At 49.3% G+C, this 69,639-nt stretch overlaps 2 protein-coding genes and 1 long non-coding RNA gene across 53 annotated transcripts; 2 read left to right on the forward strand and 1 right to left on the reverse strand.

The window, feature by feature from the left end:
• Positions 1–1,736: 1,736 nt before the first annotated feature.
• On the forward strand, positions 1,737–23,939 carry ALS2CL (ALS2 C-terminal like). Of its 50 annotated transcripts, none has more exons than XR_015151755.1 (28): positions 1,737–1,812; positions 3,739–4,026; positions 6,181–6,332; positions 7,049–7,247; positions 7,577–7,642; positions 8,098–8,263; positions 8,764–8,895; positions 9,594–9,713; positions 10,588–10,646; positions 10,789–10,855; positions 11,302–11,498; positions 12,505–12,570; positions 13,002–13,100; positions 13,189–13,350; positions 14,271–14,382; positions 15,676–15,753; positions 16,623–16,753; positions 17,677–17,768; positions 17,912–18,085; positions 18,238–18,334; positions 18,463–18,620; positions 19,172–19,240; positions 20,177–20,350; positions 21,533–21,575; positions 22,350–22,411; positions 22,517–22,666; positions 22,959–23,055; positions 23,471–23,939. XR_015151755.1 is itself a non-coding variant. In XM_086368362.1 (27 exons), the coding sequence occupies exons 2-27, from the start codon at positions 4,013–4,015 to the stop codon at positions 23,502–23,504; spliced, it is 2,913 nt and encodes a 970-aa protein (XP_086224488.1). In that variant the 5' UTR covers positions 1,737–1,812; positions 3,739–4,012; the 3' UTR covers positions 23,505–23,939. The 50 variants fall into 50 exon arrangements, 20 of the variants coding, with proteins under 20 accessions (XP_086224488.1, XP_086224487.1, XP_086224490.1 ...); XR_015151749.1 differs by lacking the exon at positions 17,677–17,768 and adding an exon at positions 19,412–19,534; XR_015151745.1 differs by lacking the exon at positions 17,677–17,768 and adding an exon at positions 19,412–19,534 and having other exon boundaries at positions 18,463–18,538; positions 21,074–21,575; positions 22,517–22,683.
• Positions 23,940–42,625: 18,686 nt separating this feature from the next.
• FAM240A (family with sequence similarity 240 member A) lies at positions 42,626–56,160 on the reverse strand. The gene is made up of 3 exons (XM_086368384.1): positions 56,052–56,160; positions 44,791–44,936; positions 42,626–43,288 (listed from the first exon to the last, which is right to left on the reverse strand). Exons 2-3 carry the CDS (start codon positions 44,931–44,933, stop codon positions 43,186–43,188), a joined length of 246 nt encoding a protein of 81 aa, XP_086224510.1. The 5' UTR covers positions 44,934–44,936; positions 56,052–56,160; the 3' UTR covers positions 42,626–43,185.
• Positions 46,507–58,443, forward strand: LOC147348607 (uncharacterized). Of its 2 annotated transcripts, XR_015151769.1 has the most exons (5): positions 46,507–46,643; positions 51,464–51,670; positions 55,910–56,095; positions 56,944–57,055; positions 57,456–58,443. It is a non-coding gene; the product is annotated as an uncharacterized LOC147348607 (long non-coding RNA). The 2 variants fall into 2 exon arrangements; XR_015151768.1 differs by lacking the exon at positions 46,507–46,643 and having other exon boundaries at positions 56,947–57,055.
• The last annotated feature ends 11,196 nt before the right edge of the window (positions 58,444–69,639 follow it).

Raw genomic sequence — 69,639 nt, forward strand, 5'->3', positions numbered from 1 at the left:
CTCCTGTGGGTTTCCTGTAGGGATCCAGTCCAGCCTCTAGGGCTTCTGGGTTGGAAGCTGTGGGCAGAGTCATTTGGCAGTAGCCAGGGGACCCTGAAGACATTCTCTTCAGGAGTCTGAAACCCCAGAGTTCAAAGTTCAGCTCTAGGGAAGCAGCAGGTAGGAAGGGAGGATCCCTCCTGTTACAGAGCCAGGCTGAGATCCAGTGCATCTTGGACTCAGCCTAGGCTGGTGTGGGGGCTGGGAGGCTGAGGCCTGTGACACAGTGGCTGGGGCCTGTTGGGAGCTGGCAGCCTCTGACCTTGTTGGCCTTGGGCCTGGCCCAAAATAGCTCTGGGGCTGAGCCGGGCCTGGGTGAGATCTGTGTGTTCATCAGCATTTACTTGTGTCCAGGGGCACTCAAGTACATGGGAGTACATAAGTATTCTGCACTGACCTCTCTGCGTGCATGGGTCTGAGTCTCAGTGTGTGTTCCGTGGACCAGTGTATGAGTCTGCACACATGTGCCTATGGACAGAGCTGCCACTCAAGTTGTGCAACACAGAAGCCCTGCCAGTGGGTTCAATAGCAGATGGGTCCATGTGACACAGGTGAATGTACTGTGGAATCACATGTGTGTAGAAGGGGGAGAAGTTCAGGTGGGTATGTGCACATCTGTGATGGGATTGGGTAAGGGCCTTGGGGGTACTGCAGGCAGCAAAGAGCAGGTGGACCCAGTAGAAGCTGTCTTTGGGGCACTATCAGGGCATTTCAAATTATCCACAACCCTGGAAGGAAGGCTGGGCAGGTCTTGCCCCGTTTATGAGACAGTAAAACTGGGCTTGGGAATGCCTGTGATGCTATCCAGTGAGTGGGGAGTGAGTGAGGGAAGACCAGCCCGCATCCTTTCTTCATTTCCACTGCCCGTCTCTGGAGGGGCGCTCTTGACCTCAGTCTTGTCAGTGACACGGTTATCCCCTAGAATCCTCATGCCGCAGGAAGTGATTGGAGGACCCAGAGGAAGACAGCGGGCTACTTTGTTACAGGCTTGAACCGTGGGTGCTCCCCCTCCCAGGAGGTCCTCCAGGACAAGGCTTCCTGCCACCTTTCCCAAGGTCGCAGGCCCTGGCGCGCAGACAACCACTCGCTGACTTCACGGTCTACCGGGCTATGTTGAGAGTCGGGAGTGGGGGCAGGAGACTTCCCCAAGGTCATTCAGACAAGAGTGGCGGCTGGCCAAGGACATCCTGGCCACCAGGAGCAGCCTCGGTTTACCCTCCTCTCCGCCACAGGTTTCAGGAACCCATCCGGTGCACCTAGGTCCGCAGGGCGTCAGAATGGCGGGGCAGCGGGGAGGGACGCAGATGCGTGGAACAGGGAAAGACTCCTCCAGGATGTTTCCTAAGGCGTAGCTGGGCTCTCCTGAGCGTGAGCGTGTGTGTGTGTGTGTGTGTGTGTGTGCGCGCGTGTGTGTGCGTGTGTGTGTGCGTGTGTGTTGGCTGGGGCGGGCAATCAAGTTCCCACCTTCTCTCCTCCTTCTCCCACCCCGACTGCGTCCCAGACCCTAGAGGACGCCAAACTGAGACCTCAGGAGAGGCCTCATGCGCGGGGCAGACTGACGCCACTTCCCGCCTCCTCCCTGCAGATCCCTGTCCTGGACCACGAGCAACATCCAGAGGCCGGGCGGAGGCAGGGGAGGCGGAGTTGCCTTCGGGAGCGGGGCCGGGAAGGAGTGGGGGCGGGGCCGGAGAGGGGGCGGGGTCGGCGAGGGGCGGGCGTCCGCGAGCAAGCAACCGCAGCGCGCTCCCCCGCGTGGGTTCCCGCGCCTCACAGGTAAGGGCGGGGTGGAGGTCGCGCGTCTGGGGCAGAGCCCTTTTACTGTCCCCTCTCCTCGCTCCAGGTGAGACTTTCGTCTCCGCGCCCCCTCGGGCCGCCGCGCGCCGCCCCTCCACTACTGCTCAGTCCTCAGCGGCACTCACGCTCGCTCGGGGCCCGTCAGAGTTTGTCCGAAGGCCCCTCCCTCCCAGCGGGGTTCAGCTTCGTCCTCCCTGCCCCTTGGTCACCCTGTCACCATGGGACAGCCTCTCTGGTCCCGTGCCTGACAAGAGGGCAGTGCCCAGGGGCTTGGCCTGGGCTGTTGGGCGACCTCGTGGGCAGCACCCAGCTTGAGGAACTTGGTGCCAGGAGGTGACGCAGTCTAGTGTTGCCACAGGGAGAATGGCATGGGCAAACGCCTGGTGACTGGAACAAGATCCCATGTTTGGGAAGTTCCAGTGACTGCGTGTGCCTGCCCAGGGAGAGGAAGGAAGGCTGTGAAAAAATGGGGGGTGGGGTCTAGGACAAGGTGCCTGGAGCCACTGAGGCCCAGAGAAAGGGTTTGGGGGAGAGGCCCAGGTGGGGACTGGAACCTGTCAGCTGTGACAGCTCAGCGCCCCCTCCCTAGGGCAGCTCCTCCCTCCTCTCTCTGTCTACCGCCCCAGCTTGCTGGATAATCAAGGGGCTTCCAAGGCAGCCCAGGAAAAAGCCTCCGCAGCAGGCAGCACTTCCTTGCTGACCAGGAAATCATAGACAGGGTGTGGCCAAGGGGCCTGAGGGGCCAGGCCTTGGAGAAGGCAGGGGAGAAAGGGACCCAGCGTGGAGAGAGGCCAAGAATGCGAGAGAGAGAGAGAGAGAGAGAGAGAGCGAGAGAGAGAGAGAGAGAGAGAGAGCGAGAGAGAGCGAGCAAGCAAGCGAGCCAGAGTGAGCTAGCAGGTCTGGCTGCTGGTTAGATAGCTGCAAGGACCGGCAGCTGACTCACCTGGGCATGCCAAGGCTAGCCAGTCTGTCCTCACCTTGCCCCATGGTGACCGTGAAAGCTGCCTGGGGAGCCTAGGTATTTGCTGTGTGCCCTGAGGTGAGTCACCCAGCCTTTCTGAACCGCCTAGCTCAAGTGAGCTTCATGGGACTGGGAGCTGGAGGCCTGGGTCTGAGCCATGTATGTGCTCTATAGTTAGTGTCTTTGGGCCCTTCCGTTCCTTCCTGGGCCTCAGCTTCCCCATATGTACCTCCTGTGCAGGCTCCTAAGGAACCTTAGAACTGGATGGAGTGAGAGGGTAAGAAGGCCATGCCCTTAACCATCGAGCTGTGGCTTGGTGATGGGACTGCTGTTTGAGGGAGGAGACTCCTGCTGGGTCCCTGTGGTGTTAGGTTCAGCACCTCTTTCTCCTTCCTCATACACACTCAGGCACACTCATGCCTGGCCTGGGTCCTGCCCTCACATTTCATTGCCCTTGGGATGAAGCCTGGGAGCTTCCTAGCCTGGGAGCAGAGGCTCTCAGGACTACCAGACCAGATGTTTTTAGCCTCAAATGCAGTTTTCTCCCCACCCACCACCTCACCAGCAATGCTTAGCCTCTGGCCTTTTCTTTGGGCAGTGTGTCTCAAAGGTAGAAGATCCTTCTGGGGCCACAGACCTGGAAGGGTCCCAGAATAGTGTTGCCAGTCTGGGTCTGTAAGACTCAGCTCCAGGGGCCCCAGGCTGCACTGAAAGGTAAGGGAAGGTGAGAAACAGGTCCCCAGAAGAGCTCCCCTCCATCAGTTTATCCTTTCTGAAAGGGTTGGTCACTCGGTTGGTGACTGTTTGCAACTCCGTGGACTATAGCCCGCCAGGCTCCTCTGTCCATGGAATTCTCCAGGGAAGAATACTGGAGTGGGTTGCCATTCCCTTCTCCAGGGGATCTTCCCAACCAAGGGACTGAACCTGGGTCTCCTGCATTGCAGGCAGATTCTTTACTGTCTGAGCCACCAGGGAAGCTCCTTTATCCTTTCTGCTGCTGCTGCTGCTAAGTCGCTTCAGTCATGTCCGATTCTGTGCGACCCCATGGATGGCAGCCCACCAGGCTCCCCCGTCCCTAGGATTCTCCAGGCAAGAACACTGGAGTGGGTTGCCATTTCCTTCTCCAGTGCATGGAAGTGAAAAGTGAAAGTGAAGTCGCTCAGTCGTATCTGACTCTCAGTGACGCCATGGACTGCAGCCTACCAGGCTCCTCCATCCATGGGATTTTCCAGGCAAGAGTACTGGAGTGGGGTGCCATTGCCTTCTCTGTTATCCTTTCTAGGGTAGACTAAAAAAGCTGTGATTTAGTCAGAGTAAAAAGCTATAGTTTAGTCTTCTCCATTTCATAGAGAAGGTGATTGAGTCCCAGAGATGAGCAAGGCTCTGGATAAGCTGGGAAATGGCCAAGACTGGGCAGAGGTCAGAAGGGGCCTGTGGGAACTGCTGAGGTGTGAGCCACGCATCCAGGGTTGGGGTAGCAACTGCCAGCCCCATGTGGCAAGGGGAGGAAACCTGAGGGGGAGAAGAGCATCTCGAATGTGGCATTGGCTGGGGTGGGCCCCAAATAGTATCTGGGATCTGATGTTCAAGGCCTCCCAACAGTGAGTTATGTGCTGCAGGTCCCCAGCTCACCCTGATCTGGTCTCTAGTCTGTACCTGCTATTTTAACCACACCTTCCCCCCTTCACTTTTAGCCAGTGTCCTCACCTGTCAGCTCTGACCCTGACAGACTGCCAGCTAAGGTTGGAAAGGTCACCTTCCAAAGGATCTTTCCGTTCCACCAGTTTCTGGAGATGTGGGTGAGAGTCAGATGGGCCCAGGTGATACTTGCTGCACCTCTGACTCCTAGGCTGGGGTCGCTTGGTCTGTCTGAGTTGATTTAGAGCAACCTTCCCCTAGTCCTCCAAAGCAGCCTGGGGCTGCTGCAGGGCCAGCAGAAAGAGAAGAAGGCTGCAGCTGGGTGTCCAGTCATTTCTCCTTCCTGCCTCTCCCTCCCAAGGCCTCACCCTCCTGAAACAACAGCAGCAGGAAAGGTGGGGCAGGAATGCCTGGGCCCATGGCCAGAGTTCTGAGACACTTGTCTCACTTTGTTGCCCCAGAGCCAATTCCCTGGGAATCATAGGCTCTTCCAGGGGCCTGGAATACCCTTCAGTGTCTTTAGGGCTGGGAGGAGGGAGATGATGAGACCCCTTCCCATTTGGTCTTTTGGGTCTGCCCGCATTGCCTCAAATTATGTCTCTAGTTCCACCCGGGTCAACCAACTCAGCATGTCAGAGTTGGAGAGAGGCTGAGTCTGAGAGTCTGGGGTTAAAAGAGTATTTAATTTTCAATCCTAAGATGTATAGTCATGAAATCTGGGCAGATGACCTCGTTTACTAGGTCTGGTAGGAGAGGGCTGTGTCTGATTGGAGGCTGCAGCCTGGCTATGGCGGTGGGTTTGAACCTAGGCCCTTTGCTTCCTCTCTCTCCAGTCAGGAGGCTCCTTTCTCAGGTGATCCTGCCTTCTTGGTGGGTCCCTCTCTCCAGAGCAGGAGGTACAAAGACCTGCTCATCCCCAAAGCCCCCACATGTGGAGTAGGACCTGTCCTGCAGGGTCAGCCAGGTGGGGAGCATGGAGGGGCTGGCTCCTGCCCACACTGATCTCACCCTCTCACTGCTTGGCATCTTCTCGTCTGCAGCTGTCACCAAGTCCGTGTCCCCAAGTCTGACTTTGAATATCACCAGTCCCCGACTCTGAGCCCCTCCACGGCTCCTCTGTCAGCCACTTAGGCAGCTCTTGGTGGGCCCCCTGCCAAGCCTGGGTCTTCATGCTATCGAGCCTTTGCGCTCTTGGTTCCCTCACCTGCATGCCTTGTCCTCTCTGCCTCTTTTATTTCCTGTTCATCCTTCATGCTCCAGCAGGCAGTCCCCTACTTCCCCCAGACCTCTTCTTGTTAATAAGGCAAGACAGGGGGTCCTGAGTCATGACCTTGAGAAAAAGGCTGTGCCCTTCTGACAATATCCTTGTTTCCAGAGACTCTGTGGAGAGGGGGTTAGGTCAAATCACTACTAGATGTTACTCTGAGCCCTTGGGAGCCATGGTGGGTGTTTGAGCAGGGGAATGAACAAGCCAGAGGGCTTAAGGAACATCTGCCTTTTGGGTAAAAATAGATGTTTCTTTAGGCAATTCTGAGCCCTCTCTACTACTCCTTCAGGCTCCCCTCAACTGGGTCCAAGTAGAGCATAAATAGGAGTCACTGGTCTGTTTAGAACTCCCCTTTGGGGTGACCTGGGCTCCCTGCTCAGTTCTGAGGTGGGGTGGTCTTGGGCCTTGCTTTTGGGCATCTGGCCTGAGATGAGCACTGACCATGCTCCCACAGCTGCTCTAATCTGTGCTCTGTCCACAGGCCTGAGTCTGGCACCCTGGCCATGTGCAGCCCAGAGGAGGCGGCCCTGCTGAGGCTGGAGGAGGTTTTCTCAGCCACCCTTGCCCGCATCAACAGCCTTGTCTTCCAGCCCCTTCTTGAGGCTGGTGAGTTGAGGCTCTCCAGTGAAAAAGGTGGGGGCCACAGGAACCATCCTCCTAGGGACAGGAGTCCTCCCTGGTTGGATCTTCTAACCCTAACCCTAACCCTAACTGCAGATGGGAGCGGTGGCATTTGAAGTGGATGGCTTTCGATGAGTCCAGGGTTCTCACGCCCAACTGTTGGCTGCTTCCTTCTCAAAGGGACCCCGGGGAGCTAGGCTCTGAACCCCATTCTAACCTAGGTCTGCTGTGCATGGAGACAAAATTCCATCTCTCCCAGGGCACAGGTCTGGATTCTCTGCCCAAATTCTCATCTTGCTGTCACCCAGGGCGTGACTGGAAGGCAGGATGCCCAGTCTGTGAAGTGACCTTAGGCAGGTGCCTTCATCTCAGGAGCTCTGTCGGCGTGTCTGTAAATGGCAGGGGATCACTGCACATTCTGGACCTGAGGAAGTTCTGAAACTCGGGGAATGTGTGTACTCAGTGGCCGTAGGTCATCAGTGCTGCCCCTATGTAATGAGGAGGTGGAAATGTGCCCCTGTTTAATCCAAAAGGGTGCCACCCACTACTGCAGCCTGCCCGTCCCTTGCTGAGCTCCAGGGGGCACGTGGGCTTCCAGTCCTGTCCCAAGGACCTCCAGGGCTCGTGGGGCTACTGCCCCTCGGGTGACCAGCCAGGGCCTGTGTGTGCTCCCTGGACGGTGGAGCGGCCCTGTTCCCCCTCACGGGGTGCTTGTGCTCCTGCCCCAGGTCCAGAGGCCTCAGACCCCTGGGGCCGAGAGTGCCTGCAGCTCCTGCAGCAGCTGCACAGCAGCTCCCAGCAGCTGTGGGACGTGACAGAGGAAAGCCTGCACTCGCTTCGGGAGAGGCTGCGCCGCCCCGAAGCTGTCGGCCTGGAGTCCCTGCTGCTGCTGCAGAGCGCAGACCGTGTCCTGCAGGTCCACCTGGAGTAAGATAGCCCCGGTGGGCTGGGGGCTGGCGCTGGGACTCACCTGGCTCAGGGCTTTGGCAAAGATTTGCACTTGGCCCTGGGGTTGGGTGTTAGCCTGGGGGCAGGCTCAGACACCCCAGATCTGAGCCTGGTGACCTCCCAGGGAAGAAAGACTGAGTTAGAATTGTCCGGTTGAGTCAGTGAGGACTCAAGATCAGCAGTGCCCAGAGCCAGGCCCTCAGGGCTGTAGCCACTCAGCGGGTAGGATCTAGGAACCCCAGAAGGGCAGGCCCTTGAGTCTGGACCTGAGGGTGGGGCCTGCAGGGTATCCCTGGTGCTACCTACAGGTACATCGAGTCCTACACATGCTGCGTGGCAGTGCAAGCCTTTCAGAAGGCAGTGAAGAGGAGAAGGTGAGCACAGGGCACCGCGGTGGGCCTCTGAGAGGGGCGTGTCTGGGAGAGAGGACGTGGGGAAGCCACGACCCCAGAGCAGTGAGTGTCACAGCCCGGGATTCATCCTGAGCGCTCCTGGCTCTGGCAACCCCACGCTGATCCACACCCCTGAAGAGGGGCAGGGAAGCCTCGGGAGGCTGTGAGCAGAAGCCAGAGACACCAACTAGCAGGAGTGACCCTGGGGCAGGGGAGCATTCCTGATTCCTACTCAGGGAGGGCTGCTGTAATCAGTGATCCCTTCAGTCTCTGAGATGCTCCTCCCAAACCTCAGCCACTGTTCTCATGGGAGAGAGCTTTGGGGTCTGGGATTGGTCCTGGGATCTGAGGGATTAGCCAGGGCAAGGAGGCAATGGTGGTGGGTGCGGGAACAGAGGAGGGGAGAGTGACGGGGCGCTGGCCCTCCCTCCACTCAGTGAGTACTGGCGGGGCCAGCGGAAGGCGCTGCGGCAAGTCCTGTCTGGCCTGAGCTCCGAGGGCTCGGTGGGCACGGCCCTGCTCCAGGCCCTCCGCCAGCCACTCGCCCATCACGTGCAGCAGTATGTGCTCCTCCTGCTGAGCCTCGGGGACACCGTTGGGGAGGTAGGTAGCAGGGGTGCGGGGGGCAGGGGGCCAGGGCGGTATCGATGCTTACCAGACCTGCCTCTGTGAGGAAGCTGACGGACGGGAGAAATGGGCCTCTGGCTCAGGGAACCCCTTATGTCAGGAACCCCTTGTTTGAAAAGGATCTGGCCTGCCTTGGGGACATCATCTTGTTCTGGGGGTTTGAAGGACCATGTCCTTGCCCTGGGGCATCTGAGTTACATGGGCCTTCCCTGGCGGAGCCAGCGGAGACCCAGAGAGCAGATGTAGACTCGTGTGCTGGGTGTGAGGACACATGGCCCAGGCCCAGGTGGGGCATCATCAGATGGTCCTGAATCCCCCGGAGGCATCCTTCTGCTGACCTCTCCTCAGAGGAAGAGCCAGCAGGGAGAAAAGAACAAACTCCTGACCAGCTGGGCCAGGGCCGGGCTGGGGCAGTCATCCCAGATTGGGGGAAGGTTCTGACGAGCCCCCGCCCCGGTGGCTCTGTCCCCCCACAGTGTCACCCCACCCGGAAGCTGGTGATACACGCCGCCAGCCTCTTTGGGGACTTGCAGTCCTTCATGAGGCAGGAGCTGGACCAGGCCACGGCCACGCAGGCCCTCTGGCCCACTCTGAGTAGCCGGCTGAGGGTGAGTTCCACGCCTGAAGGGCGCTCTGAGAAGACCCTCCCATCCAGTGGGGGCCCCCTGCGTGGCTCGAGCTGCCTGCTGCATTCTCCATGCTTCAGTTTCCCCACCCAAATGGGGCAGTGGCTAAAGCAAGTGTCTGTGACACTTCTCTGTCCAGCCATCTTCACGCATTTGTTGAGTACCTCCTGGGCTGGGATGTGAGCTGCTGGCTCTGGAAGAGCGGTCACAGAACCGACCCTCTCTCCTGGGATGTCACTGAATGATTGCACCCTCGAGCCACTGCCTACACTGCCCCTACAGGGGGAAAATCCCCTGTGCTCTGATGAGGCATGACAGGCTTGGGGCCCAGAGCGGAGAATTAGGAGGACAAATGAAGGGGATAAGAATTGCCAGAGAGAGGCAGGGATTGTAGAAGCCTGGGTGAGAGTTGATGGGGGCTTGGTCGTGGCCATGGCCTGAGATGGGGTGGAGGAGGACAAAGCAGGGCTTCAAGAGAAGTTGTGACGTCTTGCTGGGAGTAGCCAGGAATGAAGCACCACCAGCTCAGAGCCCCAGTGCCCGTCACTGACCTGGGGGCCTCCAGGAGACGCTCAGAGTGTGGGTGGACGTGCCTGGGGCAGAGGCAGGCAGTGGGGTGACTGGTGCAGTGTCAAGAATGGGGGTCCCTGAGCTCTGCAGTTCCCTCCTTGCCTCACCAGGATGTACTCTGCACCCCCGCTCGCCGACTCTTGCAAGACAGCCAGGACGTCCCTGTGACAGTCACCCCACTGCGGGCAGAGCGCGTGCTGCTCTTTGATGATGCCCTCGTCCTGCTGCAGGTGGGCTGGGGCTGGCCAGAGGTCTTGGGAATGGTTGAGAAAAGGAGGAAAGAGACAAGTGGCTGGGGGAGATGAGGGGGCTGAGGCATGGAAAGGGTGCTACTTGCCTATCCAAACCTATGTCTCCTGAAGCCTGGTTTGGGGGTTTTGATGCAGTTTGAGTTTTCCTCCACCCCCGACTGCCCCCTCTGTGCTCCAGGTACACTGACAAGACCCTCACTAAAAGGCGCCGAGCCCTTTCTCACCTCTGAATCTGGGCACGTCCTGTTGTCTCTGCGGGACCCTCTCTTGTCCTTGCCCATGTCTGGCACGTTCCTCCTCCCCTTCAGGCCTGGGCCTGGGGCCACTTCCTCCTGTGGCTATTGCTAGGCGGGAGAGGTCACTACACAAGATGTTCCAGAGGAAGGGAGGTTTGGTCTGGCTCTCAGAGCAGGGATGACATTCCAGGTAGAAGGAGCAGCACAGGGAAGGTTCAGGCTGAGGAGAGTTTGTGGCAAGTGGAGAAAGGAGGGGGCACGTGACCTGAGGCTGTTCTGTGTGGTCTCAGGTGTCAGGCTCGGCCGTAGGAACTTCAGGGAGGTTTCCAGAAGGGGCTCCCAAGGTCCAAGCTGCATTTCCGGAAGACCACTCTGGTGGCCCTGATGGAGCAGGACGTGGGGGATTGTGGGAGACTGATCCTGGGTCTTGGGTGGGAAGGGAGGTGGAGGGGCTGCCCTGGAGATGGGAACAGGCAGGGGTGGTGGGGGACTCAGCGCTGGGCATGCTGAACCGAGCAACCTGGGGGCACCCAGGGGCGCGCTGAACTGGTGCTCGGGAGCAAGGCCAAACCGGAGAATAGGTGAGCCTTGCCCACCTATGCCCCATCTTCTTTCAGGGCCACAACACCCACACCTTTGATCTGAAGCTGGTGTGGGTAGAACCTGGGCAGGACAGGTGAGCGCCCCTCTCCAGTGACACCTCAGGCCTTCCCTCCCTCTACCCCATGAAACCTGCCCACCCCAGGCTCTGACTTGGACCCGCCCGCAGCTCCCTTCTGAATGGAACTGGGGCCGACTCATCACCTCCATCTGTCTAGGTGCACGTTTCACCTCCTCACACCCGAGGAAGAGTTCTCCTTTTGTTCCAAGGACCCGCAGGGCCTGGTGAGTGTGGGTGGACTGTGAACTTGGGGACGAGGATTGGGGGAGGAAGGGAAGGCGACAGGAGGGTAAGGGGAGGGCATGAGGATACTGCCCTGGAGGCTCCTTGGGAATGTCAAGCCTCTGGAGCCATGACCAGAGTGAATCAGGCGTCTGCCTGGACGCAGGCATAAGACTGCCATAGAGAGCAGGTATTTTTCTCTGTGAAGCCAGTGTTGAGGCCTGCTTGATGGTTTTGTTTGGCCGCTCTGGGAAGGCCCCAAACTGCAAGTCAGTATCTCAGATCTGGATGAGGCCCTAGGGAGCAGTGTGGAACTGTTGGAGCTTCCCCCAGGTGACAGAGTGGGGTGTTGGCGGGGGGTGGTACCTGGAGCCACCCCAGGAGGCTTCCTGAAGGGGCTGCCTCCAGCAGCAGTGACCTGTCCTGTGTTTCCCCTGTCCTCCCCCAGGTGGTCTGGCAATGGAAGGTTACCCAGGCTGTGTGCCAGGCCTTGCGTGGGAAGAAGGACTTCCCGGTGCTGGGAGCGGGCCTGGAGCCTTCTGAACCCCCCACCTGCCGCTGTGGAGCATACACCTTCCGTGCAGAGGGCCGCTTCTGCCAGGCCACCTACGAGGGCGAGTGGTACTGGGGCAGGCCCCATGGCAAGTGAGTGACCGAGGCTCTGGGCCAAGCAAGGCAGGGGTCCTCCTGGGAGTCTGGGGAGCACATAGGACCGGATGGACCTTATTGCCTCAGGGCATGAACCAGAGGCTGTTACCCTCTCTGGTCAATTCTGTCAATTTTTAAGTCCTCCTGAACAGCACTGGCCCATAATAGGTTTGTGCCAAATAGTCTTGATGTCGGTGAGGCTGGGGAGCCCGGGACAGGCATCAGGAGGCCGGCCTGCAGGGCCCACAGTTACTGTTCTGTTCTCAAGGCGGGTGAAAGAATAACTAGTGTCTGTGTAGCATTTTCTGGTGGCCCTTATAAGAATGGCCTGAGGGAGTGTTAGCATGCCCTTTGTAGATGCAGAAACCTTGTCTTTCTCCAGGCCTCAGGGTAGGTTCTAGGGGGAGCCTGGCCTCAACTGCAGATCTATACGACTCTACAGGCAGATAGGCTTTTGAAGAATGTGGCCCTAATTTGTGCCACAGCTGGCAAAACTAAGGCCCAGAAAGCAGAAGGGACTTGCTAAGGTTTTGCTGGCAAGCATTCCACTCATTTCTGATACCCTGCCTACTTCCAGAAAGGGCTTCAGGAAGCCTGTGAACAAAAACACAGAAAAAGCAATGCTGTGTCAGAAGAGGAGATGAGGATGGTAGAAACCCCACTGACTCCTAGTGCTTGGCTTGAACTTGAAGGTTATCTCTGAGATTCCTGTTGGTCAAGGGAACAAGGCAACCTGGTAGAACTTTCCCTGCTGCGTGTAGAGTGCCCTCCGTGAGGCTAAAGGGGCAGCTGTGCCAGGAGTAGGGAAGGGCTGAGAGCCCATACAGGGTCGTAGAGCTTAGGGAAGAGGCCCAGTGGGAGCAGAGAGTCCAGTCCAAGGGCAATCGAGGCCTCTGAGAGAGTGTATGGTGGAGGCCGGCTGGGGGACTTGTGTATGCTGAAGGATGGTCTGGTGGGCCTGACACCCATGGACCTGTGACTGTGGACCTCGACTGTGTTCCAGGGGAACCCTGAAGTGGCCAGATGGGCAGAATCACGTGGGGGATTTCTGCCAGGGCCTGGAGCACGGGTAAGGCTGGGGCTGACATGGGGCTGCGTGGTGGGGGTTCCCACCCCCATCACTGTCACCGGCCTGGCCCCACCCTAAATTCCCAAACCTCCAGCAGAGACTTGGAGGCCTTCTGGTCTAGCTCCACTCATTGTCCTAAAGGGGAAACTAGGCTCTGAGGAGAGGGCAGGTCATGGAGGGAGTGGGCTAGGGCCAGAAGGGCCATGGCTAGGGCCATGAATCTCAGAGTCATGGGGGTGGGGTGGAGGTGGGGTATCCTGAGGGGCCCTTAGGAAGAAGAGGGACCTGATCGCCTATAAGATTCTCCTCGTTGTCTGCGAAGGCACCTCGGAAGCAGGGACACTCCTGGGCATGGAGGGGGTGTGACAGGTGTCTGGGGCAGGGCCGTGGCCCCAGGGCTGACCGCCCTCCTTGCCCACCCACACTGGCAGCTTTGGCATCCGCCTGGTGCCCCAGGCCTCCGAGGATAAGTTTGACTGTTACAAGTGCCACTGGCGGGAAGGCAGCATGTGCGGCTATGGCATCTGTGAGTAAGTGACCCTCATCTGACGAGGGGTAGCCTTGTGGGCTGGGCACGTTCTCTGGGAGGCAGGGCCAGCCATTGGTGACCCTCCTCAGGTACAGCACCAGCGAGGTGTACAAGGGCTACTTCCAGGAGGGCCTGCGCCATGGATTCGGGGTCCTTGAGAGTGCCCCACAGGCCCCTCGGCCCCTGCGGTACACAGGCCACTGGGAGAGGGGCCAGCGGAGTGGCTACGGTGTCGAGGAGGACAGCGACAGGTGAGCACTCTGCAGTGCCCCCAGCAGGATTGAGGAGAGAGAGGACCCTCACAGACCAAATGCCTCTAGGCGTGGGTTCCCTGTCATCAGTGGGTCCATTCTGTCTGTCTCCCAGAGTCTTTCTGAAGCCCCTCACTTCCACTCCACGCCCTCAGTTGCTGCTGAGGCTCAGGTTGAGGGACCCTGACCTTGACTGCAGATGCACCCCCCCGCCCAACTCCAGCCCTTCGCTCTGTCAGAGAGGAGTTTGTGCCCCCAAGATCTTGTCCCCTCAAAGGGTCACAGCCCTTCCAGGTTCTCTGGGCTGAGACAAAGCCCAGTGTCCTTGGCCTGGCACCCGAGGCCTTTCCTGCTCCTCTGAACTCATCCGTGCCATGACACCTGTGTACCCCCCAGCCTTCTAGACCACTGAAGTGAAGTGAAGTAAAAGTCGCTCAGTCGTGTCTGACTCTGCGACCCCATGGACAGGCCAGAATACTGGAATGGGTAGCCGTTCCCTTCTCCAGGGGATCTTCCCAACCCTGGGATCAAGCATTAGCAGGCGGATTCTTTACCAGTGGAGCCACCAGGGAAGCCCTCTAGACCACTGAACGTCCCCACATATCTGACATGTACTGATACCGCCATGGCTTTGCATGTGTCACAGTGGCAATCTCACTCCATCTGTCCTTCCTGCCACCTCTCCCAAGAAGCCTGCCAGGATGCCCTCCCCCAGGCAGGCTTCCTTTCTCCTCCACCCTCTGTTCCTCTTGTCAGTCCTAATCTCACCTCCCCATGTCTGACTTGAGTGAATTCATGTCCTGGCTCCTTATCTGCCCCTTGCCCCCCCACCCTGGTCCCATGCCAGCAGAGCACACAGAAGGTACGTGGGAACAATTCTGATCCAACTCCGGCCATCTTCTCTCCCCCCCACCCCCCAGGGGTGAGCGCTATATTGGCATGTGGCAGGCTGACCAGCGCTATGGCCCAGGGGTCATGGTCACCCAGGCGGGTGTCTGCTACCAGGGCACCTTCCAGGCAGACAAGATGGTGGTGAGTACGGTGACCCACATGTGTCCTGAGCTGAACTGAAGCTGGTCAGGGGTGGATGGGGCAGGAATCAGGGTTCTGATGTGCTAGAGCGAGCCCAACCCTGGGCCAGAATCCAGTTCTGCCACCTGCCTACCCTGGCCTTGGCTGAGCCCTGCCCCTCCCAGCCTCAGTTTTCCCTTCAGCAGCTCAGGTTACCTACCTATTATAATGACTCACTGGAACAGCAGTAATGAAGTGAATGGTAATGAGAATGCCAGCAGCCTCCTCTGCCCACATTGATAGACCACTAACTGGGTGCCTGAAAAAAAGAAAATGGGAGTGTTAGTCACTCAGTCACGTCTGACTCTTTTGTGACCCCACGGACTCTAGCCCGCCAGACTCCTCTGTCTTGTCTGGAATTCTCCAGGCAAGAATACTGGAGTGGGTTGCCATTCCCTTCTCCAGGGGATCTTCCTGACCCAGGGATCGAACCCAGGTCTCCTGCTGCATTGCAGGCAGATTCCTTACCAGCTGAGCCACCAGGGAAACCCTGGTGCCTAGCTCTGGGCTAGGCCTCCCAGCGTGGTCTCGTGGGATCCTCCCAGTAGCCCTGGGGTTCGTGTCGTCGTCCCTAGTGTATGAGTGACTAATGTGAGGCTCAGAGAGGTCAGAGAACCTGCCTAGTGTCACATTCTGTTGAGTGACAGAAATGAGTCTCAAGCCCAGGTATCCTGAGCATGGGCATATCAACCCCCACCTTCTGTCTCACCCACACCCTGCCAGGTGGTTGGCATATAGTATGGCTCGGCCTGATGGCTGTTATTGATATTGTGGCTTGTTTGTTTAGCTACACTTTGTTCTGGAAGGAGTTGAAGGAGGAAGAAAAGATAAGAATAGGCACATAAAATAGATTTAAAAATAAGAACACAAATTGTATCCCATTTGGCTCTGAAGCTTCCTGGCAACCAGAGCCGCAAGGGAGCCTGATGAACTCCGCTGCCCCTGGCATCAGTGACAGGAAAGTAGAGATGGTTCAGGAAAAGCCCAGCACTTCCTGAGCTGTAGGTGGGAAGGAAGGGTCCCCCAGAAAACTTCCTGAGAGAGGCTGCTGGAGGGGAGAAGCCAGGTCTGAGGGTATCAGTCAGAGTAACCCAGGATCGAGGTGCATGGGGTTTGTGCAGTCCAAGGGCTGGCATCCCACCTGGGCACAGTCCTAGGAGGTGTGCCAGGGCTCAGGACCCTTCTCCTCTCCCTACCCCCAGCCTTCTGGCCCTTCCTAACCCACTGCTCCTACCCTCCCCACTCCTTCTCTAGGGCCCAGGGATCCTTCTCTCTGATGATGATTCCTTATACGAGGGCACTTTTACCAGGGACCTGACCCTCGTGGGGAAGGTGAGAGCCACTGAGACCCTTCTCCACTCTGCGCTGTGACCTTGGCCAGAATCTATAATCTCCCTGCTTAGACCCAGGACTGAGGGTGGGTGGAGAAGGTAGGGGGGGCCTCTCCCATCTCCACTATATCTAGGGGGCATGTGCAGTGACCTTTCTCTGCCACGAAGGTGCAGTTTGATTGGGTATGAGTCAAGAGGGCATAGGCAGGCTTGCCTTAGGTGCAGAGGGTCTGGTGGTCTCTTGTTTCTCCCGCTGGCTCCAGAGTTAGGGACCTCTACTAGTACCATCAGTGCCTTGAGTGGGGTCCCCTGAAGGCATTGTCCTTCAGGAAGCTTCTGCCCGAGCTGACCCAGGAGTAGGCAGTTATATCCCTCCTGGAGCCTTTGGACACATAGGGGCTGTTTTCTCTTTGTAATGACTGGAGGGTATGGTGGCATCTAATGGATAGAGACCAAGAATGCCGTTCATGAATGGGACAGTCCCATGCAGCAAGGAATTGCCCCTTCTTGGGGCCAGTAATACCTCACGCCCTCCCTAAGGCCACTGCCTACTTCTGGACTTATTCCCCGCTCCCAGCCTCTGTGGTGGTCCCCCTACTCTGACCTCTGAGTCCCTACTCTGATTCCCTTGCCATCTTCTACCTCAGAGACAAGTCCCTTGGTGGTGGGCACAGCTCTCAGTCAGAGCTCCTGCAGGGGTGAAGGAGCCCCTTGGGGTGGGGCAGATTGAATGGATGGCGGGAAGGCCGCCCGTCCGTTTCCAGCCTTTGTGGCCCAGGATGATGGGCATGAGGCCTGTCATGATTGGGTGGAAGGGCAGCTGAACAGACAAATGGACAGACATCCCTGCATTCCTCTCCCGGCTTCCAGGGCAAGGTCACCTTCCCCAATGGCTTCACCCTGGAGGGCTCTTTTGGCAGCGTGTCAGGGAGAGGACTGCATACCCAGGGTGTGCTGGACACAGCTGCCCTCCCTCCAGATCCAAGCAGTACCTGCAAGAGGTGAGAGCCTGACCACCTGGCCTGTGCATTCTGGAGCCTTTCTGGGGGTTGTGCTTGTGGGTGCCCGTGTTTCTACCCCAAAGACTCAGGTCTCATTAGAAGGGCTTTTCTGTACCTCCTCTTAGCTCTTTGGAGAGTTCAGAAAGCTCAGGTCACACAACCCTTATCAGAGACTCTGGGAATCAAGGGCCATGTGGTGATAACTCCACATGCCACAGAACTGAAGAAAAATGCTGTGTGTAGCCTTTGCTTAGACTCTGTTTTTTTTTTTCTAGGAAAGTACAAGATAGTTAAGCAAATGAGAATAAAATAGACAACTAAAGTATGAGTTGAGCTTAAAAGAAAAGGAGGTGCAGATAGGCAGTATAATTGAGCATTAGCCTGACTCTGAATTCCCTGGCAGCCAGGGTGAAAAGGGAAACTTGGAAGTGGATTCACACTCCTTATCATGGGGTATTTGAGAAGTGGATAGACTTCTTCCTTCTGGGGACAGAGTTCTTCCTTGGGAAAATAGGTGTTCAAGTGGTGACTCTTGTATTGTCTGTTGAGATGTGGTTGGTGGTTCTAATGGTGCCAGCCAGCATTTCAGAAGTTGATTTACCTGACACGTCATCCCAGCATGTTTCTTTTTCTCTGACAGCAGGAGCTAGAAGTGGATGGCAAACCCTAGGGGCATGAGCCCGGGTTAGGTGCAGGTGTAGGGATATCTGTCAGTGTGACAGGGGAGGGCAGTGCTCACCAGACACGCACACAGCCAGACCCCTGGGCCTAGCGACCGAGACAGGATCAAGCTCAGGAAGGAACCAGGTGTGGGAGGAGGGAGAGTCGGGGAACCCTGGGCTTTGGGCCCTCGCCTCTCAGGCCAAGACCCCAGTCTCTGGACTTGGCCTCCAGCTCTCCAGATCTTTCTGTTTCCTTTCCAGGGCTCTGTGTGCCCCTGTCTCTTTTCTCTACCGTGGAGTAGATTCTCTCTGACCCTTCTCTGCCTCCCGTTTCTCCTCCTGGAGTCTTGGAGGTCAGACCCCTCTGCATACCCCAGTCCATCCACCCCACCGGGCTCTAACTCTGGCCAGGCTGGATATCCCCACCTTTCCAAGGGCTGGACAGGGTCCTACACGGCTCCCTCCCTGTCCACATTTCCCACCACCTCCATCGCAGGCAGCTGGGTCAGGGCGTCTTCCCCGTGGAGAGCCGCTGGCAGGGTGTCTATGGCGCCTTCCGGGACTTTGTTCGTGCCGGCTGCCCTGGGGACCTGCGGGAGGCCCTGCTGGGCTTCCACGTGCAGAGCTCAAGGGAGCTGCGCAAGTCGCAGGAGTACCTGTGCTGTGAGAGGTGAGGCCCAGGCATGTGGGGTGTGTGTGCCCACGGGGTGTCCAGACCCAGGGCTGGGGGCAGTGGGCTCTGGGTGGGTGGGGGAGGGGGAAGAAGGCTTTCTGGAGGGGGCGGGCCCAGGCATGGGTGAGACGTTGTGTGTGGTGCCCCAGGACCTGCCCCGAGGACCAGGCGGGCAGGATGGAGGACCTCCTGGAGGAGCTGCTGCAGCACCGGGAGCCCGAGGCCCTGCAGCAGTGCCTCAGGAAGGTGAGGCCGCAGGGGAGGGTGCTGACTGCAGGGGACAGGCCTTGCTGAGAGGCCGTGGTGCTCCTGTCTGAGAAGCAGGGTCTTGCCCTGGTGCTGAGCATCTCTTTGTGGCCATCGCCCCTGCCCAGGCTCTGAGCAACTCTCTGCATCCCCTGGGGAAGCTGCTCCGGACTCTGATGCTGACCTTCCAGGCCACATACGCAGGTATCGGGGCCAACAAGCACCTACAGGGGCTGGCGCAGGAGGAGGTGAAGCAGCACGCCCAGGAGCTCTGGGCTGCCTACAGGTGAGCTCGGTGGCACTTGGGGACAACCACTGCCCTGTCCCCAGGGCGGGGGGCTCTGCCCTTTCTAGCCTCAGCTCTGCCTCTGCGCTGGGTAGGAATGGTGCCTCCGCCTTGGGTCTGGATTGAGAGAAACAGAGGATGGGTTGTTTAGTGTGCCGCTGGTGAGCATATGGGTGAGACAGTGGGGAGGTGATAACAAGGCCTGATTGCTGCCAGAGTCCAAGCCCCAGCCAGGCTCTGGGCTGGCTCTAACCCCACTGCAGGCTGATCCTGACCTGGACTCACACCCCATCTCCTGTCCTGTCCTGGCTGAGCTGTGACCCCATCAAACATTATAAACTGAAACCTTCAATGCTGTAGTTCGTTCTGTCCGGGTTCCAGGACACTCACGTGGACCTCCTGTACTCCCATCCCCCTCACTGCTGAGGTTTGGCAGCTGGGCTCTGCTGGCCTCATGCTTCATGGTTCTGGGAGCGGAACCCACCTGCCTGGCCTTGGGGACGCGTTCTGTGGGAGATGGCAGCCACACCGCCCCTCTCTTTGGTTCACAGGGGCCTGCTGCAGGTTGCCTTACAGCGCAAGGGCCAGGCCCCAGAGGAGGACGAAGATGCAGAGACAAGGTGACTGCCCCCAGGAAGTCTATGGGGTCTTCTCCACTGGTGCAGCCAGGCTCAGGTCCAGGGGATCCTTGTACCTTGCTCCTGGGACTTCCCTCAGGGAAGAGAGGTGTTTCTGAGGAAATGTTGGGGATTCATGCTGTTGACCACACTCTGTTTATATTGACCATTCAGGAATCATAAAGACCTGTGATCTCTGTTCCTTGAGCAGCCTGGAAAGGGACACTGTCACAATGCATCAAATGCACCTTTGTTCTGAACATATTATCCCAGCTTCATCTCTTAGGTGCCTGGAGGGTGAGCTGCTCCCTCAGGCACCTCCTTCTTCCTGTACACAGATGGGGAAACAGCCCGGCAGAGGCTGAGCCTGAGGTCACACAGAGCAGGAATTAAGTGGGTCATTAAATCTCTTGGCCCAGTGCCCCCGAGACCAAACCTCACAACTTGCCTTCAGATCCCAGGCCCAGGGCTCCTGATCAGAGGGGGAGGGGGATTTCTGTTACTGCATTGCAGGAGGCATGGGAAACAGGGTTAGACCTTAGGGTCTACTGACCTAGGGAGAACTTCCCCCTGAGTCCTGGCAAGCACAGAAAGCTAGGAGGCCGAACTGGACTAGCCCGGAGTGACTGCTGACAGCTTTGCTGCAGGTCGCTCGTCTGTCAGGGCTGGGTTTTGCTTTCAGTCAAGTGCGGATCAAAACCCAACCTCACTTGCCATGTTGGTTCTCAAAGCTGAATGAGAGCATGAGGTGGTCACAGATGGCAGTTGATTGTGAGATGACTGAGAACGGGGCTGGGAAGGGTTTTCTCAGGGATGGGGGAGGCTGCAGGCAGGCATGCTGAGGTGGAATGCAGATTTCTGTGGGCTCTTGGGGGCAGCCCAGGTAGACCCCCACATGCGCCCTGCTGACCCTGAGCTGTCCTGGTGGCTCTCACTCAGGGACCTGCGGGTGCACAGCTTGGTGCTCCCTCTCGTGCTGCCCAGCTTCTACTCGGAGCTCTTCACCCTCTACCTGCTGCTTCATGAGAGAGAGGACAGCCTCTACAGCCAGGGCATCACCCACCTGAGCCTCTTCCCTGACACCAGGCTGCTTGAGTTCCTGGACGTGCAGAAGTAAGCCTCCCCACCATGCCACCTTGGCCAGAGTTCTTACGTAGCAGAGGATGCAAACTCAACTCCAGTAGTCTTCAGAGAAAAAGGGAAGAGGTTAATTGGCTTATGTACCCATGAAGTTCTAGGGTGTGGCCAGGACAGCTAGATTCAGGTATGGCTGGATCTAGGTGTTCAGCTGCATGAAAAAGGAAGCGACCCCTCTCTCTATTGGTGTGTCTCTGGTTTCCCCGTGTGGTGACAAACAGAACCAGTCACTTGAGGTTTATACTCTCTCAGCTCAGTCCCCACAAGGAGTTGGAGTCTCCTTCTCAACAGCTCTAGCAGAGCCTCTAAAGTTCCTCCCTGGCATGGCTAGGTTCTTGAATGTGCCCCTGAATGCTGGCTGTGGCCTAGATTGGCCAGGCTGACCTCAGTATCTACTGCTGGGGCTGGGGTAATATCACCTGCTCCCAGCTCTTGGACTGAGAGTGGGAGAGAGATGATCCTCAAGGGGGAAACTGAGGACTGTTCTGGAAGCAGGTCAGGGCCTCCCTTCTACCCTCAGTAATCAGAACATCCTTTATCCTCCATGCCCTTTCGATCTGAGTGTTGAGGGTATGAATGCACTCCTGCCTCCCAAACCTGGTCCCCCTTTTCTCAAGGTAATGGTGCTTCCTATCCCCCCTTCCCCCAAAACCCTTGTTCCCCTTTCTGTTGTGGTGAATGTTTCCTGCATCTGACCAGTCATCAGCCCAGAGACCTGGTTGTCCACAGCTTCCCAAGGGTTTTCCTCTGCCGCCTCAGTGCCACCTCCTCCATGCTGGCCTCCCTGCTTCATTGGCTCTACTTCCCTTGAATGGCATCCCTACTTCTCGCCAGCCTGTGCCAGCTCACCGAGCCCCTGGAGCAGTCTCCACAGCTGAGCTCTCTGGATGGACCCCCAGGACTTTGTGCAGAAGGGTCCCCTGGCCTGCAGCACCGTCCCTCTCTCTGCTCACTGTGTTTTGGGGCTGCATGGAGGGCTGCCCTCTCAGGGAATCCCTCCTGGCCTTCTATAGCCTGGGCTCCACACAAGTCCTCCCAGATGGCATTGTGCATCCCCAGCCTCTTTCCCGTGCTCAGCCCTCCTGGGGGACACGGGGATGCAGGGAATTTGCCCTCTGACTCAGAGGGCAAAGCCTCCCATCTCCCGTCTTATTTCAGGCACTTGTGGCCCCTCAAGGACCTCACACTGACGACCAATCAGGTGAGAGGGTGAGCTGGTTACCTGCCCAGGAGAGGGAGGCCTGAGCCTCAGCTGGGCCCCGGGTTACCCTCGTAGTCACGGTCTCAGGCCGCAGAGGTGGGTGAGGGAGAAGACGGCAGGCTTTCTGCACTGTTCTGGTTTTCCATGTGGGTGAATGTGCAGCCACAGTGACCAGCCTCAAGCCAAGGCTCCACCCCTTTTACTGGCTGTATGGCTGTGGGCGGAATATTTGATCTCTGTCCCTCAGTTTCCCCATCTGTGGAAGTACCTACTGCTGCAGTACTAGTACTGCCTCATGCGATTGTTGCGGGAGGAGGGGGCAGGCCAGAACAGAGGAGGCACTGGTGTTCAGTGTGCTTGCTGGATTGGCAGCATCAGCGTTGCTGGGAACTAGTTAGAAAGGCCAATTCTTGGACCCACACCAAACGTACTGAGTCAGAAACTCAGGGAGGGAACTTGGAATTTGTGTTTCAACAAGCCCTGGGATTCAGCAGCTGTTGACCAAGGCACTTAGAACTGGGCAGCACCCAGTGACCATTGGCTGTTACGGTTCTCCTCTATCCACCTTGATCCTCCCACCTCCTGGAGACTGTTTACCCCACTTTACAGTCAAGTAAACTGACGCTTACAGTGGAGCTGCGACTTGCCCTGGGTCGCTCAGCCCTCTGGTGCTGAAGCCAGTGATGAGGAAGGGGTGGGTGGTGAGGAGCCTGGGGACCAGCCCCAGCCCTGGGAAGGGGAGGCCTCATCTAACCCCCTCCCCCGACCACACAGAGATACTCCCTGGTCAGAGACAAGTGCTTCCTGTCGGCCACGGAGTGCCTGCAGAAGATGATGTGAGTCCGCAGCCTGGGGAGAGGGGCGTGGGAGGCAGGAGTGTGGGGACCCCGTTTGGGATTGAACCCGAGGGCCTTGATCTGGAGCCAGTTACCCTGCTGCAGCACCACGGTGGACCCCCGGGAGAAGCTGGAGGTGCTGGAGCGGACATACGGGGAAATCGAGGCCACCGTGTCGCGGGTGCTGGGCCGGGAGCACAAGCTGCCCATGGACGACCTGCTGCCGCTGCTCATCTACGTGGTGTCTCGTGCCCAGTGAGCCCCAGCTGGGGGTGGGCCCAGGAGCCTCCCTTCCCACCCTGCCTGCCCCCAACCAAGACATACTGCAAAGCCTTTGAACACTACCGTCTATGGGCAAAGCCTTTCTTGGGACAGATGGGGAAGCTGAGGCCCAGAAAGGCCCACCCAGGGTCCCATGGGTACCACTCACAGCGGGGACCACAGCCCAGGTGTCTAGCCACCCAGACCAGGGCTCCTTCCCAGCTGCTGGGCGCCTGTCCTGATGGGTCCCCTTCTCCCTCTTGTGGTGGCTGCGGCGGTGCTCCAGAATCCAGCACCTGGGAGCCGAGATCCACCTGATCCGTGACATGATGGACCCTCTCCACACAGGAGGCCTGTATGACTTCCTGCTCACGGCCCTGGAGGTGAGGGATGGAAGCTGTTGGCCAAGGCAGGAATGCCCTGGCCTCTGGGGCAGACCCCTTTTGCCCCAGACACCATCACGGGGATGCGCTCAAATTCACAGCTAGTGTGTGTCTCCGTGGGAGGGGTCCTCACAGAGCCCCTGCTCTAGCCCTCGTTAAAAGGGGCTGAGTGGGGGAAAGTGGGCAGAGCACATCCCGGCCCTCGGCTCCCAGGGCTGAGTGTGTTCCAGGCGGCGTCCCTGAACACAGGAGGAGAGGGAAGGACCCCTTTCCTTGCAGACTGTGGCTGAGGGCTGATTGGAGACACAGTGGTCCAGACCTGGGAGCGGGTGCACCCGTGTTAGGCCCTAAAGCCTCTGCACGCGGCTGGGGGCTGGCAGGCCAGCTGGCTCCAGCCTCGCCTCTCTCCTGCCAGTCCTGCTACGAGCACATCCAGAAGGAGGACATGAGGCTACATCGCCTGCCCAGCCGCTGGAGCTCCAGGGAGCCATGGTAGCTCGGCTTCTCCTGGACACACCGCAGCGCTGAGAGGGCCGCTGTGGAATGCCTGCGGCCCGGGCCTGGCCCGGCCTGGCCCAGGGGGCAGAAGGCAGGATGGGCCCTGGAGGTGACTCTGGCTTTTTGAGGAGATGAGGTCCAGTTTCTCCAGGGAGATGCTGCTGGAGTCCTGACTGGGGTGAGGGTGACGGGTGTGGCCCTGGAGCTGGTGGTCTGTCCCCCACCACTCTCCAGCCAGTCTTGGATGACCTCCTCGACGCTGAGGCAAAGAGACCCTGACTTCTCCTTGCCTGAGCCTTGCCTTCACGTGCCTGAGCCGCTCTGGGCCTCAGTGTTGCCATCTGTAAAATGGTGGACTAGGGGATCTGTAAAGAGCCTTCCATCCATCTTGCTGACTTCTGGCATTCTTCCGTAAGTCTGACTTTGGTCTGTTGGGCTGTAAGTGAAGTTCCTGTATTGTGGGGGGTGTCATTCCATTTCTCCTGTCCTGGTCAGAGGCTCCAAACTGCTAGTGACCGCTTCCTTTATTGGGTTTTTTTTTTCCCATGAGTCATCTTCTGTTGACCTGCTTCTTTCCCAGCTCTGCCCCAGGGTGGTGCGGGCCTCTCTAGGCCTCAGGGTAGGAACTGTTCCAGCTCCACCCTGCTAGGTGGCCTCTGGTGAGGCCCTCCCCTCATTGGGTATGACATTGAGGGAGTGGGCTTGGGGGTCTCTGAACTGCAGTCCACATACAGTGGCCATGCTGGAGCAGGCTGGAGGGAGAGGGGAAAGAAACTCAACTTGCTTGCCTCACTGTCAGCAGGTGCCAAGGGAATTGGCCTCTGGACCTGCACGCAGGAAGGACAGGAGGGGCCCAAGGGTTCCGGGGGAACTGTGCCCAAGGATTCAGGGGGCCAATCCAAGGACCCTCAGAGATACTAGGGAGCATTGAGCAGAGGGCCGCAGGTGCCTCCAGAAGAAGGGGCAAAGCTGAGCTTCCCTGACTGGTTCCATCACATGAACAGCTGGAATGGAGAACGGTTTTGGGCTCTGGTTTTTGCCAGACATGCCCGTGGTGTCCTCACAGAGGTCCCTGGAAGAGGATTGAACTGGTGAAGAATAGGGATCCCCAGGATGCCGTGGGCACGCCCCTCCCCCAGGACTGTGGTAGCTCTCCAGCAGTTGTCAGCTGGTTCTTGTCCTTTAACGAGTGACAGCAGCCTTGCCTGAGGGCAGCCCTGAGGTGGTGCGATGCTGCAGCCTCACTCCCCTCACACTCCCTGGCTTTGTCAGCATCGGTGCCCACTCATCACAGTTCAGATTCACCAGGGCCCTTTCACCCATCCTCTGGCTGGGCCTCGCCCACACCTACTGAATTGGGGCCTCCTGACAGGGCTTCGGGAGATTCCCGGGGCAGCTCTGCTGTCAGACCCTTTCTGCACAACTGCAGAGCCAGAAGGGGCCTTCAGATTAGACAGCAGATTGGTGGCTAAGGTCAGTGCTTCATTTACAGACAAGACGCCTGGAGCCAGGTGACCACCTGCCGTGTAAGTCCCCTGGGGAGGTTGATGGAGATGGCCTGTGGGCAGGCGTGTCCACCCTCAGTGATAGTGTCTCCCAGCCGCTGCTGGAGCCCTTTGGCTGCGGTAAGAGTACTGGTGTCCACTCTGAGTCTGGTTGGAAACCAGGGACTCTAGCACCTCGAGTGATCCAGTTGATGTGAAAAGCAGCCTCTGCCCCCGTCTTTCTGGTCCCCATCTCCTCTCCAGAATGAGGATTCTGCTTTCAGCAACAATCGCTAGGAAGTGGTAGAATTCTTCACAGTCTGTCTCAATCAAGACTCTCCAGGGCTGGAGAGGAGAGAGGCCAGGGGAGATGCTTCCCACTGATGGGGTTCTGACAGTCTCCAAAGGGCCACACTGGCCTTCAAGGGCCTGGACTTGGGGATGAGAAAGACGGAGACACTTGAGAGTTAGTAAATGGCCTCTCAGTGAGCAGATGTGTCCGAGTCACACAACCCAACCCCCCACTTTTCACTGCAGCCCTGACTCTGCAGACCCACCTTTGCCCTGGCCCTGCAGGCAGTCTCTCATGCAAGCTCTCAAACCCTGCTTCCCCCTGCCCCCCGCCCCACCCTTGACTACTTCCCTTCGACAGTCAAACCTGTCTGCTGCCCTCCCTGCTCTCCAGCTCCTGCCCCTGTTCTCTCCCCTAGAAATGTCCTCCTCTGGTCCCACTGGGTCCCAGTCTGTGCCATATTCACAGGCCCCGATCCCATGAAGCCCCGTGTCCCAAGGCAAAAGTCTCCCTGCTCCCCAGCCCTCTCTAGTGCCCCTTCCCCTGCTCCGTCACATTACTGGTGTATGACAGGCGGGTGTCTGCTTCCCCCCAGTTCACCAGGGACATTGCTTCCTCTGCTTGCTACGTACAGAGAAGGGGGAGCTGGACCTGAGTTCTGAGTAAGTGCCCCTGGCGGAGGCCTCCCCGGCTCAGGTCCAAGGTGGGTGGGTAAGAAACCAGGAGAGTGGGAGGTGGTCCCACCAGCAGGACCAGGTCGGGGCTGGCGGTGACAGAGCCAGCAACCAGTTCAGTTCTGCAAGAGGCACACAAGAGGGGTTTGTTTTTGTTTTGACAGTAGAGAGTAACCACAGGGCACCAGCCGTAATAAGGTGAAGCTAAGGGAGTTCATATCAGCATCTAGGAAATACCGTTTTGTCGTTTGGTGGAAGCCATTCTGCCTTCCCAGTCAGTCCTCAGTTCAGAGTGTCCCAAGAGGGGGTGTCCAGGACTCAGATCGGAAGGCATGGCAATGGTCTGGGGTGAGGTTGGCAAGGCATTCTGAGATGACGGGCTGGGCCAGGGGTCCTGCAGGTGACAGCCAAGTCACTAAATGCCGTACCCCCTTCCCCCTCCCCGCAACACCTTTGACCTCCAGAGCGTCCGAGGTCTCCTCCCACCAGCAGAACAGCTGTCCTTTCATGGCCCCATGGTCAGTATCTGTATGACCTGTCCCTGAAGCACGGGAGTTTTAACCCTTTAAAAAATCCTCGCCGTTTCTTACTCCGGATGGATTCATCCCTAGGAGATTATACATGGCATCTCAGATCATGCTGGCCATGCTGGCAGGACCACCCTAGGAGTTATCACCTTATGCTTATGCTCATTATGTCCCCAAACTGCCTGGTCCCCAGCTCTGCTCGGCCTCCCACAGACCCTGTGGTCTGGGTTCCTGAAGGTGGGCACAGGAGGGGAAAATGGAGGTGGGAGAAGTCTCATTGTGTGGCTGGGGTCTCTTGCAGGCAGGGTGGGCCTTTTCTTATCCTCCATCCTAATTAAATAGTGTACTTAAATGGTGGTACGTTTCTGGAAAATTGCCACAATTAGGGTCCACTTATGATGTCCCCCGTTTTTAAAAAAGAGTCCACTTCATCTTTTCATGGCTTCTATTGTCTGTGGGTGATACTGGGCATGAAATACCACATTAATGCCAGATGTTGGCACTCGTGACCACGAGGGAGGGATCACTGTCGGACTGGATGTGTTCAGGGAGTTCAGATATGCAGCAGCACGTTTAGGAGTTGTCAAATGGCACGTCCTGCGTCTGTTCTGCAAGTAGGAATTGTTGTGTGGTACCCAGAAAGGGGATCACGGTAGTTGACACCCAGTGGTACCCCTGGGGCAAGGGTAAGGGGTCTCCAGAGTCTGGGCGATGGTATGTGCAGGTGGCTGCGGTCTTTACCTGTGTGACGCAGAACTGATCATTGGTTCCACTGATGTTCATTGCCAAAGGGTCCTTTTCCGTGGGTTATGAACAGAGCGTGTGAATCCTGAGCAGTCTGCTGCCACAGTTTGTCCCTAAGGGGTTGGGACTGTATCCAGGTTGTTCAGTGGTCAGGTGCCACAACTGACGGCTGTTGGCTACTGGCTGCAAGTTGCTGAAAATATAACAAGGTGTGTTCAGGGGGTGTCTTACAGGACAAGCTCCAGTCTGCATCTCTGTTCATGGGCAGAGTTTTTTTGTTTTTTCGTTTTCCCCCTACATGCTTTAGCTCTTTCCCAGGCATCCTCCAGGACAGTGGTATACTGAAGACCCCACATCGCAAGGCCACACTTCCACGCAGGTGGGAGAGTCCGTTGATAGCTGGTTTACTCCTTTCTTGGACGTACTGTTTTCATTTAATAATAGGGGCTTGCTGGGCAGGGCTCATTTTATTCCATGACAGACATGCCAGGGAAGAACAACACAAGGGGAGCTAGTCTCTCACTGTTCACCAATGCCCAGTGTCAAGCCAGTAACGGGCCTCAAATGGGATAGGCTGAGCCACAACTGTCAGGCAACTGCCAATCAAAACGCCAGGTGTCCTCTTCGCGGAGTGTCAGCTTCCTACTGCCCCAGGCTCCAGGCTGCGTAATTCTCAGTCCCCCACACTCGTCATCAGAAAGTCTCTTAGGACCAACCGGCCTGAGCGGGAGGCAGCCTGTGCAGCCTGTGCAGCCTGCGGGTTGCCTTCTGTAAGCACTTCTGCGTCCACAGCTCTTCTGTTGATGTGCAGTGAGCTCCTTCCTCATCCACCCTTGTCTTCTAAACTTCTCTACTGCCACCACGTGACTGGGCCGGGGAGCCTGGAGGGCTTCTACTGGGCAGTTGCCCCCATGTCACTGTCCTAACCATGGCCTTTCCCCAACAGCGTCATCCCTCCCAGTAAGAAGTGCTTCTCATCCTAAAACCTCTGTTTCCTGGCTGTGTGAACTGTCCTTCACAGGAAACAACACAGATTAGTTTCAAGGACATGGTAGGGTTGGTGTTGGTGGAAGCTGCATTTTCGTACCCTAAAAAGGACAGGCTGGAGCCCTGGCCTTGCCTGGAGAGGAGCCGTCAGAGATCTGATCAGGAAGAGGTGGGGCCATGGCCTCGTGGAGTGTGGCTATTTTCCCTGTTAAGGCAGCCTTCTGACTGGAGTTACAGATCCCACATACACTGATGGCTTCTGCCTCAGAAACACAACTTCTCCACTGTATGATGGATAGAAGTTTGAGGATTCTTTTTTTTTTTTTTTCTTCTTCTTCCTTTTCAATGTGTGGTAGACAGAGAAATTGTCCTCGGAAGATGTCTGTTACCTAATCCCTGAAGCTGTGAATCTGTCACATGCTTTTGTCGATGTGATTAAGTTGAGGACCTTGTGAAGGGAAGCTGGTCCTGGATTTTCTGGGTGGGTCCAATCTAATCACAAGGGTCCTTAAAAGTTGAAGAGGGAGATGGGAGAGTATCAAAAGGAGATAACAACCACGGAGGAATGACCCGGGAGACGCACAAGAGTGTAAGAGCCTCTAGAAGCTGGAAAAGGCAAAGAAATGGATTCTGTCCTGGAGCTTCCAGGAAGGAACACAGCCCAGGGAAAGCCATGTCAGACTTCTTACCTACAGAAATGAAAGAGAGTGCATTTGTGTTGTTTTAAAGCCACCAAATTTATGATCATTTGCTCTCATGGCAATAGAAAGCACACACACTGCTTCTGTAATTCTCTGTTACTGTAACTTGAGGTTTCATCCTCCCCACCCTGGGGTAATGCAGAGACTCCCTCCAACTCCCTCACATCCTGAATGTTCCTGTCCCTCCAGATGGTGGGCAGTGTGAGCTCAGGGCAGACTCCGCCTCTCCCGTCTCTATCTCTTATGCTGACTGGCTCTGAATTGCAGGAATTTCTTCCGTCTGATGCACTTCTGTGTCTCTCTAATCTTGTTGTCCTGTAACTGACCCCTGGGTGGCCCAGATCCCGCAGGATTCCCAGGCTCCCAGGAAACTACGATTCTGTTCCCTCCTTGCTTATGACATCTTCAGCTTATAAACAGCCCTGTCATCATTTAGGGCCTCTCCAAAGTTGGGGCTTTGGACCCCAAAATCTCTTCAGTCTTTCACTTTAGTCACTAATGTTCAGTAGACCTGACTCACTCAGGACAGATAGCAAACCACATACCCTCCAGTTCTCTCTCTTAAAAAAAAGGGATGGTGTAGCTTCCTTCACAAACCACAAAAACAAACACCAGATAAACTGAATAGTTAAAAGGTAAAAATAAAACTCTAAATATATTAGAAGAAAAAATAGGGGAAAAAGTCCCCATATTAGTATGTGAAAAGCCATTTTATTTAGGAATGAGCATTAACTTCTATTGATGCTGCCTAAAGGTTTTTTGGGACCAAAATAATTTGAGACCAAAATATTTTAATTTAATTAAAATATTAATAGTAGACCACCTGGTAGATTGTACCAACTATCAGTGTCTTGGCTAGAAAATTCAGTCAAGAACTGAAGGGTAAAATGAAGTTTTTGTACCTGTAAATAGATAATAGGGATAATAGATTTAATTTTGTAGAGTGGAATATCCAAAGTAACTTTGAAGTTTCAAGAACTGTTGACTGAGCATAGCTGTGCCCCTGGTATACTAGAGAACACAGGAGAAAAAACCTCTGCTAACTGAGAAAGAGGTGAAATTATAAATTCGGTTTGAAATCACTATCTCTATAAAAATGGTGATTTTTTCATGTGTCTGCTACCTATCAGACATCTTATTTGAGAACCATAAGATGAATCTTTGAAATGTTTATTGACTCCAGGGCCTGTTTTACTCCTTAAATAGACCCTAAAATAAACCCTGCAAGGTTTTCTTATCAGTACTCAGCAGAATATTGATGTAGCACTCGGGTGGCAAAGATGCAGCCTGGTAGTCCTGCACTGGAGGCCGAGAAGAAAAAGGTCTGCATGGTCACCATGGTGCTGTGACAGGGAAGGAGGTGACCCAGACACTGCAGGACACCAGCATGCCTGAACTTGGCTTCACCGAGGGTGTCAGGTAGGTTCCTGACTGGGGAATCCACAGCAGTGCTTCCCAGGGCCAGGGATCCCATGCATTCCAGGACACAGTAGAAGGCAGTGACGGAGCCCTTAGTGCATCCAGCAATGATGTGTGTAGACTCAGAGTGTGTGTTCATTTCAGTGAAAAAAGGAGAGAGTCCCAACCTGACTCTAGATTCTGACTTGGATCAAGGCATGATGGGAGGGACAGCGTCAGTGCTCCTGATATAAACCACTGTCTTATCCTTCTGCCTTTATTTTTAAGCCAAAACCACAGTCATGATTTTAGCCTAAACAGTAGAAATAACCACAGTAAACACAAATGTAAATGTCACTTGCTGAGCTATGCAGGTGCCCGTGTTGGGAGGGCTGATGGAGAGTAAGAACAGAGGAAACCTAGGAGGAGGAAGGTAAGTGGGATGTAGCTGAGAGTCAGTTTCTGGCCTTGATGATCCAGTGTCTCAGTGCTTCACAGACACCCCGAGGAGCACAGCTGTGAGAACAGAATAGCACAGAGCGGTGCTGGCCAGAGCCATCCTTAGTGGGTTTTGAGAATCCAGGAAGGTCACTTTCTTTGGGAGGCAGTGGTCTTGAGAGTTTGAGAACTGATCATCAGTGTACCTCACATATCGGTGTGTATCTAAAGAGGAGAGGAAAGATGTGCTGTGTCTCCAGTTCAGGGATTCCTACTGATGCCCAAGGAAAAGAGTCCCCTTTGGGAACTTTGAACGTCCTGTTCACCTTGATGCACACTCAGACAATAGCAGTGAAATTTACAAGTTTCTGTTGATGCTGTCTAAAACTTTTTTGAACAAAATGAAAATTTCTGTTACTTTTTTCCCTTGTATAAGGGAGCTATTTTGGTTCTTTCCACAGGGAAACTATTATAGAGTCTTAGATATATAAATATAATATCTTCAGGTTCTCTCCCAGATTACAATGTTTCTCCAACTGTAGGTTGAGTAATTTATTCTCGAGAAATATGATTTTTACTGAGTATTAGATAAGTTTAAGGAATGACTATTGGTTTTGTTAGGTGTGATAGTTTTATACTAGTTATGTGGGAAAATGTCATATTTTCAGAGAAAATTTCAGAGAAACCTAAGGACTGAAATGTCAATGTGTCTGTAATTTATTTTCAAAAACATTTGCAGAACAGTTATAGGTAAAGCAAACATGGCAAAATGTCAGCAGTTGTTAAATTTTGATCACATATGTATGCATATTCATTATACTTTAAATCTGAAAATGCTTATAACATAAAGATCAGAAGAGGAAAGAAAAAAAGCCTCATCTGGGGCAAATTCTCCTAAGTTACAAAACATAATTAAGTTTAATTTCAGTGGAAAATTGTTAATTCATTCCAGAGCCCCAAATTTAAGCACTAAGTTAAAATAACACAAAATTCCTTTAAAGTCTGCACAGAAGACTTCCCTAGAGGTCCAGTGGTTAAGACTGTGCTTCCAGTGCAGGGGGTGCAAGTTCGATCCCTGGTCGGGGAACTAAGATCCCTCATGCCATGTGGTGTGACCAAAGAGGGGGGAAAATCACACACAGTTATTCCAGTTTTTAGTGTTATCTATTGTAACCTGACATACTAAGACAGGCTCATTTTGTTAATTTATTTCATGTTTGTCTACCTACACTGCTTCAGGTCTTCTGTGCCTCTTACATATTATATACCTAAAATTTGTATAAATTATGCACTTGACTATCAGTGTATGTTACTTGAGTCTTTCATCCAAGAATCAATCAGAAAGCACAGGATAGAATTAAAGTCTACATAAATAATGAAGCACCAAGATCACCACCATAGGAAACCATCAAGCCAGGAGTAAATCAATGAGACATGATACTGATTCTCCCATCCCGCTATGTCCTCAATGCAGCTCCTTTACGGAGTAAGATTCTTGGGGCAGAGGCCAAGAGATCTTTATTTCCCCCAGAGAAATCAAAGGCCATACACATCTCTTCAAGTATGCTGGGGAAACTCAGAGAAGGGAAGGACTTAGGGCTCTGGGCTCTGTTTCATGGCTCATGGCTCTGTTGGATAAAGACACCTGTCTCCATCGTGTCAGGCCCACAGGTGACTGGTACCTTGGGGTTGTCATAAGAGACCTTTGAGTGCTTAACCACTGGCGGCTCCTTTAGCCCTGACAACTGCTGTGTGTGTGTGCATGCTGAGTTGTTTCAATTGTATCAACTTGTTGTGATGTTATGAACTGTCTCCCCTGTCCATGGGATTCTACAGGCAAGAATACTGGAGTGGGTTGCCATGCCTTCCTCTAGAGGATCTTCCCGACCCAGGGATCAAACCCATGCCTCTTAAGACTCTTGCATTGGCAGGCAGGGCCTTTACCAGTCGTGCCACCTGGGAAGCCCCTGACAATTACTGAGATCTCTTCAAAATAAGGTTACCATTGTTTGCTCAGATTCACTATGCATGTGGACCCTGAGGGCACTTTTCCCTCCAATGGGAATCATCCAGTTAGGAAAGGTGATGTGAAAACTTGTCCTTGATTTCAGCTGAAGTGATCAATGCCACTTGATCATTGCCACCACCTCAGCTCTGGAAGGCATTCAGGGCGGCCTCAGCTCGCGGGCTGGGTCTGTTACAGATGATAGAACCTCCCTAGGCTTCCTCCTTGCAGGAGAAAGTGGAGCCCGTAATCCTAATACACCCTGTGTACCTGGATAAATGCCTTGGGCCAAGAGGAAAGGTCAGCGTAGAGGCTTGAGGAGAAAGCCCCTTGGCTTTCTAAAGTACACATCATCAGGGTTGATGGGATTTCTTCGGCTGATGGGTCCTGAACCCTGGGGGATGAGGTTGAATCAATACTTTCAGAGGGTTTCATCCTGCAACTTGAGGTCTTGTTCAGTCAGCTTAATTACCTGCTGTACGAGTCCAACAAAATACATTTGGCTGGCCTGTCAGTGAGATGTATCAGATCAGGAATCAATTTTTCTAAACGCTTTGCAGGATTCTTTCCAAAAAACTGTACTATCTCTCATTCATGAATTTTACTTCCTTTGGTTTGTTCTCTGCCTTCTTTTTACCCTTCCCTCTTCTTGTCCCAAGTCCTCACTAGATTCTAGAGTTGTCCTCCAAGGCAGCCTTCTGGGGGTAGAAGGATGTGAATTGGGCCGCTGTCATGAACAAGGAACAGGGACCACCCATCGCTAAAGCCACTCAGGGCTTATATATACAATTATCTTTAATAGGAAGAAAGTACCAGCCAAGAAGCCGCAGGGCGCACCCAGAGGTAGGCCCAGGCCTGGCACAACTGGATTGGACCCATGTGAAAAAGTTCTAGAAGCACCACGCCACTGTAATGCCCTTCATTTTTCAGGCCGAATGGAACCAGTTGAACAGTTATAAAATAATGAAATCTTCCTGGTCAGGAAGTGTCAAAAGGAGAAGCCTCTGAAGCTTAGCCACTGACTTCAGCCTGTTTTATGTGAACTAATTCAGACAAGCTGAGTGAGTTCTCTGCTGAAAGGGGGAGGAAATAGGCCCGAGGTGACAACTGTTCAGCCTCCCTGGTCCTACTGTGAATGGGGTGTTGTTGAGGAGTTTCTCGTAGAGCAATGTGCTTGTGTGAACGCTCCATTCATTCACCCAGCAGGTAAGTTGTATGTCTCATAACCTATTATAAGTGTTGTTCCAGACCCTAGGGCTGTACTGGATGCCAAGGCAGCCAAGGTTTCTGCTTTCACATTCAGCCTCAGAGCCCCCTGAGGTGGGCCCTGGGTCTTCCTGGCCCCAACTTATCTTACCCTTTCCCCACAGCCAGACCATGTAGCTGGAATCTTCCTTTCCTGGTCTTCTCCCACTGTGTTTCTCAAGTTCTCCCAAAGCTGGTCTTCAACCTGGTAGATGCATTATCCTGGTGACCTTTCCACAGATTTGAGAAAAGGAAGCAGTGTCTGCTCATTTCCAAAGAGCAACATCCAGGACTGTTCAAATCTCTGAGAGTACACAAGCCAGAGGGACAGAATGGCCTGGGAGCTGAGCTTCAGGGCCTGATTCATCCCTTAAGTCTCTTTCTTGACCTCAAACAAACTAATCCTATGTCATACAGGTATTATTTTCAAGCACTATACAAGATTCCATAAACATATTTTTTCCTAGAAGAGAATTCCAATGGAACTTCAAAAATGATAAGTTACATCCACAGCAACATGACAAGTTGATTTTATGATCAATCCTAAAAGAAGAATTTCATTCTACTTGTATTCACACGCTTCACAAAAAACTAAACTAAAACATACCAATCAATAAAAATCTCTTCGGGACATGTTCAGCCTGGGAATAGGTTAGAGCCCCACCCAGTCAGCAATGCTCGTGTATTTCCAAAGAGAGACATCCCTTTTTAATTCTCAGAGATGTGACATTCACAAACTGTTCCACCTGCCAGCACACCCATAAAACCTATCCCCATAGAAATGGGATCTCCAAGTCCAAGACCTTTTCTTCCCATTCATCACCACCTTGACTGTGAATTCATCATTCTCTCTGATGCCTTGTGCTGGAGACCAGCATGGACCTAGCCAAGACTTCTGCCAAGTCTCTATCCCCCATTTAGGAGACCAGGTAGACACTGAAACAGAAGGTCCTAGGATATCCATTTTTACAGATATCTAAAAAGTGTCTTGAGGAGGTAGTGCTCCTGAATATATGAGCAGTGGCCTGGAAATATAATTCTCTCTCTGTTTCACACTCTATTTAAAAAGTACCACTTCCATCAAGCTCCTTGAGGGACCTACAGCTCACCAACCCTACTCCCTTGCACCCACCCTAAGTGAACCATTGCTCATGGAAAGGGAAGAGCACTTCCCAAAGAAGATGTCTTTGGGGGGAGTGGGTGGCTCTGACCTCCTCTTATAAATTACGTAGTATAAAGATGATAACTTTTAATTGTGTTAAAGTTACTGTCATCTTTGAACTAGGGTGTAGTGGTCTCATTCTAAACCTTATGAACTTAAGAACCTTGTGAATTTTGAAGGTAGAACTGGCAGGATTTGTGAGTGGTTTAGATGGAAGACTTAAGAGAGAGAGAAGAGCCAGGGTGACTAGATTTTAATCTGAGTAACAGGGGACTGGGGCACTATTTATGGAGATAATGCGATTGGGGGTGGTGGAATATGGGAGTGGGAGAGGAGAAACTTTCTGGGAAAATCTTAGAAGAAAGAATACTTTGATCTTGAGCATTTAAATGTGGGAACAGCCTTTAAGAGCACTCACCTGAAGCCTATTTGTAACTGTAGAAATTACCATTCTTGGAAGTTTAGCAATCTGTTCAGTTGCTTTACACCTCCATTTGCACCATTTGCCTACCATCACTTACGATATGTCAGGCACTGTGCTTTACTTATGAAGAAAGTAATTTTTAACTATTATTTTAAGGGTGAGGAAACTGAAGCTCATAAATAAGGTCATCTAGCTAGAATTATGCACAGTAGAATTTTCTTTCTGTACGTTTAATATGTTGTACAGAAAGTTAGCCCGACACAAATGATCAGGTGCTTTGTGGCTTCAGAACAAACAGCACCAGCTCCCTGGGCCCTGTGGAATGCATGCTGCCCTGTCCAGTAGCTTCTGATCACTAATTCCTTTATCCAGTGTACACATAGTACTTACTTGCTGAGCCGAGACAATCTATGAGAGATGTCTTTGAAAAATCCTTGGAATCCTGTTGGAATATATTTATGGTGACCACATTTCTTCACCAAAAATGGTGACACAGGAGCAGATATTGGCAACACATTAAAAATCGGGACTGCTCTGGAGAACCGACAGTATTTAGGCTGCCCTTGAGATAGAACTGGGAGAGGTTTGTTTGCAGAATTTAGTCCATGAGTTGAGTGGACTCTGGGTGTTCTCCCAGTAAGCAACCTAGCACCAAACTTCTGAGACTGCCTCTTTCCCCTATAGAGGTGTAACTTGGCATTCTAGAGCACTGTCGCATCTGGGGCCTCAGGTCCCAGCAGACTTCACGGGTGATGTGGGAGGCCCGGTCTCTACAGAACAGCCCCGTTCCCTGACCCAGACTTTGAAATCTCCTTTAAATATATATGTATTTATTTTTGACCGCACTGGGTTTTCGCTGCTGGGCTTGGGCTTTCTCTAGTTCTGGCGAACGGCGGCTTCTCTTTGTTGTGGTGCTCAGGCCTCTTGCAGTGGCTTCCCTTGTTGCGGGGCACGGGCTCTAGAACAGGCCCAGTAGTTGTGGCACATAGGTTTAGCTGCTCTGCGGCATGTGGGATCCTCCCAGACTGGGGATAGAAACTGTGTCCCCTGCGTTGGCAGGTGGATTGTTAACCACTGGACCACCAGGGAAGTCCTGAAATCTCCTTTAATCCATATTGTTTGTAACTTTGTGAATAAGGGAAATGTGTAGGCAGCTTTGAAAAGGGAATTTATTATACGGATGCATCAGTACCTCATGGAGCCCAAGTTGGGTAAGCAGTCAGACCCTGGGAAAGATGAGAACTGGGAATGGAAGGCCGCTGAGAACCCTGGAGGACACTTTTTTCACCCATATGTTTTTCTCCAGGCATCTGCTTCTCTCTTATTTCCAAGCAGCTAGACTTCTCCTCTTTACAGTCTGAGGCCATGGTGGCCCCTGGAGCTCTCAGATTTCCATGGTATTCATTCAGATGCTCAGAAGGAAATGGATTCTTCCTTGATCCACCCCACCTCGCCCTGGGGAAATGTCTGCTGGGTCTGCACCACGCTCTTTTCTGAACCCAAGTCAGGACAGGGCTCTGCGGTATAAGACTGGCTGCTGTGGGAACCACAGATTTGGAAAGGAAAGCCAGAAAGGAACTTCTCTGAGTTTAGCTCTGAGCAGATGCTGCTCAGAACAGCTAAGGGTGGGAATGTGACCACAGATGTGTTGAGGTCCTGTGGGTGTTTGCCATTTGGTCGTGGTCCCCTTGGATTTATGGGGACAAATTATTTTCTGCTCAGTACACTTTCCGCTTTTTATTTGAGGAAATTGCTCCTTCCCCATTCCATGCAAGCCTGGAGGGATATACAGTGTTTGTTCCTTCGTGACTAGCTTATTCCACTTAGCCCAGTGTCCTCAGGGTTCATCCATGTTGTACCATGTGTCGGACCTTCCTTCCTATTTAAAGCTCCATAGTGTTCCATTGTATGGCTGTGCCATGTTTTGCTTATCCATTCGTTCATTGATGGATACTTGGGTTGCTTCTACCTTTTGACTACTGTGGATAATGCTGCTATGGACATAAGTGTATAAACACCACCTTAAGATCCTGCTTTCAATTCTTTTGAGTATATATGCAGTAGAATTGCTGGCCCATGTGATAATTCTTCATTTAATTTTTTGAGGAACTGATACACTGTTTTCCACAATTGTGCTATTTTTACATTCCCACTAACAGACAGGATTTCAATTTCTCCACATCCTCCCCAATACTTATTTTCTGTTTGTTGGATAGTAGCCGTCTTATGGATGTGAGGTGGTATCTCATTGTAATTTTGATTTGTGTCTCCCTAATGATTTAAGGATGTTGAGCATATTTTCATGGGCTCACTGGCCACTTGCACATTTTCTTTGGAGATTTCTGTTGAATATCCACTTAAATATAGCTACTCAACTACATTCCCCATTTTTGAATTAGGTAGTTTGTGTTTTGTTGTTGAGTTCTAGTTCTTCATATGTTCTGGCTGTGAAACCTTTATCAGATATATGATTTGTATATATTTTCACCCATTCCATGGGTTGCCTTTTCACTCTATTGATTGTGTCCTTTTATGTACAGACGTTTTTAATTTTGATGTAGCCCAATTGATCTGTTTTTTCTTTTGTCATCATATCCAAGTCCAACTCAGAAATTATTATCAAATTCAATGTCATAAAGTTACCCCTATGCTTTCTTCTAAGAGTTTTATAGTTTTAGCCCTTATATTTAGGTCTTTGATCCATTCTGAGTTTATTTTTGTAAACGGTATAATGAGTGTCCAACTTCATTCTTTTCCATTTCGATATTCAGTTTTCCCAGCACCATTTGCTGAAACGACTATCCTTTCCCTATTGAATGGTTTTGCCACCCTTGTTGAAAAGCATCTGACCACATGTGCAAGAGTTTATTTTTTGGCTCTCTGTGTTATTACATTGGCCTGTGTGTCTGTCTTTATGCCAGTACCACATTGTTTTGATTACTTTAGCTTTGTAGAAAGTTTTGAAATCAGCAAGTATGAGACCTCCAACTTTCTGCTTTTTCAGGATTGTTTTTGGTTATTTGGAGTTCGTTGAATTTTGAATTTTACGGCAGATTTTTTTCTATTACTGTAAAAATCACCATTGAGATTTTGATGAGATTGCATTGAATCTATAGATTGCTTTGGATAATACTGACATCTTAACTATATTAATTTTTCCAGTCCATAAGCATGAGATGTCTTTTCATTTATTTGTATCTTTTAAATTTCTTTCAGCAATATTTTGTACTTTTAAGTGTACAAAACTTTTTGCCTCTTTAGTTAATTTAATTCCTAAGTACATTATTCTTTTTGATGCTATTAAAACAAGTGGAATTGTTTTCATAATCTTTTTCACATAGTTCATTTTTGGTATATTAGAAATATAACTGATTTTTGAGTATATTTTATATTCTTCAGCTTTTCTGAATTCACTTATTGTTAGTTCTGACAGTCTATTTTGTATTTGTGTGTAATCTTTAGGGTTATCTTGATATAAGATCATGTCATATAAGAACAGAGATAAACCTTTTATTTTCTTTTTCTTGGCTAGTTGCTCTCACTAGATGTCTAGTATTATGTTGAATAGAAGTGGTGAAAGTGGGCATCCTCTCCTCTTGGGACTCTGGTGACACAAATTTTACATCTTTTGCTATTGTCCCATAGGTCCTGACACTCTGCCACTTTTTTTTTTTTTTTGAGAAAACTGTATTCAGGGCTTCCCTGGTAATCCAGTGGTTAAGGCAGGGGGAGTGGGTTCAATCCCTGGTTGAGGAACGAAGATCCCACAAGCCATGTGGCACTGCCAAAAAATAATAATAATAATAAAATAAAACTGTTTTCTCTTTCTTATTCAAATTAAATAATTTTATCAACTATCTGAAACGTCACTGATCCTTTTCTCTGTATTTTCCTTTCTACCCTTGAGCTCATCCAGTGTTATTTTTGTCGTTTGTTTGTTTGCCTTGGTTGTGAAAGCTTTCATTTCTAAAAGTTCCGTTTGGTTCGTCTACATATCTATTGTTCCTTTGCTGATATTTTTTTACTTTTTCCATTTGCCTAAAGAGTTCTTGTAATTGCTTATTGAAGTGTTTATGTAACTGTTTTAAAATCCTTGTCAGATAATTTCAACCTCTATGTCATCTCAGTACTAAGTGTCTGTTGATTATCTTTTCCCATTTGAGTTGAGATTTTCTTGGCTCTTGGTATGAGTAATTTTGGACTATATCCTGGACATTTTGAGTACAAGGTTAGGAGACTCTGTTTTTCATATAACTATTTTAATAGGCAGTCAATCTATTTATGTTAAGAATGCGTGTCCTGGCCCACATTTGTGGGCTATGTTTTAAATATCAATTATTTTTCAAAGCCTTTGCAGTGCTTTTGTGGTCTGTTGCTTGTGTGCTACCCAGAGGTCAATTTGAAACCTATGCTGTTCCATGCTGTAGTTCAGTTATCAAAGTTTTTGCTGTTTGATCCTGATCCGTTTGATAAATGGGCTGTGTCCAGGACTTCATACACAGATTGAAAGCATCCCATTCTGCTATGGACTGCAGTGTCCTTCCTATCCCCGAAATCCTACCCCTTCCCAAATTCATATCCTGAAGCCCTAACCCTTCCTAAAGACAGGTATTTAGAAATGAGACCTTTGGGGGGTTATTAGGTTTAGATAAGGTCATGCAGGTGGGGCCCTCATGGTGGGATTAGTGTCCTTGTAAGAAGAGACACCAGGCTTTCCTGGTGGCTCGGTGATAGAGAACCTGCCTGCCAATACAGGAGACACAGGTTCGATCCTTGGGTCAGGAAGATCTCCTGGAGAAGGAAATGGCAACCCACTCTTAGTATTCTTGCTTGGGAAATCCCATGGACAGATGAACGTGGCAGGCCACAGTCCACAGAGTCACAAAGAGTCGGACATGGCTTAGCTACTAAACAACAAGAAGAGACACCTGAGAGCTTGTTCTCTCCCTCCCTCTCTCACCTTCTCTCTCTCCCTTTCTCTCTCCTTATGCCATGTGAGGACATGGTGAGAAGTGGCCATCTACAATAGAGCAAAGAGCTGTCATCAGAAACTAACCATGCTGCCACTTTGATCTTGGACTTCAAGCCTCTAGTACTGTGAGAAAAGGCACTCATGCTTCTTTCCCCATCTCTTTCCCCCCAGTCGCTGCTACCAGGGCACTGAGGACTTCGTGTGGTCCTTCTTGCCTCTTGAGAGGCATCTGCTGAAGCTCTTGGCTTTCCTGCCCAGCTTTGTCCTGCCATCTTTCTATGCAAAGTAATCCTCCTGAACCATGTCCGTTGTGGCACTCCCCTGGCCAACACCCTTCAGTGGCTGGCCCTTGAGAAAAGCTCAGGTACTCAGCCAGCAAGGCCCTGAATGCTGATTTCTTCAGATTCAGCTCTTGCTACATTTTCTCCTCACTCCCATTCTGGCTTAGCTAAATGTATTCCCTCAAGACACACGGGACCTGAGTCCTGAATTTCGCCTTCACTGGATTATGCTCAGCTGGGCTTAACTAGCCTGTTCTTAAGAAGCCCTCTTTCGGCCAGAATGGGTCCCTATATCAGGTGGGCACCTTTGCTGCTGTGGCTCCCAGTGTTATTTAGTTCTTCACACTTATTACCTTGGCTTTTCTGCTATCTTCTTCCCTAGACTGGTAGCCTCCAGAGCCATCACTTCTGTTTTTTTTTTTTTTTTTCCTGCTGTATTTATAGCACAGTGCTGGGCATGTGATGAGTCAGAAAATCCACAACAAATTTTCACCTGCATTTTCTGCCTCACTTGATTGCATTTACATTCCAGCAGCAGCATTTTGCAGTTTGTGATGGTAGGCCTTTGCTTCTAAGAGCCTCTCAGACAGAGCCTGCAAGTTCTGTCTTTTATTCTCCTTTTTAACTTCTATTTCCCCTCTTAGGGGCTTCCCTCATGGCTCAGACAATAAAGAATGTACCTGCAATGCATGAGACCAAGGTTCAATCCCTGGGTCAGGAAGATCCCCTGGAGAAGGGAATGGTACCCACTCCAGTATTCTTGCTTGGAGAATTCCATGTACAGAGGAGCCTGGTGGGCTACAGTCCATGGAGTCGCAAAGAGACACGACTAAGTGACTAACACTTTCACTTTCCCTCTTATATCCAACAAAAATTCCTCTTTCATCAGAATGCTCTCAGTGATCTCAACTGAGATTCGTGGTTTATTCATTGAATTGAATCCCAGGTTGAATGAGAGACCGTAGCAGGGAGAAGGGCTCTGAGCCCTGTTTCCTGGATCATATAAGTGTAATCTGAGGAAATGATCCCCTAACTCTTCTTGCTTCCCATTGAGATGGTGATTTCCATCTGGGCCCCCTGGGGATGTTAATGGAAGCACTTTGTGGTATTTCAGGGCATTTAGAGGACTGGAACACATGCCTTGCCTTGTTCTCTGTGTCTCCTGGTAGCACTGCAGCCTGAATATGTAAGACTTTGCAGGTGCTAGCTACCTACAACCATGAAGTACTTTACAACATGCATCTACCTCTCTCCTCCTTTGCCCTGTTTGGGAAGTGCACCAGGCCTAGTTATAATTTTCGCTTTAAGAAGCAGCAACCCTGTAAGGGGATCTGAGGGATAGCTGGGCAGTGACAATGATATTTCAAAGTCCAGAATCTATGTGACAGACACTTTGTTGGGGTGGCAAGATATACTTTAGCTGAGCTGCCAGCATGTGGAGATTTAAAGCAAGAAAATGAAGAGCACATGGGACTCCCCTAGTGGTCCAGTGATTAAGACTTCTCGCTTTCACTGTGGGGGGTGTGGGTTTGATCCTAGTCAGGAGAACTAAGATCCTGCATGCCTGAATGGCCAAAACAAAGAGCACACATGCCAGCAATGGCATGGCAACCAAGTTAGACTAAAATTATCCTAATCTTATTGAGTGGTTCGATGTGAACGTGTTTTTGAATAAGCCAATTAAATTCATGTGAAGAAAACATAGTATTAGATCAATTAATTTATGAACCTTATACTATTGACTATTTACAATATTTTTATTGCTGCAGATAGGTGCATTTCTCTTATTAAAAGAAAACAAGAGAAAGGATTACATGATCTGTTTCTTAGGAGAAATGTCGAGCAACAGTACTGTGCAAATGTTGAAAGTATTGGGTTGGCCAAAAGTTCATTTGAGTTTTTCCATAAGATGTTATCAAAAAGCCTGAGTGAACTTTTTGGTCAACCCAGTATGACTATAAAAATCATCACCCCCCCCCCACCTTGTGTGCTTAGAATTTCAAATATTGGGATTTCAAAATTGGAAGATAATAATATGGAAATAAAGTAAGCTGCATAGAGCTTTGATGTTAGATAATTCCATCTTTAGAGGTACTGGGAATAATATTCTGGCTCCCATGAAGAGAGGGCTATCTTGGCTAATAATTCCCACTCAGCACTGGAGAAGGATCCCCAGGTGAATCCCCTCACAGGTGGGGGAAACAATAGTATGGGATATGTATGGTGTAGCAGAGGGACTAAGGGATTTGCACTGGCTCGTCCTGGCAGAATAACCTCAGTGCTTTGTATCCTCTGGTGTCAGTGCAGCTCTTGGCCAACGTTAGCCTGCTTTTCTGTCTCATCTGGATTGTTGCGTAGTCTCAGCTTTGTTTCCACTTTCTGCTTCCATTCTTCCCTGAGCCTGAAAACAGAAACAAAATACACACAAATGGAGTGTTCCTCTCCATGACTTTTGGTTCAGGGAAGCTCCTGTCCCTTTTATTCTGAAGGTGTTTTAAGTATGCTTGTGTGTGCATGTGTGTGTTTGGGCTTGAAAAGGTATGCAGAGGACTTGCAAATTTAAATATATACATATTTGAAATCTCATTTCTATTTGAGCCCTGGTGGCTCAGATGGTAAAGCATCTGCCTACAATGTGGGAGACCCGGGTTCGACCCCTGGGTTGGGAAGATACCCTGGAGAAGGAAATGGCAACCCACTCCAGTACTCTTGCCTGGAAAATCCCACAGACAGAGGAGCCTGGTAGGCTACAGTCCATGGGGTCGCAAAGAGTTGGACATGACTGAGTGACTTCACTTTCTTTCTTTCTATTTGAGTACTATTTTAGTCTTAATTTCTAAAATTTCCTTTGAAAGTGCAATATCTTTAAAGTTTAAGAGGGGGGGAAAGCCCTGCCAATCTAGAATTGTTTACCCAGCAAAGCTATCTTTCAAAAACCAGAGGTGAGATAAAGTTGTATTCATATGATTGCAAGGTTCTTACCCTCTACAGGAAATGATATATCACTTGAAGGCAGACTGTGATAAGTATATAAATCCTAAAGGAACCACTAGAATAACACACAGAGATATAGCTAAAAAGCCAATAGAGGAGATAAAATGGCTAGCATACACATGCCCCATAGCCCCTGGCTACACAGTAGCTGTGGTCTTAGTGCACAGACAGCAACTGAACTGTTCCCTCTGTGGGAACAGACAAGCTGGCCTGTCCTTTCCTGTGGCCTGTAGGTGACTCCCTGCAGTCATCAAGAGGCTGTATGTGTGAGGGTGGTGAAGTGCCACTGCTTCCAGAGACAGCAACCCAGGTCTGCTCGTATGAGTCACTGCTCTCCACTCGACTTGCTTGGCTAGAACAGGGTTGCATACCAGAGGGCCAAGAGCCTCCCAGAACCGTGCAGGACATCCTGTGTCATTATCCAAATGAGCACTGACCATTAACTGGTCATTGTCTCCTTTGTTTGATTGTTATTCATGGATACATCTGTTGACACGCTCCACAAATTTAGTGTAACCCTCACACACTAGAAATGGTGACAGAGAGGAGAGATTTTTCTGGTTATAAAGATGAGAGCTGTGTACACTTGTTAACTTGGAAGAATTTCTTAAATTACTGCCCATAACCACAGATGGTGGCAGGACCACATGCAGGGAAAATTAAAATAATTGCATCCTCTAGGACTGGCATTTTTCTGGGGAAATTAATTTTGCTTTCAAAAAACACACAAGCGAAGGTCATTATGATGTGTCTATGTAGGTTTAAGAATTATAACAGAGTACCCTCTGGTGGGGCATGTTGCTGGTGGGAGAGGCTGTGTGGCGGAGTTTTGCTGTGAACCTAAAACCACCCTAAAAATCAAAGTTTATTTTTAAAAATTAATAATAAAAAAGTAGACAAGGCACGTACTTTCTCAGTGCACTTCTTCCCAGGCGATGTTCTTCTGATTCTCGATAGTAAGTCTGTTTGCCAATTTCCCTTTCCCAGAAGCGTTTGAGCTCGTGACAGGTGTTCCGGCAGAAGACCTCCCGGCGGACGTACTGATTGTTCATCCCCTGAAAAAGTAAATATCAACTGAACCCCCACAGAACATGCTCCCCTTGTACTCTGGAAGGTACAGACCTTGCTGTTTAACTCCCAAGGGAGACCTCAATCAGGCACAAAACCTCGTGATAGGGACACACTGGTTTATTTATGAGATCCAGGGATATGACTGCAGAAGCTCCCCGCTGAAGCATGTCACAAGTGAAGTGAAAGTCGCTCAGTCCAACTCTTTGCGACCCCATAGACTATAGTCCATGGAATTCTCCAGGCCAGAATACTGGAGTGCGTAGCCTTTCCCTTCTCCAGGGGATCTTCCCAACCCAGGGATCAAACCCAGGTCTCCCACATTGCAGGAGGATTCTTTAACAGCTGAGCCACAAGGGAAGCCCCAAAATACTGGAGTGGGTAGCCTAGACCCTTCTCCAGCATCTGACAAATACCTCTGTCCTTCCTTCCGCCTCCCAAATGAATGACTTCTCAGCTTTTTATCAGCAGGAAGTATGAGCCAGGCATTTTATGCTATTGGTCCCTTTAGTTATCGTATCTCCATGAGTCAATATCCCCTTCCTCATTTTCTAGGAGAGACATTTGAGGAGTGATTAAATTTGCTCGAGGTCTCATGGCTGTAACAGGCAGAAGGCAGGCTGCACACCTCTGAACATTTTCAGGCTCTTTACTAAAGAGATGTGTCACAGAAAATAGTCCCAACATCTGACACAACAGAGCGAGCAGCTCGGTGTGCACGTGCATGTGTGTACATGCACATGTGTGTATATGCACACGTGTGTGTGGAATCATACATGTCAGATACTCAATAATGCTCACTTTTTACATGAAGAGACCACTGCCCAACTCCCAGACCTCGGTGGGTCCAGCAGACAGGTCAAAACAGGGGCTGAGGGGTGAGAGTGGGTGCAGGGAAAGGAGTTAACGGGCAACTGGAAGTGTCCAGGGAGGCAGAGGCACGGGTGACGGAGGCATTCTGAAGAGGTCAACTCCACGTGGTGAACGAAAGTGAGGGGTGTCAGTGGAGCTGCCCAGGCCACGCCTGTGCAGACAGGCAACCAGAGAAAGAGGGTTGTGCAGGGCAACCCTGAGCAATGCTGGACAGAGTTTGAGTTGTTTGGGCACTAACATCCAAGGGAACTCCTGAAGGGGTGTGTGGATACTCAGTCTGGAATCAGCATGAAGTTCTGGATCACAGCTCTCCCAGAGGGACGGGCAAGGACACTAGGGCAGGATAGAAGCGAGACAGGTTTGAAACCAGACGTTTACTCCAGACCTATCAGCTTGATGCACCTTCTCTTTGCCAATAATTCTCCAGGTCTCAGTCTCCTCATCTTTAAAATTTCTCTGAAGATTAAATTTGATCATAAATGTAAAAGTGTTTTGCAGTTTATGAGTTCTGATCTAAATATACATAGCTTTTTGTAATTCTAAAACCTCAAATTGTACAGGATATAGGACAATAATTAGCAGTAAGTAATCATCACAACCTCCCCCCAACTTTTTTTATAGACATGAAATAATTATACTTCTCTTTTCTTTCTGAATCAGTGTCTGTTGACCTTCACTGAACTTGGAGTCATTTGGGCAGCTTTACAAAAAATGGATGCCAGGGATTCCTCCTTAAGGAGTCTAATTTCATCAGCCTTGAAAATGTACTGGGTGTCAGGATTTTTACAAGTTCCTCCTGTGATTCTAACCTGCAAGTCAAGGTGAGAACTCAGTCTTTGATCCTGTCCTCTTGTGTGTTGGTCATGTCTGTGTCCAGAGCTGGCTCCAGGGAGGCTAAGGTAGTGAAGGCTGGGCCTAGGTATGTCTCAGCAACAGCTGTCTTTCAGGGTAGACACTATTTTGCAGGTAAGGAAGTTGAGTAGCAATCTGACCTTATCAAGGTCATATAGCTGGTAAGTGGGGCAGCTGTCATATTCAGGGGCCAGGCCCCATCCCCTGCCCCAATTGTTCCCTAAGAAGGAGGAGGGTGATTTTCTTATCTCCTGGAAATGCTCAGTGATCTCACAATTTCCTGGCGAAAGAGCAGAGATCCAACTGACTTTGCAGAAAGCTCCCAGAGCTTTTAGGAAATAAGATTATCCTATGTTTTATTTAAATATATTAAAGGGTGTACTGGTGCTCAATAAATATTTGTTGAATTGAATAAATGCCTCCCACCTCCAAGTTATCTTTATCCTGAAGGTCTGGCCAGGAAGTGGCAGTGGTTCCTGTGGCAGTGCTTCAGGCATTGAGGGCCAGTCTGTGGGGCCAGTGAGGGGCACCCTGAGGTCACCTGGCCTGGCCTGAGGGCCTCAGGGTGCTTCCTAAGGGTAGGGACATGCAGGATGAGTGGGTAGGAGTGCCCAGGGTGTAGGAAGTGGACTCTGCAGAGACCTAGGGTGAGAGCCCTGCAGAAACAGAGGGACAGAAGCAGATGGGGTGGGTGGCCTGGTAATGTTTTTGGGTTGTGGAAATGTTTTATATCTTGTTTCTCATCATGGTGACACAGCTGTATACAATGCTGAAACTTATCAAACTGTACACCTAAAGCAGGTGAATTTTATTGCACTTAAGTTATGTCTCAATAAATAGAGAAAAACTATCTTCTATCTTTGGACTAGAGATTCATCCAAGTTCCCCAGTTCTAACCTCCTTGAAGATTCAGCATCTCATTGTTAGGATTTAGCCCATCCCCTCACAGATAATACACATTTCCAGGAACATTTGTGTTTTCTCGCTTCTGAAATAAGGACAACTACTCTAGCTTGCAGAAAGGTGACAAAGAAGATATCAATAGTCAGAAAGTCCTTTGAAAATGTGGAAGATTGTCTTCAATGAATAAGTGACTATTCATCTGTATCTGTTCAACAGTGCCAACAATGCCATCCACCAGACTGCATTCCCAGGTGGCACAGTGGTAAGAATCTCCCTGCCAATGCAGGAGATGTAAGAGATACAGTTTCAATCCCTGGGTCAGGAAGATCCCCTGGAGGAGGAAATAAGGCAACCCATTCCAATATTCTTGCCTGAAAAATTCCACTAACAGAGGAGCCTGGCAGGCCACAGGTCTTGGGGTCGCAAAGAGTCAGATGTGACTAAACGACTGAGCAGATAGCACAAAGCATTCCTGTTGAGAGACTCAATAGTATTCCTTCCAGTCAATCACCACCAACTCAGAAAAGCCATAACTTCAATGACAATTATAAACTTTACCTCACAAAATTAATGCATGCTTAAAGAGAACAGCAGCATGTAACACCTTCATAGAATTCAGTTAAACAAAGTGTGTTGAATTTTTCACCATCCGTGAGGCATCAGTACTGCCCCAGGGGCTGATTGATCTTAGTGAGTCAGCTGAGACAAAGGCACATTTGCCCATTGCTAACTGCTGTGCCAATCATTTAACTTCCCAAGTCTCTGGTTACTCAGAGTATTAAACCCACATTGAGGGATGTGAGAGTTATCTTCATAAGAATCCTATGACTCTCGGCTAGTTGTGGTTCACTGTGTCCCAGCTGACCAAGGAAACTCCAATACATACACATTGCTGAGCTTGGCAGCAGCAATGGAATGGACCAGCAGCAGGGCCTGCAGAGATGCAAAACCCACCAGCTCTGATAGGAGGAGCTGTGGTCCCACTGGGTGGAGTAGACCCTCACTACTTTTTTCTCTGTCTTCTCAGCATGCTTTATTGACTATGCCAAAGCCTTTGTGTGGATCACAACAAACTGTGGAAAATTCTTAAGAGATGGGAATAGCAGACCATCTGACCTGCCTCCTGAGAAATCTGTATGCAGGTCAAGAAGCAACAGTTAGAACTGGATGTGGAACAACCAACTGATTTCAAATCAGGAAAGGTGTACGTCAAGGCTGTATATTGTCACCGTGCTTATTTAACTTATATGCAGAGTACTTCATGAGAAACGCTGGGCTGGAGGAAGCACAAGCTGGAATCAAGATTCTCGGGAGAAATATCAACCTCAGATATGCAGATGACACCACCCTTATGGCAGAAAGTGAAGAAGAACTAAAGATCCTCTTGATGAAAGTGAAAGAGGAGAGTTGGCTTAAAGCTCAACATTCAGAAAACTAAGATCATGGCATCTGGTCCCATCACTTCATGGCAAATAGATGGGGAAACAGTGGAAAAAGTCAGTCAGTCAGTCAGTCAGTCAGTTTAGTTGCTCAGTCGTGTCCAACTCTTTGTGACCCCATGAATCGCAGCATGCCAGGCCTCCCTGTCCATTAACAGGCTTTATTTTTGGGGGCTCCAAAATCACTGTAGATGGTGACTGCAACCATGAAATTAAAAGACACTTGCTCCTTGGAAGGAAAGTTATGACCAACCTAGACAGCATATTAAAAAGCAGAGACATTACTTTGCCAACAAAGGTCTGTCTAGTCAAAGCTATGGTTTTTCCAGTAGTCATGTATGGATGTGAGAGTTGGACTATAAAGAAAGCTGAGCACTGAAGAATTGATGCTTTTGAACTGTGGTGTTGGAGAAGACTCTTAAGAGTCCCTTGGACTGCAAGGAGATCCAAACAGTCCATCCTAAAGGAGGTCAGTCCTGGGTGTTCATTGGAAGGACTGATGTTGAAGCTGAAACTACAATACTTTGGCCACCTGATGCGAAGAGCTGACTCATTGGAAAAGACCCTGATGCTGGAAAAGATTGAAGGCAGGAGGAGAAGGGGACGACAGAGGATGAGATGGCTGGATGGCATTACTGACTCAATGGACATGAGTTTGAGGAAACTCTGGGAGTTGGGCGATGAACAGGGAAGGCTGGTGTGCTCCAGTCCATGGGGTCGCAAAGAGTCAGACACAACTGAGCGACTGAACTGAACTGATAGAAAATCATCACAGATATAAAAATACTGAGCAGCAGCAGCTGCCAACTAGATCTAAGTGTAATTTATTGGATCTCTATCCAATGATGACAGAATATAGATTCTTTTCAAGTGCACATGAGGCAAGTCACAAAATAATTCCTAAAACTAGTAGGTGAGTTTAGCAAAGATGCAGGATATCAGTTCAATACACACAAATTAGTGTATGCTACCAATGGGCAATTGGAAATTGAAATTAAAGAGATAATACCATTTACAATAATGCCCCCCAATTAAATACTTAGGTATAAATCTAACAAAATGTGTACAAAATGTGGCTGCTAAAAACTGCAAAATGCTAATGAATAAAATAAAAATTTAATAAATGGAGAGACATATCATGTTAATGGATTAGAAGATAGCATAGCAGAGATATTAGTTCTCCAAAAATAAATCTATAGATTTATTGCAATTCTAGCAAAAATCCAAACTGTATTTTTAAAAATAATTAAAGGCAAAATAATTCTAAAACTTATACGGAAAAGCAAAAGGACTAAAGTAACTAAAGCACTTTTGGAATAAATTATACTACCTAATGTTAAGTCTTACTGTAAAGCTACAGTAATGTAGATGTGTGATTTCAGCAAAAAAAAAAAACAAAAAACACAAAAAGCACATCAAAGACATGTCTTGACAAATAGTGTTGGAACAACAGGATACCAATATGCCAAAAAAAAAAAAAAACAAACCCAAAAAATCCTCTAAGGTCCACACCGTGTATAAAAATTAACTTATTATAGATTTAATATAAAATGTAAACCTATAAAACTCTTACAGAGAAAATCTAGTTTTGTGTGTATGTGTGTGTGTGTGACTTGGGGCTAGGTAAAGAATTCTTAGATATGACATAAAAAGTACACTCCATGAAAGAAAAAAAATTCAATAAATTGGGCTTCATCAAAATTAGAAAGTTTTGCTCTCCAAAAAAGAATGAAAAGATGAGATACAAATTGAGAAGAAAATATTTGCAAATCATGTCTATGACAAAAGATTTGTGTCCAGAGTATATGAAGAACTCTCAAAACTCAACAGTATGAAAACAAGCAACCCAAGTAAAAGACGGGAAAACCACTTTAGCAGACACTTCACCAAAGAGAATGAATAGATAACAAGTAAGCATTAAAAGATGTTGAACATCATTAGCCACTAGGAAATTACAAATTAAGTAAAAAGTGCAGAGATACTATTATATCCTTATAAGAATGGCCAAAATAAAAATTAACATATTGACAATATCAAGTGCTAGAGAGGAGAGGGGTGGAGCAATTGGAACTGTCAATGTATGACTTGTCAAATTAAACATATTCCCACCATATGACCCAGGATTCCATTCCTAGGTATTTAGCCTAGAGAAATGCAAACCTCGGCTTCCCAGGTGACTCAGTGGTAAAGAATCCACCTGCCAATGTAGAAGAAGCAAGTTCAATCCCTGGGTTGGGAAGCTCCCCTGGAGAAGGAAATGGCAACCCACTCTGATATTCTTGCCTGGGAAATCCCACGGACAGAGGAGCCTGGCTGGCTACAGTCTATGGGGTTGCAAAAAAGTCAGACACAACTTAGCAACTCACCAATCAACAACAATGAATGCAAGCTAATGTTCTAGCAAAGTCTGTACACCTAACCACAGTTCTATTTTTCATGCCAAAAAGGGGAGACAACCAACAGTCTTTGAATGTGTGAATAACTGTTGAACATCTGAAGGATGAAATACTGTGCAGTAATAAAAAAGAATCCTGTTGATATTTTCAATAACTTGGATGAACCTCAGAGGCATTCATGTTGAGTGGAAGAAGCCAGTCTCAATAAACTATATACCCTTTATGATTCCAGCTGTGAAGAGATACCCCACATCCAAGGTAAGAGAAAACCAAATAAGAGGTTGGCACTGAGAGAGGGCATCAGAGGGCTGACAGACGAAAACCACAATCACAGACAACTAGCCAATCTGATCACACGGACCACAGCCTTGTCTAACTCAATGAAACTAAGCCATGCCGTGTGGGGCCACCCAAGATGGGCGGGTCATGGTGGAGAGGTCTGACAGAATGTGGTCCACTGGAGAAGGGAATGGCAAACCACTTCAGTATTCTTGCCTCGAGAACCCCATGAACAGTATGAAAAGACAAAAAGATAGAACACTGAAAGATGAACTCCCCAGGTCAGTAGGTGCCCAATATGCTGCTGGAGATCAGTGGAGAAATAAGTCCAAAAAGAATGAAGGGATGGAGCCAAAGCAAAAACAATACCCAGTTGTGGATGTGACTGGTGATAGAAGCAAGGTCCGATGCTGTAAAGAGCAATATTGCATAGGAACCTGGAATGTTAGGTCCATGAATCAAGGCAAATTGGAAGTGGTCAAACAGGAGATGACAAGAATGAACATCAACATTCTAGGAATCAGCGAACTAAGATGGACTGGAATGGGTGAATTTAACTCAGACGACCATTATATCTACTACTGTGGGCAGGAATCCCTGAGAAGAAATGGAGTAGCCATCATGGTCAACAAAAGAGTCTGAAATGCAGTACTTGGATGCAATCTCAAAAACGACAGAATAATCTGTTTGTTTCCAAGGCAAACCATTCAATATCATGGTAATCCAAGTCTATGCCCCGACCAGTAACACTGAAGAAGCTGAAGTTGAACAGTTCTATGAAGACCTACAAGACCTTTTAGAACTAACACCCAAAAAAGATGTCCTTTTCATTATAGGGGACTGGAATGCAAAAGTAGGAAGTCAAGAAATACCTGGAGTAACAGGCAAATTTGGCCTTGGAGTACGGAATGAAGCAGGGCAAAGGCTAATAGAGTTCTGCCAAGAGAACGCATTGGTCATAGAAAACACCCTCTTCCAACAACACAAGAGAAGACTCTACACATGGACATCACCAGATGGCCAACACCGATTGATTATATTCTTTGCAGCCAAAGATGGAGAAGCTGTATACAGTCAGCAAAAATAAGATCAGGAGCTGACTGTGGCTCAGATCATGAATTCCTTATTGCCAAATACAGACTGAAATTGAAGAAAGTGGAGAAAACCACTAGACCACTCAAAGGAAAGTGAAAGTGAAGTCACTCAGTCATGTCCGACTCTTTGCGACCCCATGGCCGGTAACCTACCAGGCTCCGCGGTATATGGGATTTTCCATGCAAGAATACTGGAGTGGGCTGCCATTTCCTTCTCCAGGGGATCTTCCCAACCCAGGGACCGAACCTGGGTCTCCTGCATTGCAGACAGATGCTTTACTGTCTGAGCCACTGACCTAGATCAAATCCCTTATGACTATACAGTAGAAGTGAGAAATAGATTTAAGGGACTAGATCTGATAGATAGAGTGCCTGATGAACTATGGACAGAGGTTCATGACATTGTACTGGAGACAGGAATCAAGACCATCCCCAAGAAAAAGAAATGCAAAAAAGCAAAATGGCTGTCGAGGAGGCCTTACAAATAGCTGTGAAAAGAAGGGAAGCAAAAAGAAAAGGGGAAAAGGAAAGATATACCCATTTGAATGCAGAGTTCCAAAGAATAGCAAGGAGAGATAAGAAAGCCTTCCTCAGTGATCAATGCAAAGAAATAGGGGAAAACAATAGAATGGGAAAGACTAGAGATCTCTTCAAGAAAATCAGAGATATCAAGGGAACATTTTATGCAAAGATGGGCTCAATAAAGGACAGAAATGGTAGGGACCTAACAGAAGCAGAAGATATTAAGAAGAGGTGGCAAGAATACATAGAAGAACTGTACAAAAAAGATCTTCATGACCCAGATAATCACGATGGTGTGATCACTCATCTAGTGCCAGACATCCTGGAATTTGAAGTCAAGTGGACATTAGGAACCATCACTACAAAGCTAGTGGAGGTGATGGAATTCCAGTTGAGCTCTTTCAAATCCTGAAAGATGATGCTGTGAAAGTGCTGCACTCAATATGTCAGCAAATTTGGAAAACTCAGCAGTGACCACAGGACTGGAAAAGGTCAGTTTTCATTCCAATCCCTAAGAAAGGCAATGCCAAAGAATGTTCAAACTACTGCACAATTACACTCATCTCACACGCTAGTAAAGTAATGCTTAAAATTCTCCAAGCCAGGCTTCAGCAATACATGAACTGTGAACTTCCAGATGCTCAAGCTGGTTTCAGAAAAGGCAGAAGAACCAGAGATCAAATTTCTAGCATCCATTGGATCATTGAAAAAGCAAGAGAGTTCCAGAAAAACATGTATTTCTGCTTTATTGACTATACCAAAGCCTTTGACTGTGTGGATCACAATAAACTGTAGAAAATTCTGAAAGAGATGGGAATGCCAGACCACCTGACCTGCCTCCTGAGAAACCTGTATGCAGGTCAGGAAGCAACAGTTAGAACTGGACATGGAACAACAGACTGGTTCCAGATAGGAAAAGGAGTACGTCAAGGCTGTATATTGTCACCCTGCTTATTTAACTTATATGCAGAGTACATCATGAGAAATGCTGGGCTGGAGGAAGCACAAGCTGGAATAAAGATTGCCAGGAGAAATATCAATAACCTCAGATATGCAGATGACATCATCCTTATGGCAGAAAGTGAAGAGGAACTCAAAAGCCTCTTGATGAAAGTGAAAGAGGAGAATGAAAAAGTTGGCTCAAAGCTCAACATTCAGAAAACTAAAATCATGGCATCCAGTCCCATCACTTTATGGCAAATAGATGGGGAAACAGTGGAAACAGTGGCTGACTTTATTTTTCTGGGCTCCAAAATCACTGCAGATGGTGATTGCAGCCATGAAATTAAAAGACGCTTACTCCTTGGAAGGAAAGCTATGACCAACCTAGACAGCATATTAAAAAGCAGAGACATTACTTTGCCAACAAAGGTTTGTCTAGTCAAGGCTATGGTTTTTCCAGTGGTCATGAATGGATGTGAGAGTTGGACTATAAAGAAAGCTGAGCACCAAAGAATTGACGCTTTTGAACTGCGGTGTTGGAGAAGACTCTTGAGAGTGCCTTGGACTGCCAGGAGATCAAACCAGTCCATTCTAAAGGAGATCAGTCCTGGGTGTTCATTGGAAGGACTGACGTTGAAGCTAAAACTCCAATACTTTGGCCACCTGATGCAAAAAGCTGACTCGTTGGAAAAAACCCTGATGCTGGGAAATATTGAAGGCAGGAGGAGAAGGGGACGACAGAGGATGAGATGGTTGGATGGCATCTGGACATGGGTTTGGGTGGACTCCGGGAGTTGGTGATGGACAGCAAGGCCTGGCGTGCTGCGGTTCATGAGGTCGCAAAGAGTCAGACATGACTGAGCGAATGAACTGATATGACATTCTCTAAAAAACAAGCCTATAATAACTGCTTTCGGTTAGAGATAGGGGGAGAGCATAACTTCAAAGCCAGAGCTGAAGAAATTAGGGGTGGGGGTGATGGAATTGTTCTGTATCCCTACTGTGGTGGTGGTTCCACAGAGCTGAATATGTGATAAATTCTTAGAATTGAGCACACACAGAAGAGTCATTTTGCTCTATGTTAACATACAAATCAAAATTTAAAAATAGAACAGAACTGTTTTTGATTTTTCACTGATTTGATAAGATGCAGTCATTGAAAAGTCTAAAGATTATTTACGATCCCTGAAACACCACAGAACCATCTCAGTTGTTGTGTGGACCAGCTGCACCAGTATCACCAAGGAGTTGTTATGAAGGCAGAGTTTATCAAGACCAAAATCCGAATCAAAATCTGCATTTTAACCTGATCCCCAGATGATTCACGCACGTAGGAAAGTTTAAGAAGCTCAGCTTCAGAATTACAAAGACCAGAGTTTAGTACATCTTCTTAAGCATCAGTCTTCTGAGGAGCCCGCTGTAGCTGAGCATCTCTATTTGAAAGGATGTTGATTCCTCTGAGGTTTAGCATCTCCCCCTCAATATGCACTGTTTTTGTTTACAGGAAATCATCTTATCAGAGCCTTGTTAAATGAACACTGGAACAGATTTCTGGTTCTCTCACAGAGCTGTTTTGATTGCATTACTTAAATATATAAACTAGATATGGAAAAGTCCTGTTGAGATTTCTAAGCAGTGGAATTCCACCATTCCCAAACAGGTGTAAGGTGAGAATTCAGAGGGAAAGATGAACCTCAGTGGCTGAAAAAGACAGGGTTACAAGAACTCTCTCCGTTCACTCCCCCCTGAGAAGGGCAAGATGAACTTCCATCCCATGTACACTCAAGTTCAACATCCTTTACCTTTGTGATGAATCTGCTGCTGTCTTGATACGGTGTCAAGGAGGGTGAGTATTGCAGCTAGGGTTTGCAGCAGCCCCGGTCTGGTCCTGAAACCTCAGGGCATCAACCCTTTATATGTGGAGGGGAGGTGTTTCAGAAACGACTCAGCCTTTCAAGGTTACAGGCACCAAATTAGTAGCAGAATCACAGAGATATCATTCCAGGCACATGATGACCTCTTTCCTGGTGAAAAATAGCCCCCATCGCCTGTTCCCCCTACCAACCTCAGGGCAGGTAAGCTTCTGCTCTGGCAGGCCCTGCAGGGACCATGACTTGGCTAGAACCAGAGTTATTGTGCAAAATGCTCTGGATTATCCGTGAGCTTGAACCTGCTGTGCATCAGGCCGCCCTCTGCCCTTCAGAGAGTAAACGAGCCCAGGATGGTGTGACAAGCCACGCTTCGGGGTCACTTTACAGGATGACTTAGAGATGTGTGTTGTCCTTTGGAGCCGCTAATCCACTCAGGGAGCTTGGTGATGACATTTCACAGTTTGCTTAGTTCTCCCCCAGCAGGAGCAGGAACTGGACACCGATGACCATCTTCCAGCAAAGGCATTAAACTGAGAAGGGCTTCTCAGTTGAAAGGGGCCTTCAAGCAATTTCAAGGAGCTTGTTGAGTTCTTGGGTTAAACATCTGAAATGGTCCCTATCTGAGAACAGTCAGGTCATCTTCAGACCCTGCTGGGCTACTAGTAAGCGTGCTTATAACTTAATTATATGAGTGTCAGTGTCAGAGCTCAAGCCTCCACTGTAAAATCCAAGGGCAGTGACGCAAGTGGAATTGCTGATGTTCAATCTGTAGAGGTATTTTAATAAATGTTTTCTCTCCTACTGTGAATGCCTGTTGGAATAGCAGAACTAGATCATGCAGTGGAGATTTTCTCATCAGGGGAAGAAGGAGCTAAGCATCACCTATTCAAAATGATAGCAACAGCAACGCTGATATCACTGGACTGTATGTAAAGGTAAAGATACCCATTTTGCTTTTACTGTTTTTCTGCTGATACACATTATATGCAAACAGAGAGGACAGGATAAAAAAGCTATTAAAATATTTATTCTGTAAGTTTTTAACTGCATCTTCCTCTTTAAAAGAAATACACAATGGAACAATATTTAATAGGTGAAAGATTGTCTTGAAAGTTTTTTTTTTTAACTGACATGCCATATACATATATTCCTCAGACCTTAGACAAACCATTAGCAAGTCCTTTAAGAAAAAATGTATCAACCTGAGCTTCTGAAGAGTTGCTGCTCCTTTGGTGCTCACAAGTGATCTGAAAACCTACTTAAGGCCCTAGCATGGAATTTCACAGTCTCCATAATTCATTTACTCCAAAGGACAAACATTTCTGATTTTCGTAGTTTGAATTTTGAATTGACAACACGGAGTCAAAAGATTGACGGACCCATGTGACCCATGACGTTGCTGAACCGCTGAATTCACCAGCCCTAGATCCCAGGGACAGAGGAGCCTGGTAGGCTTCCGTCTATGGGGTTGCACAGAGTCAGACACGACTGGCGCGACTTAGCAGCAGCAGCAGCAGAGGCTTCCAACTTAGGAAACCATCGTAAGTGAGAACATGAATTTCCTTCATAGTCCTCAGTCAGTTGAGATGTTCTTTCACATCTTTTTCTCTAGAATATAATCTATTCTTTCTCCTTTCCTGTTCTTTCTGAATTTTCCCTCTCCTCATCTTTCTGGTAAGGTTTCCATACACACTGGCTCAGACACATACATGGGAAAAGGCATACATTTGGAGGCTCTGGGCTTCCCTGGTGGCTCAGCTTCCCTGGGCTTCCCTGGGCTTCCCTGGGGGTAAAGAATCTACCTGCAATGCGGGAGACCTGGGTTTGATCCCTGGGTTAGGAAGATCCCCTGGAGAAAGGAATGGCTATCCACTCCAGTATTCTGGCCTGGAGAATTCCATGGACTGTATAGTCCATGGGTCGCCAAGAGGAGGACATGATTGAGCGACTTTCACTTTCTCTTGGAGGCTCTGGATTTGAATCTCAGCTCTGTCACTGGTTGATTCACACTAGTTAAGTAGTTTTGTTAAGTCTCAGCTTCTTCATCATAAAAGAGGAATGATAGAACCTATAGAGAGGGACTTCGCTGGGGGTCCAGTGGCTAAGACTCTGAGCTCCTAATGCAGGGCGCCTGGGTTTGATCCCTGGTCAGCGAACTATATCCCACATTCCACAGTTAAGACCTGGCACAGCCAAATAAATAAATAAATAAATATATATATATATATACACACACACATATTTAAACCTGTAGAGAGATATAATAACAGTAAACAATTGTTTTATTAGTATTATAAATAAAAGCTAACATTTATTAACTCTCTTTAGGTGTCTGGTACTGTTCTAAGCTTTATAGGTACAAGCACAGTATGCTATACATTGTACACCTAAGCCTGGGGACTATCGTCACTCCCACTTCATAGATAAAAAGACAGTGGCACAAAAGGGTAAGCATCTTATCTGAGGTCATATCGACAGTAAGTGACAGATTGGGGTTTGAACCCAAGCAGCGTGACTTCAAAGCCCTTAATCCATCGTGAGCTCCAGCATTGTTAAAGGTCACACCCAGATTTCTCTGGGTCTCTGCCCTGTGCTTCCATCATCTGTTCCCCGGTGATAAGTTTCATGGGGATGGGGGTTGAAACTTCATGCAAAGCTGTGGGGCTGCCAGATAAAGTGAGAAGAGAGGACAGCACTCAGGCCAGACCCCCCTCCCTCAAGGGACATCTCTTGGGCACCAAGGTCATGTCAGTACCAGCAGGGCAGCCCATACAGGCTCTGTCGGGGGCTTTCTGTTTTCTTTGTTTGAACTGTTTATTTTGAAATAATTATAGATTCACAGGGAATTACAAAGAGATGGACAGGGTGGCGCTGCACACCCTCCACCCAGTTTCTGCCAAGCACCTTATATAACCACAGTGCAAGAGCAAAACCAGGAAATACCCTGCTACCATCCGCAGAGCTTCTTCAGGCTTCCCTGGTTTCACAAGCACTTGTGTGTGTGTGTGTAGCTCTGTGTAGTTTTATGTGTGCAGATTTGCACATCCGCCATCACAGTCAAGATACAGACTTGTTTCCATGGTGCGGATCCCCCGTGTTTTCCTTTTATACTCATGGCCACTTCCCTCCTTCCTTCCACCCCAAACCTCTGCCAACTACTAATTTTTCCTTCATCTCTGCAATTTTGTCATTTCAGTAATGCTATATACTGCAGAAACCATGCAGTGTGAACTTTTGAGGTTGACTTTTTGCATTCAGCCAGATTTCCTTGAAATCCATTTAAACTGTTGTGTGTATCAACAGTTTGTTCCTCTGCATTGCTCAGTAGTAGCCCATGATGTAAATGCATCAGCTTCTTTCATTATTTACCTACTGAAGGATGTTTTGATTCTTTCCGGTTTTTTGGATATTATACCCAAAGCTTCTATGAACATCCATGTACAGGCTTTTTGAGAACAGACAAAAATCCTTCTCTGGAATAAATACCCAAGAGTTCAATTGCTGGGTCATATGGTAAGTATTTGGGCTTCCCTGGTAGGTCACTTGGTAAAGAATCTGCCTGCATGCAGGAGACCCTGGTTCAATTCTTGGGTTGGGAAGATCCCCTGGAGAAGGGATACACTCCAGTATCCTTGGGCTTCCCTGGTGGCTTATATGATAAAGAATCCACCTGAAATGCAGGAGACTTAGGTTCGATCCCTAGGTTGGGAAGGTCCGCTGGATGAGGGCATGGCAACCCACTCCAGTATTCTTGCCTGGAGAATCCCCATGGACAGAGGAGCCTGGAGGGCTACAGTCTATGGCATTGCACAAAGTCAGACATGACTAAGCGACTAAGCACAGGGCAGTCCATGGTAAGTATTAATACATGTTTAGGTTTTTAGGAAACTGTGAAACTACTTTCCTTTGTTTTTTAAAACTATTCTTTTTAAAATAATTTCACACAATAGAAATTTTGTTAGGAAAGAATAGTACAAAGAGTTTCATACCGTCACCAAGATTAACCAAATGTTAATTTTGCAACATTAGCTATAGCATTTCCTACATCTCTCTCTCTTTCTCTCTACCTATCTATCATCTCTCTGTCTCTATCCATCCATCCATCCATCCATCATCTCATTTCTGAACTGTTTTAAAGTAAGCTGCATACGTCATGTCATTTTTCTCTTTGTTGTTGCTGAGTCGCTAAGTCATGTCTGACTCTTTGTGGCCCCATGGACTGCACCACACCAGGCTTTCCTGTCCTTTGCTATCTCCTAGAGTTTGCTCAAACTCATGTCCATTGAGTCGGTGATGCCATCCAACCATCTCATCCTCTGTTGCCCCCTTCTCTTCTTGCCCTCAATCTTTCCCAGCATCAGGTTCTTTTCCAATGAGCAGGTTCTTTGAATCAGATGGCCAAAGTACTAGAGCTTCAGCTTCAGCATCAGTTCTTCCAGTGACTATTCAGGGTTGATTTCCTCTAGGATTGATTGGTTTGATCTCCTTAAAGTCCAAGGCATTCTCGAGTCATTTTCCTTCTAAATACTTCATATTTCAGTGTGTATTTCCTAAAAGCAAGGACATTCACTTACATAACCTCCATATAGTGGTCAAAATGAGGAAGTTTAACAATTATTATCTCAAACACATGTTTTTCAGATTTTTCTCAATGCAACTGATAGCAGTTCTCCCCCCTGAAATCCAATCCAAGATCATACAGACATTGCATTCACTTGTCATGTCTCCTTGATCTCCATTAATCTGGAAAAATTGCTCATCCTTTTAATTTAATTAATTAATTTAGGTCTTTTGTGACAGTGACAGTTTTTAATACCATAGGTCAGTATTTTATCGAATACCCTTCAGCTTGGCTTTGTGTGATATCTTGTCATCATTAGAATCAGATTATGGATTTTGGGCCTAAGTGCCACTGAAGTGATGTTTCCTGCTCAGGGCACCCAAGCAGGAGGCACAGATAGCCATTTGTTCCAGTGCTGGTGGTGTCTGTTGATCATTGATTAACATAGTATCTGCCAGTTTTATCCACTGTAAAGCTATTATTTCTCCCTTTATAGTAAGTATTTTGTGGGGAACTAATATGAGAATGTGTAAATATCTTGGTGCTCATCAAACTTCCAGCCTCTAGGTTTAGCATTCACTGATGACTCCTGCCTGCAACATTTTTTATAATAATAAACATTTTTATAAATCTAATTTGATCTTTCCGTCTACATAATTAGCTGGCATTCTACAGTAGTGTTTGCTCTTCTCAGCTATCTGTCTGTCTATTGGTCAGTCTAGATATTGTCAGTATGGACTCATGGATTATTATTTTATTCAATGGATTATAATCTCTTATTACCATTTTTTATTTCAATGCCCAGACTACTGCAGATTTGCGAGGGGTAGCCTCTTCAAGTTGGCTTCTATGTTTTTTGACACATCCCCATCCTTCCCTGGTGGCTCAGACAGTAAGAATCTGCCTGTGATGCAGGAGACCTGGGTTCAATCCCTGGGTTGGGAAGATCTCCCAGAGAAGGGAATGGCTACCCACTCTAGCATTCTTGCCTGGAAGATCCCGTGGACAGAGGAGCCTGGCAGGCTACAGTCCACGGAATAGCAGAGTCTGACATGACTGAGTGACTAACAGCAAAAACAACATCCTTCTTGAGGCCTTCCTTACTTTTTGGCACAAGATGTTCCAGGCTTATCTTGTACCTTTCCTGCCCCAGCCCTGGTATCAGCCACTTCTCTTTGAAGCCCTGGCTCCTTTTACTAAGAAGGGTGTTGATGCAGCAAGACCAGGGTGCTGGGTGTGCCTATTGCAATGGAGAGGTCACAGCTTCCAAACCCTCTCAGCATCTGGGTTTCGAGCTTTCTGAAGTTGAGTTAGGGGGACGCTGCATAACCTAATGCTGCTTGATTGGTTTCTAGTTGCATTCATTCCTAAGACAGCCCCATACACTGGAAATGGGATGTTTTCTGAGTTGAGGGTTGGAACAATGCCCTCAGTGAACTTGGCTTGGCCTAGCAGGGCAGCTGCGAGAGCTATACAACTGAAGCAGTTCTTGGAGGATAGGAGAGAAGACGGGGCCACAGCCCGAGGAGAAGACTCCTGAAACAGCCACCAGACAGAGCGTTTGGAAAATGCAGCTGCTTTGCTCCTCATGTAGCTCCTGTCCCAGAGGAGACCCTGCTAGATGGAGATGTTGTTGCTTCTGCTGTTGATTTTGTTGTTATTGTACACTGCCTTTCTCCTTTCTTAAAAACAAGGAATTTGTGGTGATTCAATTTTTGTCTCAAAATGGTGAAGGAGAATTCCAGGGGTAGCCAGAGCCCAGCTGGACTTTGTGATGTTGTGCTCAACATGGCATATACTCTTAGCTCTGAGAGCTGAGTCATCGGATATGGTGGTGGGGATGGGCAGAGAGAGAGCAAAATAAAAACATGAAAATAGGACTCTCCGACAGATAACTACCCAGGTTTAAAAACCCTCCTCCAAATGGGCCAAGGGAAACCGATTAGTAAGACCAGCCTGCATACCAGGTATCCTAATCATTAAGAGTCATTCAGCTCTAGGCCAGTGGGGACCTGGTCTAGCCATCAGGCTCACAAATGGGACTTTGTGAGATCCTTTTTATAAGGAACAGGGCTGCTTTACTAAGCTTGGGGGCTTCGTGGAAGCAAAAAAGTTATGAATCTTTGGTTAGAAGAGGGCTGGCAGGAGATATACTTGCAGCCCAGACCAAGGAAGTGGAAGAGTCCCCAGGAAAGGCCATCCCCGATCTTTGCAATAGGGCTCTGAGAAGCCCCTCGTTAGAGGAAAGTACTTTCATTCAGCGCCAAGATGCAAATACTGCCCCTCAACAATGTTAGGCCTTTCACAGGCAAGTTCAAGGTCAGTAAGGCAGAAATCGGGGGAGGGCAACACAGCCTCTTACTAACCTGGGTTTTGCAACACTGCAAGTATTTATATGGGTTGCATGATATTTCTGGCCCTTAATTCAGCTCACTGGAGCAGGAAAGGCCTTCCTAGGGCTGGTAGCACCGAACTTTCCTGTTAAGAAAATGGTTGTTACTCTTTCTAATACTCCATGGAGTGAGTTTCATCCCCTAAAAAATTCACACTGCTTTACACATGACACATTAGTTACCCCATTGTTTCATACTTGCAAAGAATGTAAAATTAGTAAGATGATAAAATATTTAAATTTAAATAGAGGAGACTTTGCCAACAAAGACATTACTTTGTTGCAAAGGTCTGTCTAGTCAAAGATATGGTTTGTCCAGTAGTCATATATGGATGTGAGAGTTGGACCATAAAGAAAGCTGAGTGCCGAAGAACTGATGCTTTTGAACTGTGGTGTTGGAGAAGACTCTTGAGAGTCCCTTGGACATCAAGGAGATCAAACCAGTCAATCCTAAAGGAAATCAACCCTGAATATTCATTGGAAGGACTGATACTGAAGTTGAAGCTCCAATACTTTGGCCACCTGATGCGAAGAACTGACTCATTGGAAGAGACCCGGATGCTGGGAAAGATTGAAAGCAGGATGGGAATGGGGCAACAGAGGATGAGATGGTTGGACGGCATCACCGACTCAATGGACATGAGTTTGAGTAAGTTCTGGGAGTTGGTGATGGACAGGGAGGCCTGGCATGCTGCAGTACATGCAGCATGAGTTGCAAAGAGTCGGATGCGACTGAGTGACTGAACTGAACTGAGAGGAGACTAATTTTCTATGAGGGGGGCAGAGAAAGATGAAACTAATATTTACGTATGTTCTATTGTGAAGCATTTGATGCTGTATTATAGTTCTTTACTGATTGTCCTCACATGAGGTTCTTGTCCCTATTTTATAGACATGAAAACTGAGTCTGGGAAAGACTGAACAACAAGCCTATAATCTCACAGCTGGAAATGGCAGAGCTGAGGCTCAAACCTATGTCAGTCTGATCTCAAAGTCTGCAAGTGCTGTTGAAGCTGGTGTTTGTACCTGGTTGAAATTGGCCTGTATATTAGGCACATAGGATATCAATAGTAAATATCCATATAACAACATGATTAACATGTGTAACCTGATCCACACTTGAGGATGCCTCTACTTAAAGATTATTATCTGTCTTTTTTCTGCAGTGGCTCAGCAGTAACGAATCTGCCTGCCAATGCAGGAGATGTAGGTTCAATCCCTGGGTCGGGAAGATCCTCCTGGGGAAGAAAATGGCAATGCACTCCAGTATTCTTGCCTGGAAAATTCCATGGACAGAGGAGCCTGGTGGGCTACAGTCCATGGGGCTGCAAAAGGGTCAGACATAACTTAGAGACTAAACATACATGAAACGTGAAATATAGTCACCACAAGCAAGAGGTCTTTGGATAGCTGGGCCAAACCCAAGAGAAGTCTGGAAGCTGTGTTAGCAGTCCACAGCAGCACTGTGTCCCTGACTTTGTCATCCCTGGATGACTTTAGCCTTAAACCTGTGCTCCTTCACTGCGACCCGTGGGGTGGTTAAATAGGAAGTAGCTTACCATCTTTCATCTCCCTTCCTCTTCTCTCAGCAATTCCTTTTCCAGGGCTAATTCGCTTTCAGGCTCTGCCTGACCTAATGAAGAGGCTGGGAGCCCTGAGACATGACTGTAATTCTGCACAGCTGAACATTTAATATTGGTTTTGTAGGATGTTTTTTAACTTACAAAGTGCTTTCAATCACATTGTCTAATGAGTTATCAACAAGGGTTAGGAAAAGTGGTAAGAAGTAAGGTAAAGATGACAAAAAGTGTTAAGATGAGCCTGGGAATGAGGCTGATCCTCTGGAGAGGGGGTGGAGGTTGATGAAGAAAGATTGTGAAGGTGAGCCAGCCCCTGAGCACCAGGCAGAGGCAGGACAGGACTTGACAGAATCACTGACCCACAGGCCCCATTTCCCAAGACCCTTGCCCACTGCAGACCCCAGCTGATAGAGAGCCAGGAACCGTAATTTCTCCAAGAGACAGCTACGGTGAACTCTGACAGAAGCTTCCCTCTGACGCTTCATATGCCTTCATGTGGTCAGGACCACAGGACCATTTTGTGATGCGTTTATCTATGCCCTGGTGGCTTATCCTTAAGAACCTCATTTAGAATGGTGCTTTGCCAAAGATAAGAGTTGTGAAGTTGACAGGGCCTGGGACTGTGTCTCTCTTGGCCTGACCTTTTCTACTCCTTTATGAGTCTGATCCATATTCCATTACCTTCAGATAAGCTGTGCTTGCTTGGTGGGGAGTGGGTGCCAGTGAGTAAGCTGCCTGGATTCTACCAGCATTTTCACAGTCTTCCCTGCCATTCTGTACAGAAAAATGAGAATGGAGGCAGATTTTCCAGCAGTGCCGTGGGGAAAATTATTCTGGGCAAGGACTTTATGAACTCTTTCCAGCCACCAAAAATGAGGCTGCTGAGTCCAGGCATGTCTGGCCAAGCACGTCCTTACATTTCAAGGGAACAGCTTGGGAAGGGTGGGGTGAGGCCCACACAGCAGCCGCTCTCTGGCCAGCCCCGAGGCTGGCCGCATGAAGGGGGGTTGGGTTGGTGCCCTTGTGAGGGAGCTCCTCCTCCACTCCCCGCCCAGGATGCAGGTGGCTGAAAACAGGTATGCAGAGGATGGTACGCTGATGCCCTCTGTCAGGAGTGCAGCTGGTGGTCTGTGAGCCAGCACCCAGCCAGGGCCGCCTCTGCACAGTGGCGATACCAGCAGCTGGACCCGAGGGCCTCCCTCTACCCAGTCAGGACCCTGTGTTTTCCAGGATTTCCTGACGATGGTCTGCTCACTCCAGTGATGAGACGTGACTTGCTGCATAAAGTGGGTATCTATTCCCCACAGAGTGATAATACTGTTGTTTCAGATTTGAACGCTGAACCTGAGTATTTCCATTTGCTCCATATTTAGCACCACCTGCTCTGTACTTTTCCCCTCTGTGTAGCTGTCTCTCTACACCCCAGGCTGTGGGCACCATGGCCTGTGGGGTTATGTCCTGTGCATCCTGTGTGTTTGCCCCAGGCCTCTAGGACAATGCTTTGTCGCTGTTGTTCACTTCCTAAGCTGTGTCTGACTCTTTGCGACCCCATGGAATGTGGCACATCAGGCTTCCCTGTCCTTCACTATCTCCCAGAGTTTGTTCAAATTCATGTCCATTGCATCAGTGATGCTATCTAAACATCTTATCCTCTGCTGCCTTCAATCTTTCCCAGCATCACGGTCTTTCCCAAACAGTTGGCTCTTTGTATCAGGGCGCCAAAATATTGGAGCTTCAGCTTCAGCATCAGTCTTTCCCAGTGAATATTCAGGACTGATTTCCTTTAGGATTGACTGGCTTGATCTCCTTGCTGTCTAAGGGCTTCTCAAGAGTGTTCGTCAGCACCACAGTTTGGAAGCATCAATTCTTTGTCACTCAGCCTTCTTTTTGGCCCAATGCTCACATCCATACATGACCACTGGAAAAATCATAGCTTTGACTATATGAACCTTTGTTAACAAAGTGATGTCTCTGCTTTTTAATACAGTATCTAGGTTTGTCATAGTTTTCCTTCCAAGGAGCAAGCGTCTTTTAATTTCATGGCTGCAGTCACCATCTGCAGTGATTTTGGAGCCCAAGACAATAAAATCTGTCCCTCCTTCCACTTTTCCCCTTCTATTTGCTGTGAAGTGATGGGACTGGATGCCATGAATCTTTGTTTTTTGAATGTTGAGTTTTAAGCCAGCTCTTTCACCCTCTTCAAGAGGCTCTTTAGTTCCTCTTTGCTTTCTGCCATTAGAGTAGTATCATCTACATACCTGAGGTTGTTGACATTTCTCCTGGCAGTCTGTGGGGTTGTGATTCATCCAGCCTGACATTTTGCATGATGTACTCTGCAGATAAGTTAAATAAGCAGGGTGACAATATTCAGCCTTGTCATACTCCTTTCACAATTTGCATACAGCAAGCATTTTTTCCCGTACTAAATGTTTGTTAGCTCAAGAAAATCAGTAACGGTAGATGTAATTTGATTCAAACCCATATTTGGGGGATGAGATGGGGCTAGGGATGGAGGATGGGGCTTAAGGACCTGGAATGTGGAGTCAGTGTTGGAATCTGTCTTCACCTACCAGCTATTTGGCCTTGGGCAGGTTAGTCACCTTCTCTGAGTCTCAGTTTCTTTCGCTGTGAAATGGAGGTAGTGATAGTTACTCAACACTATTGTTGAAAGCATCAAATGGGATCACAAGCATGTACACATTTTCTAGCAAAGTTCCTGGCAAAGCAAGTCCACGATAGATGGATGAGTCTTGGAAACTGTTATGAAAACATTAAGAACCAAAGGGGTTAAATGAATTGTCCCAATTAATACAATGAGTACTATTTATTCAATTACACTACAGTGTGGGGTATGCGTACTTAGTCATATCTGACTCTTTGTGACCCCCTGGACTGTAGCCTGCCAGGCTCTTCTGTCCATGGGATTCTCCAAGCAAGAATACTGGGATGGGTAGCCACTCCCTTCTTCAGGTTCCAACAAAAGAAGCCACTGCAATGAGAAGCCTTGAGAATAGCCCCTGCTTGCCATAACTAGAGAGAAGTCTGCCTGGAGCAATGAAGACCCAGCTCAGCCAAAACCAAAAAACCCTATGGAAAAAAAGAGAAGATGATGAAGAGGCTAGCTAGGGCAGAGAGCTGAGTCCCAGGCAGCTGCTGTTCCTTCCCCTCCAGCCTGGGAGCCAGGAGATGGGCCTGGTCTTTGCCCTCACCTTGGGGAAGGATGGACCCCTCTACCTGCTGGGGCTGCCACCTCGGGCAAGTGTAAACATTGTTTTCAGGCAAGAGCAACAAAAAATGCTCTACTCCTGATGTATTCAGGGAAATCATCTATTGGATTTTAGTCCAAATGTCTTCCAAGGTGGAGGCTGTGCACAAAAAGGCTTAGGGGAGTCTGGCCACCTCTGATCATGCCAGGTGTCTTGCCCAGGAGTGGAGCAGAAGGGTGCTGGGAGCTGAAGGAAATGCCCTCAAGTGTGAACTCAAGTTACTCAGTACTGCTGTGTGGGGGTTGAACTCTGAAATGTTTTGCCATTTGCAGAAGAAAAAATAAAGAGAAAGAAAGAAGAAAGGGATACACTCCTCTTAATGATCCCATTAAAATGGGAACCTAATCTACCAACTTTCTAAAGCCATTGTTTTAGAACCAGGCCACGTGCTCAGCTCTGTTTATGTTTGGCCAGGGGTGTTTAGCACACGCTGCAGTGAGGCAGCCAGAGGGAAAACTGTTTGGAAGAGACTTACAGGAAAAGAGCTGATTCCTGGGAAGCCTGGTGGTGGGACCTCCCCGCCTCCCTTCCAAAACCTTTCTTGAGCACCACTCACATGCTGGCACTGGTGCCGGTGGGGATGATGATGAGCAGCCTGCCCGGGCCCTCATTCTGCCCACAGCACATGGAGGCTCAGGCCTTGAGACCACTTGCTGGCAATGGAGGGGGTGAGACTTGCTCCTAGGCCGTTGGAGTCCAAATCCACTGTGCTGGGAAAAAGACCAAGCTTTGGATGGCCAGCGCTTGGCAGCCTGAAAAGGTGTGTCTGAGGTTTCCTGCTCTTCTCCATCCTCTTTAAAGCCCCTTCTTTCTCATCACTCCACCTCTTCCCAGCAGAGGCCCCATCCAAGGAGGAGGCTTTTCTCCCCTATGTGCAGGAAAGAGCTTTCTTGGCTTCTTCCAGGGCCAAAGGGAAAAGTGGCTCTTCAATAAGAATTATCCTATCTACTGCATGATCTCCAGGAGCATGTGTATCTATTGAGTACCTATGGCTCTGAGCCTCCTTTTGGCCATTTTTCAATGGGCGGTTGTAACAACTCACTTCCCAGTGAGAGCACATGCCTCAGTGATTGATAGACACTAGGGGAAGGGCCACATCCATTTCGAAGAACATCAGTCAGGTCTGCCCACCTAACAGTTTCAAGTTGGAAAGAAGCTGGGGACCAGTAACATGGCCATACAGGGAGACGGTGCTGTCTTCCCAAATCCACACTCTAGATGTGGTTGCTGGCCCTGCAGACTAGCGTGCACCAGGCAGCTGTTATTACTTCTCCTAAGAAGTGAAATGAGGCACGGCTGAACTCAGAACTAGCTCCAGATAGCTGTGCAGAGTGACTCTTGCAGAGAAAACAATGAGCTTCCTATATTTTCCTGTGAAAGGTTGTTGCTGAGCCACGAAAGATGCCAGGATTCTTGGCCTCCAGAGGGGATGAAATCAATCTGGGGCCAGAGATGAGGCTTAATCACTCAGAGCTTTTGTGTAATAAGGTTTTATTAAAGTATAAAAAAGATAAAGAAAGCTTCTGACATAGACATCAGAAGGGGGCAGAGCCTAGAAATTGACTCTCTCACTTGGCTGGAGTGCACATCACCTATTGCTATATTACCTGGTGCTTCTAACTTGGGGCTTTTAGAAGCTCATGGAGTTACAAGGTAATTAGTTTTCTCTTCCTTCGTGGACTTCCCTCCTTCCCCTGCCCAGAGAGGAAGGAATCTTGGA

Source organism: Bos grunniens, chromosome 22 (genome assembly GCF_055505025.1).
Source record: "Bos grunniens cultivar Pamir isolate PY7600 chromosome 22, Bosgru_T2T1.0, whole genome shotgun sequence".
Taxonomy (NCBI): Eukaryota; Metazoa; Chordata; class Mammalia; order Artiodactyla; family Bovidae; genus Bos; species Bos grunniens.

Bases quoted from the DNA above. Each gene is read 5' to 3' on its own strand.
- ALS2CL (XM_086368361.1), top strand. The intron at 6,333-7,048 runs GTGGGGGCCACA...CTCCTGCCCCAG, and splicing joins GAGGCTCTCCAGTGAAAAAG to GTCCAGAGGCCTCAGACCCC. The intron at 22,412-22,516 runs GTGAGTCCGCAG...ACCCTGCTGCAG, and splicing joins GAGTGCCTGCAGAAGATGAT to CACCACGGTGGACCCCCGGG.
- FAM240A (XM_086368384.1), bottom strand. From the start codon at position 44,933: ATGAACAATCAGTACGTCCGCCGGGAGGTCTTCTGCCGGAACACCTGT. The intron at 43,289-44,790 runs GTACGTGCCTTG...TTCTGTTTTCAG, and splicing joins GGAAGAAGTGCACTGAGAAA to GCTCAGGGAAGAATGGAAGC.